General features: G+C 38.4%; 3 protein-coding genes and 1 long non-coding RNA gene across 5 annotated transcripts; all 4 read right to left on the minus strand.

Moving 5' to 3' along the window:
* Positions 1-16,745: 16,745 nt before the first annotated feature.
* LOC126620739 (lysine histidine transporter-like 8) lies at positions 16,746-21,714 on the minus strand. The gene is made up of 5 exons (XM_050289011.1): positions 21,377-21,714; positions 18,178-18,311; positions 17,665-18,080; positions 17,419-17,550; positions 16,746-17,308 (listed from the first exon to the last, which is right to left on the minus strand). The coding sequence occupies exons 1-5, from the start codon at positions 21,682-21,684 to the stop codon at positions 16,817-16,819; spliced, it is 1,482 nt and encodes a 493-aa protein (XP_050144968.1). The 5' UTR covers positions 21,685-21,714; the 3' UTR covers positions 16,746-16,816.
* A 20,142-nt stretch (positions 21,715-41,856) lies between these two features.
* LOC126623796 (uncharacterized) lies at positions 41,857-43,111 on the minus strand. The gene is made up of 3 exons (XR_007623885.1): positions 42,547-43,111; positions 42,366-42,463; positions 41,857-42,190 (listed from the first exon to the last, which is right to left on the minus strand). It is a non-coding gene; the product is annotated as an uncharacterized LOC126623796 (long non-coding RNA).
* Positions 43,112-50,303: 7,192 nt separating this feature from the next.
* On the minus strand, positions 50,304-53,709 carry LOC126621581 (protein ANTAGONIST OF LIKE HETEROCHROMATIN PROTEIN 1-like). 2 transcript variants are annotated; one of them, XM_050290120.1, is made up of 5 exons: positions 52,622-53,038; positions 52,300-52,525; positions 51,861-52,205; positions 51,400-51,549; positions 50,341-51,093 (listed from the first exon to the last, which is right to left on the minus strand). In XM_050290120.1, the coding sequence occupies exons 1-5, from the start codon at positions 52,907-52,909 to the stop codon at positions 51,086-51,088; spliced, it is 1,017 nt and encodes a 338-aa protein (XP_050146077.1). In that variant the 5' UTR covers positions 52,910-53,038; the 3' UTR covers positions 50,341-51,085. The 2 variants fall into 2 exon arrangements, 1 of the variants encoding a protein (XP_050146077.1); XR_007623101.1 differs by lacking the exons at positions 51,861-52,205; positions 52,300-52,525; positions 52,622-53,038 and adding an exon at positions 53,496-53,709 and having other exon boundaries at positions 50,304-51,093.
* A 7,113-nt stretch (positions 53,710-60,822) lies between these two features.
* On the minus strand, positions 60,823-63,235 carry LOC126623794 (lysine histidine transporter-like 8). Its single transcript, XM_050292775.1, has 5 exons — positions 62,953-63,235; positions 62,672-62,805; positions 61,980-62,410; positions 61,458-61,589; positions 60,823-61,360 (listed from the first exon to the last, which is right to left on the minus strand). Exons 1-5 carry the CDS (start codon positions 63,228-63,230, stop codon positions 60,869-60,871), a joined length of 1,467 nt encoding a protein of 488 aa, XP_050148732.1. The 5' UTR covers positions 63,231-63,235; the 3' UTR covers positions 60,823-60,868.
* Between the last annotated feature and the right edge of the window lie 8,854 nt (positions 63,236-72,089).

Here is a 72,089-nt window from a genome sequence, read left to right on the forward strand (position 1 = left end):
ACATATAATTGAGCAAATTTTGGTGACTCTATCAACAGGCAAAAGAAACCCTATCAAATGACAAACTTGGCCACTAATTTTAAAAATGTAAGGACTTGATCTGTCATTAATTGAATTATCAACTTTTTCTCCCATTGAAGTAAATGAAAACATCGAGTTGTAAGTTCTAATATTTTCTTGAAATGATTAACTTTTTTTACCTCCATTTAGATCAAGCAAGGAATCTAAAAAAACAGGTGTCCGCTTTGGAGTCGAAAATTTAATCATCCTTGTTGACAACATAGAGTGAAAATGGGCTCATTTGTTTTCCAGGTGTGTTTAAGAGAATCTTTTAACCAAAATAATGTACCACAGTATACACATTTGTAATTTTTGTCACCCAAATCCATATAATGTTTCATAATCCCTAAAAAGACAACACACAAAAACAAAGAATAAATTAATCACTACATGCAAGTAGCTAAACGGTAAATATCGTATCTAAACGAAACAATCATTATACAAATTGTAAAACTCACCCTTTCTGGTTGCTTGGAAAAAGGCTTGACATTTAATCATGAAATTATAATTGTTAGTGTGGAGCCAAAAATATTCACTAGGCGACACGTGGATTTTTGGACAAAATAGGACAAAAATACCCTCGAGGCATACCGGGTCTCCTACACGCGAGCAATGGAGAATCATCCATCAACCAAGTCAGGAGTACCCAAAATGGGTAACAATTCAAAACCTATTTCATATATGTTTTTACCTCATTTTTTCCTTATTCAATTACCCATTTATTCCAAAAACCACCAAAACATTCATTTTATGTTTAAATAGCCAAATAAATTGGCTAATTAAACCTAAATTAAACCTAAAAACCCTAGCCACCTCCTAACTCTATAAATAGGCACCTATTCTCATCAAAAAATCAATTCCAACACTTTGGAAAAAATCCCAAAATTCTCTAAACACTCTTTCTCTCTGAATTCTAACTTTGGCATCGGAGGTTCTTCGGCCAAAGCCCCCCCCCCCATTCATCGTGGGCGCGTGAGGCTTTTGGCCTTAACCTAAGGTGCTAGTTGTTTTGTAGGTGCAAAATCGTCCAAGATCGAAGAGGAGAAAATTTGCATCCACAAATTGGTGCTTTCATTGAGAGTTGAAATCCATACTCGTAGAAGACTCTCTCACAAAAAGGTTTTTTCTTTATTTTCTAGTCCATTTGAATATTTTTCATACGTTCTTATTATTAGAATTTTTTACTTGCAAAGGTTCTGTGATAAAACGTATAAACAAAATATAATGGCTAGAAATTTAAAAAATTCTACAAGTGAAAATTCTAATGTTCAAGAAATGGGATTGCGGAGATCTGTGAGGCTAAATGCGACAATAAGGGGAGCGGCATCATCATCACGAGCTTCCACCATGGGAACCACCGTGGTGGCTACCTCGGTAGCCACCCGCGGCGAGGTCCATGGTGCCTTCACCACGGCCACCATGGGAACCACCACGGTGGCTACTTCAGTAGCCACTCATGGCGAGGTCCATGGAGCCTTCACCACGGCCCGGAGATCCGTGAGGCAAAATGCGACAATAAGGGGAGCGGCATCATCACCACAAGCTTCTACCATGGGAACCACCGTGGTGGCTACCTCGGTAGCTACCCGCGGCGAGGTCCATGGTGCCTTCACCACGGCCACCATGGGAACCACCGCAGTGGCTACTTCGGTAGCCACTCGTGGCGAGGTCCATGGAGCCTTCACCACGGCCCGAGCCGTGCCATCCAAGGCTCACGGTACCAAGACCACGATCCAAGTCGTGCCATCTAAGTTTACGTGGACCCAAGCCCAAGCCTCGCATTCACATGCACCGCCCATTGAGCAGTCTGCTCCCGTGATCCAGCCTGCTCTCGTCAAGCAACCCACTCTCACGGCCCAACCTGCTCCTGCCGAGCAGCCTGCTCTCGTGACCCAGCCTGCTCCCGACGAGCAGCCCACTCCCGTGGCCCAGCCTGCTTTCGTCGAGCAGCCCACTTCGGTGGCCCAGCCTGCTCCTGCCAAGCAGCCCACTCCCGTGGCCCAGCCTGCTCCTGCCAAGCAGCCTGCTCTCGTGACCCAGCCTGCTCCCGACGAGCAGCTCACTCCCGTGGTTCAGCCTGCTTCCGTCGAGCAGCCCACTCTCACGGCCCAACCTGCTCCTGCCGAGCAGCCTGCTCTCGTGACCCAGCCTGCTCCCGACGAGCAGCCCACTCTCACGACCATCCGGACCTACCATCGAGCCGGGGGTATTCTCACCACATTTTTTCGTAGATTTGACATTTCCCAACTCAAATCTCGCGCCCGGAGTCTACCACCTTTCCACTGCCCAAGGAGGCGCATTCCTTCCAAGCTCTTCCAATCCAAATGGCGAACAACACTTATCTCGACAAGTCATAGAGTTGACGAGCGCCCTTGCACAACAGAAAACCTTGGTGAATCAACTTTTGCAACGTATCGAGATCCAACGTGCCCCGGACGAGGTATCCCAAAGTAGGACAAGGGCAGACGAACATTTCCAGCAGCGTCCCAATAAGCAGCCACTCGACCAGCCACGAGCCGAACGTTTGGGCAGTGTACATTCCCGTCTTAGAGCGCGAAGGAGCATGCACTCTCGACTAGGCCCACGGAGGAGCATGCATTCACGGTTGGGGTCATACTCCGATAGTCAACATGAGCAACCTTCCGGGCAAAGTGTCTATTCGCAGCTAAGCCCACAAGGAGCGTCTTCCACCTCACATCAGAGTAGGCAGCACAACGGACGGAGAGAAGTAGTCACTCAATCCAGCTCAAGTTCAACCAGCAGCCTGCGAAGAACTCGCTCGCCTACTAGGAACTCACCACATGCACTGCATCTGCGGCATAGACGAGCCAAACACATGGAAGAGCAGCCTAGACCAGCAAGTCATGACTAGGGGCAGCCGAGAGCTTTGCTACCCCAACAAAGGCAAATTCAGGAAGAAGTAGAGAGACTTTTGACCAAGCGATTGCATGATTTCCAACGCAACGAGGTCACCGACGAGGCACTACGACGGAACATAACCAACATAAGCAGGTCACCCTTCACGGAGGAAATCGAGCAGGCAGAGCCTCCACGCGAGTTCAGCATGCCACATTTCACATCTTTCAAAGGGGATGAAGACCCGGAGAGACACTTAAAACGTTACCAAAGCGCAATGATCCTTTATCGAAACAACGATGATCTCATGTGCAAGATATTCGCCATCACTCTACAAGGCGAGGCGCAAGATTGGTTCTACACCCTGCCGCCACAATCCATCCGAAATTTCTATGAACTTTCTTTGGTTTTCACCAAAGAATATTCATCTTATCGCTCGATCAAAAAGAAGTCTGACCATTTGTTCGAAGTCAAGAAAAACCCAAAGGAATCGCTTCGCGACTATGTGAGGAGGTTCAAAGTAGAGAAGGCAAAAATAGTTGGATGCAACGACTCGATAGCTAGAGCAGCCTTCCAAAAAGGACTTCCAACAGACCACCCGTTATTCGGAAAATTGATCATGAAAGAGGATCTAACTCTAGCAAACTCTTTTGCTTTGGCAGAGAAGCATGCACTTTGGGATGAGGCTCGCCAATGCACATTCAAGAACCTGAAGAAGTACCCGACATCACCTCCCTAGAAGCAACGGAGGACTTATTCGCATGTTTGACTGTATCTAAAGTAGCAATAAGCTCTACCATCATGCGAGAAGAGCTGGGGGCCCGACTACCTATATTCCACAGTTTAAAAGCTCTCCTCAATACTATCAGTTGTATTCCACAGTTTAAAAGCTATCATTGATGTTATCAGAAATTCAAAAGCTAACTTTGGCGATTGTTGTTGTAACCTAAAAGCTTAAGTTTTACCTTCAAACGCACGCAGTCATCCTAATGACGTACTATTCTGCCCAATCCAGACGTGCGACGATAAAGGCGTAGACCCTAGCGGATGTAAAGTTTTCTGACGAACGCAACACTGGAAGGACACACTCGAAAGCAAGTTTTGTCCTCGTCACCCTAAAAGATTCTACATAGGAGCAACATGTACCGGCAGTTGAGTACCATTTCTTGCTGCGCATCACACGGCCCTAGCCGACCCTTGCTCAATGATTCAACTCTAGAGTGGCCCAATATCGGCAGTTGAGCATCTCCTGTTGCGTATGACATGGCCCCATCTCCACAGCTCCCTACTGCGTCTTCACGCCGAGCCTAGGTGACGCAACAGAGCGGCCCAACGATGCCTCAGAAGTAGCCGAGCACACTCTAGCTGTGCCTACTCCACCCGATGGAGACTTCTGGCATTTGCATGTCGACGACGCAGAAAAGCCTTCATCACTGCCGGCAGAGAAGGCTCCAAAAAGATGGATCCCATCTAGGAAGGTCCGTACAAGATCAGCAGAGTGGGGGGTAAGAGTAATTACACCCTCACCACCATGAAGCGGCAAAAAGATTGAAAAGAAATGAATGGCCTACAATCTGAAGAAGTACCATGTGTGACCTTCCGCTACATCAAAACCCGAAGACTCAATAAGCTCGACGGGCACCACTTCACAAGCTGAGGACTATCCAGTTGTTATGCAGTTCCTACCTTACAGCTAAAGTTCTCGTTCGTTTCACTCGTTTTTCAATGAGGAATTTAGAAGTAATCACAACTTGGCTTGGCTGCATGCTTACAACAACTAATCACTCCTGCACTTCAAAAGAAGACTGCGCCCTTCTTAGGGACTCATCGCAGGAATTGCGCCCCCCGAGGGACCAACCATGCTCTCCAGTGCGAGAGGGTAAACCAATTCTCCGACACCCATATGGGTCAGCTCTCCAAGACGGGAGGATAAACTTTACACTCCGAATATCCAGACGTGGATGAGCCTGGCTGCCCTAGTATAACTAGATGCACGATGGCTTGCGCCGGGATTCCTAGAAGTAGCCGCAATGGTCTTTTTCAAGGCTTAGCTAACTGAAGGATTTTGGGTCTCTTGGCCTAATCCGTGGGGAACCGGGCCCTAGAGACGGAGAGGGCACATTACGCAGTACATCCGATGGACGGCTGCCCTGGAATCCTAAAGCTGCTACCGAGTGCACTAAGGTAGCCTATGGATTCCGGAAGACTGCCTACGGCTTGCCCTTCGAGCAGTGAAGCCGCACTAGACTTATACAACCGCACATTCTTGTGAAAGGTTAAACAAGCTAGCGCGCATATACGAAGTTTTATCCACTGCCGACATGCTACGTAGTCGATAAGCTTCACCTCTGCCAAGCGCGGAACAACCTACACCAAGTCCTAAAGTGTTGTGATACTTGCTACGCAACCTACGGAATTGAAGGAAGTCAAGGTTAACAGCCTAGTGGTTACGCGGACTTGTCTGCTTCTGTAAGTAAGGCATCCGGCTGCCAACCCTATGGCTAACAACTTTGCAAAGTTCTACACCAACACCTACGGCTGCATAGGCTACGCGAGTTTGTCTGCTTATAAAAAAGTAGCATGCCTGCCACTGGTCCATCAAGTCTAAAGGTTAGGGCATGAACAAAAGAAGTGAAGATGAAGAAAAACGAAGGAAAACATGTTTATAAACAACTAGCAAAGGCCGAAGGAGTTCAAGCAAAACAAAAGCTACAAGGAAAAACAAAGAAAATCCTAAAGGCTACCTAAAATACTACACTACAGCAGCTTGGACATCCCACGACTACTCAGTCGCCACACCTTCAACAGCCGTAATGCTCTTAGTAGCGGCATCATCCGACGCTTCACCCCTGACTGCCCAGCCTGGGCACTAACTTCTCCAACTACTTCACCAATGGAAGCCTTAAAAGTAAAAGCAAGCAAGTCTTCCGGAGAAATAGAGAAGGTCTTAAAACCTCAAGCCCATCATTCTCACCCTTCAGCTGCTCATTCTTCTTAAGCAGACTAACACGGACGCACTGCAACTCATCCACTACCTTCTTAGCATAAGCAGCGAAACGAAGCTCAGAAACTGCAAACTCAAGATCTTGAATCTGAGGTATGTAACATCCAATCTCCTTCTATGCACTTTCATGCTTAACTTGGATCGCGTCAAGCCTAGTCTTCAAGTCAACGATCTTTTGGCGAATGGTCCCAAGCTACAAAGGAGTGGGGGCAGACATATGAGACCCCTTCAAAGCAACGAGCTCAGAATTTGCCATAGTATTTGCCGTCTCCTTAGTAGCCTTGTTATATCTGCATCATAGCAAGTAGAGAAGTCATTCTATAATTGGGTCGTATGCTTCGCAAACGAGCTTGGGCAAACACCTTTCTAACGCCATCAACAAACTTGGCACAAGCATCCATGTTTTCAAGAGATCTGGTTTCAAAAGCACATAGATCTCAGCAGCCTCCCCATAAGTAGGCTTAATGGATTTCTCACAGCTACCTACGTGAGCAGTCTCCTCATTCCCAGCAGGCGAATTAGTCTCAACAACATAAGGAATGGGCCTTGATGCCACTTTAGCAGCAGAGTCAACCTTATCGCTCTTCATAATAGCAAACCTCTCCAAATGCGCCACATGCTCAAATCTAGCAGCCTCATTTTTCGTCCCCTTGGAAAAAGTCAAGTCAATCACAAGCCTGAAGGCAGTCGGCGAACCCGTGCGAGCGAAAGAAGCCTTTGGTTTTTTCTCAGCCGGCATCTCTTAAGCAGGTAGGGAAGATCCCTTTTCCTACCTTCACTTGTAGCAAGATCCACAACAGTGATTGGACGAGCCAATGCATCTGCCTTGATCCTACTCACCTCCTCTTTCGGGAGCAGCCCACATTTTTCTCAGCAAATAGGACTAAGCAGCCAACGACATTTATGGTACTCAGCAGGGGAGCTCAACCAGCATTCCAGCAGGCAGAAGGCCTGCATACCCAACATTCCAGCAACCCATGAGGCCCACAATCTCCTCATTTCTCTCAATCGCCAGCCTGGCCCGAGTCAAGTCCAAGAGCCCAAAGAACATGAGCCATGCGGCTCGCCTAGCACTGCGCCCCAGCGCCACAATCAGCGACCCCAGCCGCACAAGCTGCCCTTGGCTCAAGCCAAGCCAAGTTTGCCCAAGCAGTGGTCCCTGCCACGACATCTCCTCGGTCCATGCCGAGCCAACTCCTGGCCCCTGCCAGCCGACGTACTGCACCACCCCGACGGCTGCCCCGCAATAGCACTAATCCAAGAAGAAGGCAAGAAAAATTAAATTTTTCTTACATCGGTGCGGCACGGAGAAGATGAAGAAATCAACGAAAGACGGTCCTTTGCACGGGCAAGATGTAGAAGATTGCTAGAGGAGGGGGAACAAATATCCTCTAACTTTCTCTCTCTTGTGGGGTAGAATAAATTGCTCTCCAAAGTTGATTTAATAACCCACTTAAGGTGGACTTAAATAGGCTTTGAGAGAAGTTTATTTCCCTTTCCTAGAAGGGCCTAATTTCCAATTAAAGAGAGAATCAGAATCAACATCAAAATAAGAAGCAATCCTACGTTTCCTAAAGCAAGAAGATCTCTACACCTGCTGCCCTTTCCTACGAGCAGCCCAACAGGTGTGGGGGCATTTGTGGAGCCAAAAATATTCACTAGGCGACACGTGGATTTTTGGACAAAATAGGACAAAAATACCCTCGAGGCATACCGGGTCTCCTACACGCGAGCAATGGAGAATCATCCATCAACCAAGTCAGGAGTACCCAAAATGGGTAACAATTCAAAACCTATTTCATATATGTTTTTACCTCATTTTTTCCTTATTCAATTAGCCATTTATTTCAAAAACCACCAAAACATTCATTTTATGTTTAAATAGCCAAATAAATTGGCTAATTAAACCTAAATTAAACCTAAAAACCCTAGCCACCTCCTAACTCTATAAATAGGCACCTATTCTCATCAAAAAATCAATTCCAACACTTTGGCAAAAATCCCAAAATTCTCTAAACACTCTTTCTCTCTGAATTCTAACTTTGGCATCGGAGGTTCTTCGGCCAAAGCCCCCCCCCCCATTCATCGTGGGCGCGTGAGGCTTTTGGCCTTAACCTAAGGTGCTAGTTGTTTTGTAGGTGCAAAATCGTCCAAGATCGAAGAGGATAAAATTTGCATCCACAGTTAGCACCTAAGCTTTTTCCAACAGAGTTTTCAATACCAGTTGAGAAACCAATAATGTTTTTGCCTTTTCGATCACAAACAGATATTTCATTTTTGAATGGGGTAGTATCTAATGCTTCAACATCGCTCATAGGCATAATAACACATTGGTTAACAGAAGATGCACTGGAGGAACACTGATATTCAGCTCGTGAATATTCATAAACTAATGCATCGGTTTCGCTAATAGAAGTGCTTTCACAATTTTGTATATAAGCGGTTCTACAAAGTCTTTTTGGTTGATGATTATGCTCACTCAAAAAATCATATTCACTATTGCCAATGTTTTCTTTTTGCTCTAGACCATCACTCATTGTATCAGTTATAGATCGTTTAGACATGATACAAAGGAACTCTGACAGCTAATTCAAAAGCAAACAACTGCAAAACATATTTCGAAAAAAAGAAAAACAAAAAATAATATATTTAATAGAGACATAACACATATACAAAACAATATAGCTTATATCAAATGTAAACAGATGTTTAAAACAAAGTTGATCTCAATAAACATAAACATAATACGAAACTTGACTTCAATCAGAAAAAAAAAATTAATAAAACTATATAATTAAACTTTGAATCAAATGACATCAAAAGTTTAGATTACTTACCTTTAGCACAAAGCGTCTTCAGAGCCAAAAACACACTTCAAAAGTTTCTCAAATACTGTAAAAAGGAAAAGAAAAAAAAACTGTTTATCATCAGTTTACAAAATTTTATTAGGTTTGATAAGGATAATTTTAAAAAACAAAATAAAAAAGTTTGAAAAATTGAATTCTACATCCCTTTTGTCAATGAATTTTGTTTCATTGTACACATCAAATTATTTCAATCACAGGACAATCAAATATGCAAAACAGTTAAACTAAAAGAAACATAATAAAACATTGGAATTATTAATGTAAACAGCAAATCATACCACCACATTCATACAACTAAAAAGACATAAATGAAAACATTGAACAACCACCCTCTTCGAAAGATCGTTGGTTCCAAGCTTTCAATGTTTGATTACTTTAGCAGGAACCAAATTAATCTTAAACGATAACAAACCCCATTAACTGAATCATAAACACCTTATAAAAATCCAAAACAACAACAAAGATAACAAATTTCATAAAAACTGTTAAAAAAATTCCAATTAAAACTTTAAGAATTTAAATGAGAGAAAACGGTATGACTTAATTTGTGGAACCACATCATGGTAAAGTTAAAAGGGTGATGTCAATTGATACCCTCAATCAATTGAATCTGATGAGAGATGAGTTCCAATTGAGGATCCAATGCAGTAATAATCAAAGGAACTTGAGAGCATTTTAATTCATTAGGAAAAACACACAAAAACCCTAAAAGGAAACAACTACCAAAATGGACGATCACATTGTTGTGGATGCGAAGGGACCCACGGAACCCATGGATTCCCAAGGGTATATCCGTCATTTCACTGTTCATTCACAGTGCAAAACAGTAACAGGAAACTGGGTTTTAATATATATATATAATTTAAGTATGAATATGATTCCCTCCCTCCTACAACTTTAAGTATATTCATATTCCATAAAGCATTCATATATATATATATATATATATATAGGCCCTAGGCCCTTTATTCAAAGGGATTCTAATTTTTGGATAAAAATATGGACTAGTTGTAGGGTTCACTCTACGTCATATTTCAACGATCTGAACCGTCTATTTTGTAAGTCTCGATTCATAGATCATCTTACAAAAATTCAACTTAATTCAAAATCATTTGTCTATTTAACTATCACATTGAAATTTAATTGTTTCTTAGAGAATAAAATGTTCGTCAATTTCTTTGAACTCAATTTAGATACTTCAAATATTTCTAATTTGGCTAATAATTTGTAAAGATGATCTATGAGGTACAACTTAAAAAATAGACGATTCTGATCGTTAAAGTTCGATGTGGTATGAGCCCAACAACTAATTCCTATTTTTATAAAAAAATAGGATCCCTTCCCTGAAAGGCTTCCTATATATATATATAAGCCAATCAAAGAAGGCTCCCAGCCACTTTACCACCACCAAAACAGGAATTTATTCCCGATTCCTCATCAGCCTTAGCCATAACCAACCGATTCACTCCTTTAGGATCCACAATAGGAAATTTCTGACCAAATTACCAAACACCAAGACCAAATTACCAAACGGCATTAGTCAATCAGTATGATCCATATTCATCCATGCCTTATCCATCATCATCCCAATTAACCAGTTATACTAAAACCTCTCCTTATGTCAACAAATCACCCAAGGAATACATTTTCAGCATACCTCCCAATATTTCAAAAGAACAAACACTAGCAAAAATAGCCAAAACGGTATTCCCAGCCAATTTTCATCATTTACCCAATGCACCAAATAAAACCCTCAAATATTACCAGGCCATTCTCAATGAGACTGAATCCATTACTATTAAGCCAATTCTTAGTACAACTCATGCTAACAAAATACTTTATCATGCCCTTCACATTGGAAAATTCCTAACCGAAACAGAATGGGGATTCCCCATTTACCAATCCAAACCTCTTCATTCCTAGCATGTTCTGATTCCTAATAACACATACAATTATTTTGATGATATCGACGCTTGGTCTAATATTTTTCTCCATCAAGCAGAAGACTTTAGTCATTCATGGTCTGTTACTTTTGATAAGAGTTTCAGATTGAATTTCTCAACATGGTTTCCCAGATGGTGGTCTTCTCATGGCCCAACAGCCAGCCTCCTTCCCGAGGATCTCATGCACATCCTATCAAAAAAATTCCAAAAGAAATTTGACTAAAGTTGATTCAACCACTACATCACCCTTCTTCCTTTATTCATAGCTAAATACAAAATCTCGTGGATAATGAAGTGGAATTATGAAGTGAAAACTAGAGAAGTCTATCGACAAAAAGCAGTCAAATGGTGGGACAAGTTCAATCACCAGAAGATCATCAACCTGGTCCTCTCAGAATTTCCCGTCATTCAAGCTCAAGTTCAAGCCATTCTGGCACAACCAGTCCAGCAAAAAATGGCACTGCCCACAGTTCTAGAACAATCCCTATCAGACATAAGTCCCTCATCATCTCTCCAAGGCACTTCTAAGTCATCCAAGTCGAGTTTGAAAAAGAAAGAAAAATCATCCCAGCTCAAGGACCTTACCCAACAATTACTTGTAGAAGCAGCCATGCTCCATACTGAAGACTCAGACTCCTCAGAATCTTCACAACAACCCTTTAGCAAGCAAAAGGCCAAATGGGCAGATTACCAGGATTCCCAAGACCCATTTGAACTGTAGAATTCAAATAAGATTTGTAATCATTTTAAAATTTTACCCATGTAAATTCTACAGTAGCAGCCATGTGATCCTTTCAGCAAAACAATATCTACAGTAGCAGCAATCATTCAAACAAGTCACTATTCATGAATAGAAAAATCACTTTTTACTATTCATTCATCATTTCAGAGACAGCTGCGTGAATCCACAGTGAAAAGAAAATCATTTCTCCAACTTTTACAGCTAGTAGCACATGTAGACCGGGATTCCCGCTTCAGCTCCAATCATTCATCCAACCATCTCCAGCCTATATCATCACAATTCAGAACCCATTCTTAGCAGGCTGAAAACTCTGCGTATTCTCTAGAACAAGAACAAAGTCTAGTATTCGGCACTCATCATCTCATTTTAAATTTGTAAACACTTTTATTTTATCAAGGATGCCTACGAGCTCCATCACTATTTTCATCATCATCTGTAATTGCCAGTAGGCAAAATTGTAAGTCTACATTTCAAAGTTTAATAAACTTATTTTCAAAATATACCTACATCATTAATTTTAATTCATTATTTTCATTATGAAGAATATTATATATATATATATAAAGGTTTTAAACGATGTTACGTGTAGTCGAGTGGTAGGCTGGGGCCTATCGTATAAATAAGTGTTTGCTTATACTTAAGAAATACATAATTATGTTGGGATACATAAATTGCAAAATAGAATGAAGTTTAGATTATAAAGTATTAAAGCATAATGCAAAATGACAGTTATTTATTTTCTGTCTAAGTAAGAGCCGCGACCTAGGCAGATGCCTAGGCAAGCTAGCGGGCTCCTAAGCATGTGTAGGTGCCTTTTCTTAATTTTCAAACGCGTAGGAATTAAACGAGGGGATAGCCAACTGCCTAATGCCTAAGTAAGGCCTAGGTGGCGTAAACCGGAGATTTTTAAAACATTGATATATATATACACACCCAACATTACCCGAAGTCCATACTCACCATCTCAACTCAACTGAAGTATGCAAACACCCATCAATTCATGGATGTAGCTCAAACTACCATTCCTCTCAACCGTTTTGTAGTAATTTTAACTGGCGATTTTTTTTTTTGGTAAAAGTTTGACTATAGCAAAGCTACATACAAACTCCCTCAACTTTTATTAAAACAAGCCCAAAAGTACAAGCAAACCAAAGGCCCTACTTACAACTACACACAACCAAAAAAGGGCCAAAACCAAAAGAAAACCAGAAAAAGGCCCCAACAACAATGAAGCCTAAAAAACACACAGTTGCCAAGAAACTTTTACTGAAATCTCTTCCACCGACAGAGATCCAGACCAGCCAACTGAAGCATCATGCACCACTGAGTATCGCCACCATTGCCAACCCCGAACAACAACCCAATCACAGCCATTAACAAGAGATAGTAAGCACCAAAGAAGCATTAGCCAACTACCAAGAAGAAGCTCGGGGAAACCCACGAGCAACACTGTCGCAAAACGACAAACAGTAAGGAGAACGTGGTGGTGCTGGAAACACCCGATCCAAGAAAAAAAATCCCCAACTCTACACACAAACTCAAGAGGAAAAGTGGCTGAAGATCGGACTAAGGGAGAGATGGGGAGAGGGATACGGACCAGAATAAAAGAACAGGACAGGCCATAGGGAAAATTGGGGAGAAACATCAGAAGAAGTGAAAAGAAAATAAAAGAGGACACGGTAGAGAATGGGAAAATAGGAGAAAACAAAAGAAAGAGAAAAGAGGCAACCGACTCCAGTCAAAGCTAGAGTCAGCACCAGAAATGGTGGGCAAGATGGAAGCCCTCACAAAAAGGGGGAAGGACTCTCACAGAGAAGGAGAGAAGCTCTTGTTGGGTTTGGAAAGTGTTGAAGAAGGGACGAGAGAATGGAGAAAGGAAAATTGTATATTTTTGTGTAAAGAATACGACTCAAATCATTAGAAAGCTCAGAATATAAAACATTATCCTTAGATCGCTGGCACTAGATCCAAACTAAGGCTTACATCCTAGGTCTCCCATAAGAACATGACACTTGGCTAAATCTAAGATATACATGTTATACAAAGATGGATTGAATCTAGACCTTACACTTGTACTATCGACTTAAGTAGACCATTCTAGCTTAAATGCAATATACCAGAAACAATTCACATTCCAACACTCCATTCTAAATTGTTAAACTAGTTTTACTCCAAGTGCTCATATCAGATGGTTGAATCGATCCTTAGACAATCTCTTAATGAATATGCCGATAATTTTCTCCTCTGATATGCAATACTGTAAATTCACAACACTTTCTTGCAAAGCCTCTCAGATGAACTGAATAGTAAACAATAGGATTCTTGGTCATTGCAATGGCTAATATCAACCATAAGTGGAGTTGCTTCAGTGTTCATTTCTCCAAAATCCTCAAGCACAAATCTCAGCCAAATCGCTTGTGTTGTTACTTATATTGCACTTATATACTCACCTTCGACAACTGAAAGTGCAACACTATGTTGCTTGACTAAGGCCTAAGAAAATATTCCACTTCTAAAGGAAAATGCATAAGAAGAGGTGTTTTCATGTCATCATCACTCCCACACCAGTCACTATCACAGTAGCGAATGGGTAATGCAGTTTCTACCTTCTTGTACTCAATTCCATATTCAGTGGTACCTTGTATTGTACCTCAACACTCTCTTGGAAATTCCATAGTGTTTCTTGATAGCTAGGACAATGCATAAACATTGGAAGTAAGCTAGCTGTAAATATTATATCTGGCCTTGTAGATGTTAGATATAACAACATACCCACAATTTGTCTATGTTGACGTTCATCCGCAAATTCACTGCCATCAATTTTACTCAACTTCTCACTTGCAACTAGTGGTGTACTCACAATTTTCAATCTATCAATCCAAATTTATCTAGCAAATTCAAAGCATATGTTATTGTCCAATGAATATAGCATTCTAAGTTTGAACAATTCCCATACCAAGAAAATGATGTAATAAGCCAAGGTCTGTCACTTCGTACATGTCCCTTGTTTATACCATATTTTGGGCCTCGTATTTAGACCTCGTATAAATACTCGGGGGACTTAAATGTAATTATGTGATAAAAGAAGGGGTAAATATGTAATAAGTGAAGAGTCCTTATTCTATAAAATGACCCCTCACCCTCACAATTGGAGAAGGCCAACTCTTAGGCCTGAAACCCTCTCACATCCCCTCTCATATTACAGAGGCTCTCTCCCTCACTTCTCAGAGAAATACAATACAATCAGTGTGGATGTAGCCCAAACCTTGGGGTGAACCACGATACATCTTGTATTATTTACATTACTTGTAGATTCACGGTCGGATTTACGTTGTTCCAAGACCTCCGGTTTTGTGCATCAACATCCCTCAACTCAAAAAGACGAACATTATAATTGTCATATATTTGCTGACCTCTTATTATGGATTGTCTAGTGGATAGGACTAGGTTTAGATATTTTGGGTTTTTTGTTGTTGTTGTAAATGACGACCCATTTTAGGGTTGTACACATTTATTAAAGCGAAGCCGAATACCACAGTGCTTAAGCTTGGTTCGAATGAAATGTTTTATGCTCAAGCTTAGATCAAGATCAATAAAAACTCGTAAGATCATCTCTAAAAGAGATGTCAAACTGTCCAAATTAATAATAATAGTAAAAAAGGCAGCAATACTGTTTTTAACCCAAGCCAAATCTTATATGGCATGACATGGATGGACAGACCTAACCTTGCTGCCAAAATTGACAACAACTTTAATTTTTTTTAATGGATTATTAAATGCATTTGATTAACATTATTATTTTCTTTTTATTTTAAAATATTTATTATAATAGTTTAATGTAATAAAATAATAGTTTAATTTAACATATTGGGTGGAGAATAAAACTTTAAAAGATGTCAGAATGCCACATAAGCTGTCAAATTTAAATTTTATGTTTAAAATTTAACATCACCTACGGAAATGCTCTATGAATGATTACTTTAAGCTCAAGCTCGGGTTGACAACAAAACACGAGCTCTTGGATGACTTACCTTATGCTCTATGAATTATTACTTTAAGCTCAAGCTCGAGTTGACAACAAACCTCGAGCTCTTAGATGACTTACCTTAGGCTATCTCCAATGGAGATGGCTATAGGGCCATAGGCCAATTTTTAGTCCGTTCTTTTACATAACCCAACTCCAATGGAGGGTTGGGCCAAAACCAAGTAGATCCCACTAGGCTAAATTAAAGCCTTTTGGCCATTGGGCTAGGCATGTTGAGCCCGCCTGGCAGGCTGTTTGTTGGTTTTTTTTTTTTTAAAGGACGAAATTAAAAAAAAATTAAATTTGTAATTTTATTTTTTTTTGCTATAAATACATAAGTCATTTCTACACAATTTCTCACATCATTTTCATCCTTCCATAATATCTTACCTCATTTAATCCAATTATTCACATTCTGTTCACCTAAAACACTCTTTTCATACACACTCATTTCTTACCTTCCAATAATCTAAATTTAAATTTTTCAATATTTTTTCAAATGGCACTCAAAATATGTTCAGATGATCTTATTCATTTAGCGACAAGTGACACTCAAAATATGTTTGGATAAACTTATTTTAATATGGTAGTTTAATTCAATTAACTAATAAAATTAAAGAACAAACTTAAAAATAATAAATTATTGAGGGGCTAAAAAATAGCTCATTCGGTTTGAGATGGTATATAAATATGACATGACATTGTTCATTTAAAAATAATCTCTTACAGGGCTATAACTCTAAATGGGGCTAAACATAACTCATTTGGTTGGAGATGGCCTTTGCTTCTTTTTAAAACGAGCTCAACAAAAATTAAAAATTAATAGAAGAAATAAAAATAAGGGTTAAGTTCGGATAACTACTCAATCTTTATGGATGATTCTAAATTGGTCCTAACCTTTTAAAACATTTCAAAAAATATCTAATGTTTTGAAAATTGATATTTGTTCGGTTTACTAGCGTTGTATGTCATATGGATAATTATTAATTCTCAAGTCATTATAGAGCTTTGAATCTTCAAATTAATGTAGTTTAGCTAAGCAAATTTACTACTTAACTTGCTTTAACTTCACTAAAAGGAACCAATTTAAGGAATTAAAGCTCCAAACACAACGATTAGTCGAGACTAACTTATTTGTCCACCTTATCATTTAATGTTGGTAAAATCATCACTTCGCGCCGTGACCTTCCAAAAACTAAGCGTAATAGTTAAATAATACACATGTCCAATCCTTGTCGTAGACACCAAATTATAATGCAAATTCATTATGAAGGGATAATGTTTTGTTTATCCTATATTAATCACATTACTAATAGTTATCTAAGGCCGGAAGAAATTGGCACGTAGACCTTTGTCAGCTAAATTCCACACTGATGCAATGACTAAAACAACACTCAAACTTAGCCCCAAGAATCCAAGCCCAATATTCACACACCACATAGCACTCTTCGGCTCTGGTTTCTTCATTGTGATCCACATGAAACATGGATAAGCATATGCCAAAGGTAGAGTCATGCCTCCGATTAGAGGTGCTAGGCTCGGCAAGAATGGAAAAGCGACTGCTATGAAAAATACCAGTCCTCCGAACAAAATCCGAAAAGCTATCCGAAGCCACTTTGCACATGGCTTGTTCTTCCTGCTAGTGTATTTGAACTCCAAATTATCAAAAACTACCATGCTGTAGATTTGAAATGTGCTTAAGCAGTTTATCACTACAAGTATGCAAATTAGTCCCAACACAAATTTTGATGTTCTTTTATGTCCATTGAATTGTGAAAAAGAGCTCAATATTCGTCCATATGAAGATGGTATCTGCACAATATTTGAAAGGCACTGTCAATCTTTGATCATGCATATATCCCTAGTTTGGTATATTTTTCATAGTTTGGTTAAAAATAATTTGGAACAAGTGTCACGCTTACGTTGTTTCCATAAGCCCAAGACCCAGCTACGGCAAGAGGAAGGAAGCACATTGCTGTAACTGCATAAGATACAGTCACTCCTCTCCACATCTGGTTTTGGGATGTCTGTTTTGGACTAGATGGCAATGTCCCCTGCATCAGAAGAAACATTAATTAAGCCTATTTATGTGTTAAACGAACTCACACTACAATTTTCTTGGTAACAACCGAGAGAATCGATCACTTTAATACAGCACAAACACTCACTTGAATCTCAAGAATGACATTGTGGCCTCTGAATGCAAGAACAATGATGCCAAGAGCATTCAGAATCATCCCAAATCTATCCATTTTTTCATCCATCTCTGGTGGGTTGTACGAAATGCCACTAGGCCTCCCCTTGCCAATTGAAAGGCCCCAAATAAGAGTACAATATGCAATTGCTGTGGTGGCACCAATAAGTGAGACCCAAGCTATGGAGTTCAAGTTGGGAAGCTGAGCCACAACAATAGCCATGCAGATGAACAACAAGAAGCACTCTGTGGCAGTCAATGAGTTAACATCCCAAACATTTTTTAGAAATAGTTTCATGGTTCCACCTCCTATGATGATTAGCTGGGCACACGTGCCCCCTGATAAGTACATTACTGGGAATATAGTGAGCAATTTCCCTAACTTTGGACCTGAAAACATAAAATAAAATGTCTAGTTAATACACTACTAGGCGCGTGTTAGGGGGTGGTGTTTGGTATGGAAGAAGAAGAGTTCGCTTGGACTAACCAAAGGCTGTTATTGCGAGGTGCAGGTATCTACTGTACCGAATTCCGGAGTTGGATTCGTGTAGATGTACGAGAAGCCATGAGGTGTAGAGTTGCCATGCGAACGCTAGTGACAAGCCTATAATTCCCCATGTCCTACAACAATTGAAAAAATTTAAGGAAAGCATTAGGCTCGTTAGAACAAAATATTACACCCATTAGAAAATGAGCTAAGTTTAAACAAAATATTAGACTCGTTAGGACAAAATATTACACTCGATAAGATAACGAGCCAAGATTGAACTTTGGCACATTCGCCTCATAAAGCTGGGACCAACATATTTTTTTTAAGGGAGTTTTAACAAAACACTCACGGTACTGTTCACTTTTAACGAAAAACCACATTTTTACCTTTAACTGACACTATTCACTATACCTTTCAAAAGGACTTTTCGTTAAAAGATAAGTTTTTTTTGACTTTTCGTTAGTTTTCCTTTTTTTTAATCCGCCGTACAACCATTTCAAAGTATTTAGCTCATAATCCTTACCTTATTTTGTCATGTAATATTTCAATACCAATACCAACGGTTTAGTTATTAAGCAGCTTATATGTTTTTTTTTTATATTAATTTTATATTTTCATTAAGCTGAGCCAAAGAAAAACTCAAGTTTAATTTATGGGAGTTTTAACAAAAAACCTGCGGTACTGTTCACTTTATCGAAAAACCACATTTTTACACTAAAAAATCAAACCTATTACTATTCATTTTATCCTTTATTTTGTCCTTATCATTAAAAACTCAAAGTTTTCAAATCATTTTCATTAGTTTTCCTTTAATTTATAGCCGACCTAGGCTTGAAAATTTCATATGAGGCGAGCTTGAGCATGCATTAAGAGATTTTTTCTAGCTTGATTATGTTTTACGAGCTTGAGCACAAATAATATCAACCAACCTGAACTTGAACATCTTAGTACTTAGCTAGGGCAGGAAATTTTTCCCGAAAATCCCAAACCAAACCAAAAAAATCCGATCCCATATCGAAAAATCTCAAACCGATAATACGGAAATTTTTGGGATCCATACCGAATCGATTCCGAACCTTTCGGTACGGGAATCGGGATTACATATTCAATGGTTCAAGAATCCCGAACCGAAGCGAAAATATATATGTATATTTATTTTGGTTCATGCATGTTGAATATTGAATTATTAGAAATAGAAGTATGAAAGTAAGTAATTTGGAATTTTAGATGGTCAGTTTGATTTGATAAGAATGATTTTGATATTTCAATAGATAAGAAATTTCAAATCGGTAATAGGTAAAAAACCTAAATTTCAATTAATATAAAATTAGGCAACAACATTTTAAGTCAAAAGCCTAAATTTTTGCTCATTACCCAAAAATCTTAAATTTATGGTCAAAAGCCCAAAAACCAAAATGCAATCCTGATTCATCCCGAAATATCGAAAATATTTTAAGAATTTCGAAAATAAAGAATACCAAAATTTTGATTTAAGATTGGTCTTCAAATTCCCATTTCAAAAATTTTTTGTTTGAGATTCAAGATCCATTTTCGGGTTGGGATCCACCTAACCACCGTTAGCTTCGGCTCATTTGCCCCCCCCCCCCCCCTAACGGATTTATAACTATTGTTTATTGTACAGACTCAATTGGGCAGATATCCATGTCAAAATTGGTTGGCGCTTGTCATTGTGCAAGAAGTTTCCATCAGATGTTAACGTTGTGAGGACCATATTTTATACTGGAATATATTGACCTATAAAAATATATATTTTTAAATTATTGCACATGCTTAATGCTTAATAAAACCAGGTGATTATTCAGGCTATTTTATGATCAGCCTAAATTAGGTCCAAGAATGCAGGGGCAGGCAGCGTTCGCATGGAACAGTAATTACCTAATTAAATTCAAGTAAAATTTAACAGACAAACCAGAAGTGTTTCTTGTGAAATTAGACTCAATCATGTTGCATATAATCTAATATCCTAATAGATAGGATATTTAGTTTCCTCTTATGTGTTCCGAGTTCGAATATTTTTTTTTTCTAAATTATTGTAATAATTTCAAATCATCTTCACTTCGCTTAATAATAATAAAAATTAAAAAAAAATTTCATCTTGTAAATTATTGGTCCTCATTTTTTTCTGTTTTTTTGAGAAAAAAAGTAATCTATATTAGAACTTATAAGTTAATGGTAGCAGAAGAAAAAATAATTATATTATTTGTATTGGGAGATTCCAAATCTCATGGAGATTTGAAACTGAACAAAAGCAAATTGTCAAAAGCAAAATAAGACAAGAAAAACGCGGAAGAAACTTGACTTTAGGTCCCTCCTTCCCCTAGACAAGGACTGCGGTTGGTATTTGGTTGGCACGGCCGACGGTGTTGAACTGCAACTCAAACTCTAGGAAAAAAAAGACTGACCCGTACGTCATCTTTCCTTCCCATTCGTATCTAGGCTTATCACATCCTATCAGAAGCCTAGTCCACCTAGGTTTTCTTATCTCATCATAATTCCATTACCCATCTATGTATCCTGATTCCCATTTAATGAATTTCAACTTCATTTTAAATTCATTCCGACTACTTGTCAATCTGTCACCACAACCACACAACAGACATTCTAAATCAATTTGAACTGTACTGGTAAATTTCGAACAAAAAAATAAAAAGATGGTAAATGTTAAAAGAGAATTGAAGTTTTACTATAAAATTAATTAGCAATATAAAAAAATCATTACTTATAAGCACATATAATATTTATTTTTACCTAATATGAGATTTATACTCTCAAAACGATTTTTCATGTGTTGCGAAATTGTAAACCTAACACGTGAACAACACAAATCGGATGATATGGATAGTGTGTGACAGTTGGAACTAACACACGAGACAATTTGCGCTGATACCATGAATAAAAAAGGTTCTACCTAAAACCAATTGGAAAAATGATAAGCAGATCAATTACTAACATGAAAGGTCTTTTCATTTTACGATGTGGGAATAATACTCGCAACAAATCTTGGGCAGCATCAAGGACCCAGTGCTGATTTTAATGATTTCATACCATCAAAAAACATATAGGATGAAGAACCCTAATTCCTAATGAATAATTGTTTCGGTGATATGAACATGTTATGAGGCAAAGTTATGATTTTTAATACATCTAGAGTTTAAACAAAATAGATATTACTTACCATCCAACAGTGGCAAATGCAAGAGGCAGTAAAAGCGATTGAACTCCAATTCCTGAACAAAGTAAATGAAAGGTAGCAGAAAACACGTTCCCATTTCTGGATTCTGTGATGGGCAGCCAAGCATCCTGTGGAATGAGCTCACCACCTACCCAAATTTCAGTTGATTCCTTTGGGGGAGTAGTTGTGATGGGAATAACTTGAGCAGAGTAACCTGATGGGCTTCTGAACAAGCTACTTAAGGAATGGCTCTGCCTAGTTATTTCTTCCCGGCAATTTGCTTCAACAGCCACCTCTTCCAAGTTTATCATTTTTTTTCAATTGCTGTAAAATTCAAGCCACTCACTCATCATATAAATAGGTGCGGGATTTCACACCAAGCTAAAGTGCTTGTTGACAAGGCATATCCTTGTGGGTCAATTGCTTTTGTGTAGGACCTTTTTCTTTAATAAAATACGAAATAAGACTTAATATTTTACGGTAAAGAATAAATAAATTAATATAATTAACTAACTTAACCCACGTATACAATATATAATGTAATACGGATTGATTTAATATTAAGCAGAAAATCAAGCTTTTGCGTAGTATTGGGAAAAGCATTGCAATATTTCTACAATTTTCTGTTGCTTAGTGTTTATTTTAGGGAGTATGATTCTCTCTCATTTTATTATCATCTCTCTCCTTTTTCACATTTTGGTATTTATTCTCTTGTCTCTATAAAATATAATATGATTTAATCGTAACCGTTCAAGTAAAAACATAAGGAAGAAGAGAAAGAATAGAAGGGAGAGAATCTTACTTAATACCAACTATCAAACACTTTTTCTTTATATAAAAACTGAAAATGTATCAAACACTTGTATGAACTTTAATCTCAATAAACTATGAGTGGATTCTGATCCATATGTGATGTGTCCATAATTGTAAAGTTTCTTGTCTACATCCCCTTATCACATGCAAACACAAACTGATATATACAAATTGTGGTGTTATATACACACTTATTTTTATTTTTCATACATTCATTTTAAATTTTGATTATCAGATCGAATGAATTAAAGAAAATCAATAAACAAATTTTAATAAAGATATGTGAAAGATAAAAAGAGTATGTGAATATAGTATTACTTTATCCTAGTTATAACATATGTTGTAGATACAAAACACATCGTAATAAATGATGGTGAATAATTAAATTGCATTCTTGTTTGGGAGTTCAATACTTTTGTTTTTCTCATGTTTCTACTTAGTTAGAAGCTTTGTGATCTAGAACATGAAGAAAGTTGGGATTTCATCATAAAATTAATTGGCAATATAAGGAATATTATAAGCCCATGCAAGGTCCTTTTCTCCATTCATGTTAGATTCATTTTCAACACGCTCATCACGTGTGACGAATTTTCAAGTTTAACACGTGAACAACACAACAGGATGACCTGGAGCGTGTGTGGTCATTTAACTTTACATGTGGGACAATCTGCTCTGATACCATGAAGAAAGTTGAGGTTATACCATAAAACCAATTGGCATTAGGGGGAGTAGGCCAACTTACCTATAAGCCCATACAATGTCTCTCTTTCTATCAATATGAGATTTATTATCAACTGATCCATATTAATATAGGGAAATTATAAAATACAAAGATTGCTTTTCTCCTTATATTTACTTAATACAAAGAAGTTTTTAATTGCAATTTTAACCCTATAATTACTATATATGATGTCGTTAGTTTACGCATTATGACATACATAGCTAGATTGCAAACAATATTACGGTCATTCAATCGACGAAGTTATCCTTGTTTATGTACGCCATTTTCCACGTGGAAGGTTCGTCTCCCCTTATAACCAGGACACGCTTTGTGTTCAAAGGTTGAAAATTTGAAATCTTGAAGCTTGCAAGGTCAAGTATGTGTCATCGTGACATGGTTTGCTCACCCATTGTGATTTCATCGTAGTGATGAAACGGTGTGACGTAACTGTAGATATAGCCCTGGCTTTGTGCGGCGCATTCCAGATATTCATATTTTTCTAATGCTTGCAATGATTTATTTTGGAAAAAAAAAAACATTTAAGATATTATTAGTTAACTTCATTGCTGGCCTCTGGACATGCACCACAGGCATTTTAGTCTTTATATTTTTTTAAATTTGGAAATATTGGTGCAGTCTTGTAATGCGTCTGCTAGGGATGAGCAGTTGGAATTGAAATTCGAAATCGAAACACATATCAAATAAGACTGTACCAAACAATTTGATTTTTGCAGTTATGAAAGAGTTTTTGTTTAAAACCGACTTGTAGTTTAAAACAACAGCTTGGTTTTGGTTTTGGTTTTGGTTTTGAACTTTTGGAACTGAACCAAAATTGAACCGTACCGCAAAATTAAAAACATATTTAGTTTAATACTAATATTAAGTGGTGAGTTTCAATTGGTCAATTGGTCGAGTCCATACATTTAATGGGGTTGTTTTCTATTTGGAATAAACAAACTCCACGATCAGATTAAAATATTTGTCCAATTAGCTTGGCCTTGTCATAATTCGTTCTTTTATTCTTTTGATTGGCATTTCAGAAATTAACAAATATCTTAGATAAAATTATAGCAATAGTCTCTAAACTTTAACACAATTGGAGAAATAGTCTCTCAACGAAAAATACATGTGTTCGTCGCAGGAATCTCCTGGCGGACGAGCACACAGCTCCCCTGGGAGAATGGCGTCGGTTGAGGGTATCTGTCGTACTTCTGCTTTCTTCTCGGGCTCGCTCGGGCAAGCCTTTGTCGGGCAGATCTTGGTCGGGCAAGACACACTTCGGGCAAGGCTCGTCGGGCAGTTCTGAAAGAGAAGGACAGAGTTAATTTGAAAGGGTGCCTTTGTGGGGCCTTAGGTATAGGCCTTAAGGCTCACAATCAAGATTAACTTTGTCGTGCTCAGGCGTGCCACTGCCATCTTCAGTATGGCAGATGTTGAATGGGTGTTAAGCTTTGATTGAATATGTATACGCCCGAGAAACCAAGTTAGATATAACAGGTGCCTTTGTGGGGCCTTAGGTATAGGCCTTGAGGCTTCCTGTCAAACTAAACCAGCGCTTGGATGTATCATATTTGGTCTTTTATGGTTGCCAGAGTTTTATCACTATTATACCTTTGATTATCTGAATCCAAGAGGTAGGACGAACCCAAATGAGTGCCTTTGTAGGGCCTTATGTATAGGCCTTGAGGCTTCCCATCAGAGTTAATCCTTATACTCGGACCAACTAGACCGCAACATGAAATGAAGCTAAATAGATGCCTTCGTGGGGCCTTAGGTGTAGGCCTTGAGGCTTTCTATCAGAATTCACTCCATGCTTAAGCCTTTTCTACGAATCAAGATATAATAGCAACAAAACGGAGAAATAGATTGATTACTTGCGCCCCAAGTAACTTCGGACTTCTCGCTTATCAAGGATTGTCGTGGATGGGTTGAGTCCACATAGAGTTCTTTTTTATGCCTTGAGGCCAAGGACTTTTAAACTGATCTTTAAATTACATGCCCGCCGGGCTTAAGACTTAGATCTGATTTGAACTCTGACGCGATTCAGATCGGATTCAAGTGCTGAAGACTCATTTTCATTATGACTTTGCTAGAAATAACTTGTATATAACTGGGAATATATAACATGTTATTGTGCTTTTAAAAGAAAGAAAAGACAAAGACAGAGCAAAGATAGTCGGGTAAGTTTGAACCTTATCGGCCAAGGCTGAACTTCTTACAAAATCTATCTTTGTGGCTCTGTCAGAGGTCTGAAAGCTTTTAGAGGGGTTGACGGGGGAGAAGAGGATACAAAATGAATCGATACCACCATGAACAAGGTAGCAGAGCTATTACAGGGGTTTGGGAAGGTTTATCCCGAATGGGATGAAGGCTTGTGCTGACTACAGCTTCGTTGAAGGCAAATCTGGCTTGAGCAGAGTTTTGGCTTTTGTTTGTTTGTTTGAGTGTCCCTAATTCTGTCTTCTCTTCCTCCTTTTATAGACGACTTCAGCTTGGGTTCCTGTAGCAATAGCGATGCCCGAATGCGGTTTGGTGATGACTCACTAGCTTTTTTACATGAATGCCACCAATAAAGTACTTTATTGGGCTGTGTAGTGACTGAATAGCCTACCCCCTGTGGTCTTTGAGCAGGTAAGCAGGTGGCCTTTGTAACTTGTGCCCAGCCGAAAGCCTCTTTCCTGCCTCCTAAGTTTTCCTCTGGGCCTTGGGTTTGGGCCGACTTTCTCTCTGGCCCAAAGTTCAGATTTTATCCCAAACAACATGATCATTGGTTCCTTAACTCATCAAAATGTGCAACTATAGTCCTTTTTCATCAACTTCGTTAGAATTTTGTTAAAAGTAGTTATATTGGAATGATCATTGCTACAATTGGATTAAAATTGAGAGACCATTACTCTAATTTGGTTAAAGTTCAGACTATTTCTTCAATTGGATTAAAGTTGAGAGACCATTGCTATAATTTTTCTCATTTGGTTTTCATATTTGCTCTTTGATTCAGCCTCACGTGTGTGGCACGTGACTCATTTTGAAGGAAATTCTAACGAAGTTAGCCAAAAGACTATAGTTACACATTTTGATAAGTTAAGGGACCAATAATCTTATATTTTTAATTAAGAAACAATTACTTCAATCAAATTAAAATTAAAAAATCATCACTACAGTTTCCTCAATATCATACATGGTTTGGATATATAAGGCACACTACATATGAGCTAAAAGTGAGGAGGACAGAGAAGTAAGCGACAGAGTATCTAATCCCATTCCATTTGAATAGAGAAGGAATCTTTAAAGTTCGAAGAGGAACTGTCCAAAAGAAAAAGAAAAAAAAAGTGTTAACGATATAAAGTAGTGATTTGAAAATTGGAACACTAAAATATTGTTGTTAAATTGCATGAACAAATTATTTTCTTTGGTTGTACTGTGACATCCGTTCCAAATTTTATATTTTTATAAATTTTAAAAGCGTGATTTTACGAAAATGGCCTTAGAGGCGAGGGTATTGACCTTCATGGACCAACGTTTAGTGAGACGTACGAAATATTTCTATAACGATCCAAGGTGGGTATGTTACTATTTTATATCTTTCTTTATATTTTTGCATTCAAACTATATTACTATATAAGGTTATAAAATAAATAATAAAAAAAAGATAAAAATGAGGGATGGAAGCTGCCTGAGGGCAACGAATGAAAGGGAGGAAGAGGAGAGTTTCTGGAGAGAAAGGGGAGAGGCTCGACCAAGGGGAGAATGAGAGAGAAATGAGGTCACGAATGAGGAACCAGAGAAATGAGGGAAAGGAGGGAGAAGAAAAAAAAGGGGAACGGGCCGGGTTCCTTTGACCCACGCGAAGACCCTGTTCCCTTAGTGTTTTCCGATGGTTTTCCGCCCAAATTTCCGGCTTTCTTCAACCTCCCATCACCACCAAGCCTCATCACAACATCCTAGCAGCTAATTGTAACCAAAATCAACAAGTTTTAGTCCCAATATTGGAGAAAACCCACTGACGAGTTGGGGTGTGTCAATTTGGTATCATAGCCAATCCATAGCCGGAAGTGTGCCGAAAAGGACGTTGGGCCCCTAAGGGGGATGGATTGTAACATCCCACATCGCCCAGGGGAGTGGATCCTGTAAGCCTTATATGTATATTCCCATCTCTACCTAGCATGAGGCCTTTTGGGAGCTCATTGGCTTCGGGTTCCATAGGAACTCCGAAGTTAAGCGAGTTCGCGCGAGAGCAATCCCATGATGGGTGACCCACTGGGAAGTTCTCATGTGAGTTCTCAGAAACAAAACTGTGAAGGCGTGGTCGGAGCCTAAAGCGGACAATATCGTGCTACGGTGGAGTCGAGCCTGGGATGTGGTGAGGGCCCGGGTCAGGATGTGACAGTTTGGTATCAGATCATAAGTTGGGCAGTATGCATTCATCACACACGTGATGGGAGCATTCTTGGTTCTCGAGTCTAATGTTTGAATCTTGCCACCTCGTCGAATACGAAACATATGTTAGTTGTTCCTAAGTTTTGGGCAAATTTGACCACTTGTTGATCTCTAAAAGATCATTTTGGCGAGTGTCTCTAGAGTATAGGCAAAGAACTATCTGCTAAGGAAAGGTGTGGGATTGAGAATAGTTGACGACCCTAACATGGGGTTAATGTATTATTATTGGTGTATCGACAGGGATTTATGGGTCAATCTCATCACTATAGTTAACCGTCATTATTAAACCTTTTGAGAGTAGAAATCAAAAATAGTTTTGATTCCTTGGCGATATCCGGGAGAATGCCACCATTTCATTTTTTCGTACTACTTTAGTTTTCTTGCATCTTTTCGCACAAATCCTATTTCAAATTGGTGGTCTATGTAACAAACTTTTGAAACTCAGAGTTTTCTCGTGAAGCATGTTGAATTCATAGTAGTCTTATCAATGTATGGAACCATTTGGAATGAACTATTTTATCCGTGATTTAAAATTAGCAATTATCATCTTTGCTTAGAAATCGAATGACATTTCTCTATGGAGAGCGTGTCTAAAATCTTCATCAACCTTAGAACTTTTTAAATACACTTACTTTTTGAAAAGGACATATTTACTCTTGAACACTTTTAGTTTATCCTATTCTATTTCAGTTGGAAATACGAGTGTCGATATGGAATTACCTTTAACCTATCGAGAAATGGTTTAAATGATTATAATCATTTTGTTATATGAATGGAGTTGGGAAGTACCATTATACAACTTTCAGTACGAAATATTTTGTACGTGTTGAGAATGTGAAAACCAATAATCATGATGCTGAACCAATGCTATGCTTGTGTGTTATTCAATTGGTGGTAGCTTTACTTAAGTGGAAAGTCGTATTCTTCCAGTCTCAAAGCTTAAAGTGTTGACAATGATTTCTTTCCTTAAAATGGGCGTTGAAATTTCAACAACAAGACACTTGTGAAAACAACTAAGATAGAAGTGGAATGTTGTTAATTTATCCATGGGACGTGATCTAAAAGTCCTATTTCGTGACATGATCAAATGTGGAAATAAAACATAAATTAAAATTGAGACTCCACTTGAGGTGATTGAAGAGAATTTTCAGTTTAGGCGTCTCGCCTTCAGTTAGAGTAAAAGGATGTTGAGGAAATAAAATCCAAACAAACTGGATAACCACAGTTTCTTCTCTGTTTACTTTTGGAGGATGATGGCATTATGGGAAAGCTGCTTCTAGATCTTTATACAAGTTCAGGCAATCAGAAACCCAACAAGATTATCATCTTGGTGTATTTATATTTCATCGTGTTACGTGTTACACTTCTTACCAAATACTTCTATCATTATTCTTCCACCGTTAGTATTAATCCTTTTGAGATTGGAAATTTCAACTAGTTTTGATTTTTGGTAGTATCTATTCGAATATCACCTATTAGAATTCCTACAAGGTCAATTCTTGTCAAGACTCTAGAACGGTCATGCGCAACGATGGTTCTAAAGTGGTAACAATCAACGGAAGAACATTTTGGGGAAATTACTTTTGGTCCTTGGTAGTTTTAATAAATTGTGGTGTTACTTTTCGATCATCAAGAAACCTTGTTAGTTCATTCTTAAATTCAACCTTTCTACTTTTTGGTCTGAGGCAATAACAGAATTGCTCAGTCTTCCGGCGTAATTCATTTTTGAAATTTTTCGACTCCTTGATATTTTAGTCTGCGTCAGTTATGTTTGTGCTCTCAAATTCACCTCATGGTATTAAAGGTAATTGGGTTGATTTTGAGTCACCGGTCTGTTTCCCATATCATTTCGGATAGGGACAAATTGTTCAAGAGGACCTCTTAGACATGAAAATTGTACATTTAGTCCATATATCTTGTACTCCAGATTTCATGAACTTATTTTGACCCTCAAATTCTTGAGTGTTCTTTTAACCCTCTCGACATAGTTTCTTGCTCGGTTAGTGAGGAATTCATGATAGATCAACTTAACGGGTGCTTGCGCCACTTTCATATCGATGCTAGCAAGAACCGTTGAAATATAATCTTATTGCGAGTTTACCAGAATTACAATTGATGCACCATGGGATAGTATGGTATCGTGATCGAGTTATGAGTCACACAATTTAGGCATATTCGCAGAGGAGGAACAAAATGATATTTTGGTATCCTCGGGAACTCCTCACTAGTTGTTGAGATGACGATAAGTTATTGGTGTTACGGGCTGCATGTTTAAATGTCAATGGTTGAATTGTTAGATTCACTAAGCAAGCGGGCGAGATCGCTCATTTTCGGCAACATTTACTAGTTAGCTATGGTTTAGACTCATTAGCGGAATTCGTGACACGACGAATGTTTGGCGAGGTCCATTTTCATTTTGGACTTTGATTTGTTCGTGCAACTATCTTCTTACTACATTATTTTATTTATATGAGTGTTATACCACTATATATACATGGGAAGGAAGAAAGTATGAGCTTGGAAACATGAAAGAGGAATAATTACATCCCGACCGCGACAGAATGTTATTTTCCCTTTAGCACAAATGTTCTAACTTGATTTCTTGTTTATATATATATATATATTATGCTTCTATTTTCGAGTGTAGTATAGCAATGATTTTTAAAATTTCGGGGATGAAATTTCCTTAAGGGGGGGTAGATTGTGACATACATTTTCATAAATTTTAAAAGCGTGATTTTACAAAAATGGCCTTAGAGGCGAGGGTATTGAACTTCGTGGACCAACGTTTAGTGAGACGTACGAAATATTTCTATAACAATCCAAGGTGGGTATGCTACTATTTTATATCTTTCTTTATATTTTTGCATTCAAACTATATTATTATATAAGGTTATAAAAAAAATAAATAAATAAATAAGGGATGGAAGTTGCCTAAGGGCAGCGAATGAAAGGGAGGAAGATGAGAGTTTTTGGAGAGAAAGGGGAAATGCTCGACCAAGGAGAGAAGGAGAGAGAAATGAGGTCACGAATGAGGAACCAGAGAAAGGAGGGAAAGGAGGGAGAAGAAAAAGGAAGGCAACGGGCCGGGTTCCTTTGACCTGCGCGATGGACCGGTTCCCTTAGTGTTTTCCAACGGTTTTCCACCTAAATTTCCGGCTTTCTTCAACCTCCCATCACCACCAAGCCTCATCACAACATCCTAGCAGCTAATTGTAACCAAAATCGACGAGTTTTAGTCCCAATATTAGAGAAAACCCACCGACGAGTCCGGGTGGTTATTGGCTTCGAATCATCATTTGTGAAACAATTTCCTTAGATTGCCACCACCAATAGACCCTCCATGAATCCAGAAAGTGAACCTCTTACCGGCCTAATTGGCCTTGGTCACAGGTATGAAAGTTGCTCCACTCATTGAAACCTACAATTATGTAAATTTTGGTAATTTTTAGAAATAGTTGAATTTTCCTGCGAGTCGGGGCGGCCGACCACCATCCACGGCGGCACGTGGCTAGGGGGCCGCTAATGATATTTTTAGGCTATGTTAAATTTCTTGAATTCAGTTGTGATATTTGAATGACATAGATCGATCGTTGGAACCTAAATTCGCTACGATACGTTACTAGGTGTTCAGGTGAATTGACGATCCAACCGTTGGATCGTAACCAAACTTTGTTACATTGTAGTAGGTAATATTTGAAGAATGTAGGAACTTACGGATAGGGAATCCGATATATGGATCTTCCCGAATTGGATTTGTAAGATCATAAAATAAAAGGTTAACCGGCACTTGGTTTTGGCAATTGTCGGAGATCCGACCGTTGGATCGTAATGGGACTTTAGGATGTTGTTCTAGTAGTATAATGTGGATCTTTGTAAGCAACGGATCGGAAATCCGTGATGTAGATCTTCCGAATTGAATTACATAGGGATGTGTTTTATGTAAATTATGTATTTTATTGGTATGAACTTTGAGATGTGATTTGATAATTGGTCGTGATGTCTCGATATGCGTGCTAGGGAGTCGTAGTGCAGACCTTAGGTAAGTGGGTCTTTTCCTTTTTATCGTCTATATATATATATGTGATTGACAATTCCACAACGTTTATAAATTGCTTATTGCGTATAATTACTGCGAATGCTTTGAAGTACTAACGTGAACTACGAATGGCTTGATCCCTATTTAGGGTACGTAGGCAGTCTAACGAGACGTTAGATGCAGCCATACAATAATTGAAACAAAAACTATGTTTGGGAATTGAGCAATGTGAAGGAAATTGGTGAAAATATGAGATTTAACCGTATGTTTTTAGTGATTGTATGTTGGCCATAAATCAATGTGGAAGGAATCAAGAAATTGAAATAAGGAAACGTAAGTAATGATAGTTAATTAAACTAGTGTTTAGTTGGACTTATCCCCGATAATTATTCCCGAAAATAAATAATTCGGGAGTAGGGCATTATAGTTATGCATTTTTATGCCACAGTATTATATATTTATATATGTATATAATTGGAAATGCTATAACGTGGTTGAGTATCAGATTTCATTGCGGTTTATCTATATGTATATTACCTGCACACAATTATTATGAACGCTTTGAAGTGCAAAGGTGAACGCAGGACACCCAGATAAGTTCATGTGAGTTTATAGTATTAGTTGAAATGATGGGGTTATGGTATGATTACATGTATGCTTAGGCAACTCCGACCTTGTCGTGTAGGTTGCAATGATAGGCAACTTCGACACTGTCGTACAAGTTGCCCATGAATCGTATATGTGACAATAGATACAATTAGAGCTCATAAACTTGTACCTCGGTGTTAGTGCTCCTACCCATGGCCAGGGCACAGTCCTTCACATGATGTTCACCTCCCGCACCTTACACTCACCTTAGATCCAAGGTAGGTGCACAGTCATGTCGTACAGACCACTATAGGTGGTTCCGACTCGTAGGTGATCCACGATTATTTGCACAGTTTTCACGTGATTGTAGCACATGAGCGTATTTATTTACACCCAGTCCTGTCGTACAGACCACTTTAGGTGGTTCCGACTCGTGTGCAGACATACTTATTGAGCTATGGATAAGTCGTACAGGTCACTAGAGATGACTCCGACTTATAAGCTAGCATAGATGATGAGATATGTGATGAGCTATCATATATGATGAAATATACGATGAGATATGTGATGAGCTAGCATGTACGATGAGATATGTGATGAGCTAACATATATGATGAGATATGTGATGAGATATGGATAAGTCATACAGGTCACGTGAGGTGACTCTACCTAGCATGTTGATGAGCTATTAATTCAGCCACACAGACCACTATAAGTAGATCCGGCTAATATGCCATTTCACATTGATTTATTTCACCTGAGTACTTATTCTTATTAAGATATTTAACACAGTATAACTGTGAGACTATTATTTTGGTTATGGTATTGATTTATAGTTACGCCTGTTATTTTCCAGGAATTTATACAGGTATTACGGTGAGGGACTACTGCTCTTGGTAGTGGGAATTTGTTTGAAAAGTTTTGTTTCGCTCACTCACCATTTCTATTTTTGTACCCCTTCAGGTTCTAGCAGCAAAGTTCCGTATCGACAAGGATTCGTGGCACTTTTTGGTACAGATGTTTTCTTGTGATGGTATGATCTTTGTCTCACCTTACTGCATTATACCTATGTTTTGTATCACGCGTGAAATGGGTCCAGATTCGCTCACCGCACACTCGTGTACTTAGGGACTTTTAGGTTTTAATTTATTCATATTTTATACATTATCACACTTTATGGCTTCGTCACCTTCCAGGTGTCGGCCAGCACAACTCGATTCGGAGTCCTAGTGGACATCCCGGGTCGGAGTGTGTCATGTATCGTGATACTACTATTGTTATAAGGTATTTTGATATCAAACTTGATCTGAATTTTAATTTTAGTATGTTAAACTTAACCTTTTCAATTGGGTTCTATAAAGTATTTAGTTTGCAAATGATTTAAACTGAAAACTAGACCAAATCGCAACTAAATGGTTTGATTCTAATTCGGTTCAACCTTCAAAACCGCAATGAACCCAACAGTAAAAAAATCAGTTTTCACCCTAAAATCACATCAAACTAAATCTTGCCACCCTTAGAGTTTGCTACATAGGATTGGGATTTACTTTAACTTATAAATCTTCTATATATAAAGTCAATGGAAAAGGTGAATAGTGATTTTGGTGTCACTAAGCTTCAACAAAAATATTTGGACAAAAATGCCCCCAAGACAAAAAAACTTCAAAGGCATACCAAATAATGCATCAAATAAAGCAGGGGCATTTTCATTATTTTAACACTTTTTTTTAATAATTAATTGTTTTTGTTTTTTTTTTTAATTAGTACCTCACAATAGGCTAGTAATAATGTGATTCAATTCCTCTATTTTTAAACACGTTCAAAACATCTTAAGAGACATGTAATGCCAGTTATAAAAAGGTTATTCGCACGTGAATAATAATATGATTAAATTAGTTGTCAAATGATTGTTTTTTTTCTTTCAGAAATGATATTATTTACACTAAGGGGGAGAGGGTGGTTTAGCCTCACAATGGGCTAGTAATAATGTGATTCAATCTATTGTTTATTAAATATTATTTTCTCTATTTTAAACACGTTGCTTACCTTGTCTGTCACCTCTTTCAGCAGATCCCCCAGCTCGGCAACTTGGGGGACTCCTACTACATGGTTTGTATCTCGCTTGACCAAGCATGAAACTACAAGTAAGCTTCAAGTGAAATTGATACATTACCTTGTGCATCTCCACCAGTTACAGCTACCACCCCTGGATGGAGGAAGAGTACTTCCAGAGAAGATGCCACATCTACCTATGAGACAGATAAAGGCAAGTCAAGACGATACCACACTCCGGTACTTAGAAGTTTCGTGGCTACGAGATCATTCTCCCACAATATTTCCTAATGTCATTTGTACTAAATCATTCACTTGTACTCACTAAAGGAGAGCTTGAACCTATGTACTTGTGTAAACCCTTCACAATTAATGAGAACTCCTCTATTCCGTAGACGTAGCCAATCTGGGTGAACCACGTACATCTTGTGTTTGCTTTCCTATCTATATCCATTTATATACTTATCCACACTAATGACCGGAGCAATCTAGCGAAGATCACAAAAAGTGACCGTTTTCGCTACCTAGGATCTATCTTGCAAGAGAACGGAGAATTAGATGGAGATCTCAACCATAGAATACAAGCTGGATGGATGAAGTGTAAGAGTGCATCCGGCGTGTTGTGTGACCGTCGTAGGCCACTAAAGCTCAAGGGAAAATTTTATAGGACGGCAATAAGGCCAGCGATGTTGTATGGCACAGAATGTTGGGCGGTGAAGCATCAACGTACACAAAATGGGTGTAGCAGAGATGAGGATGCTTCGTGGGATGTATGGGCACACGAGAAAGGATAAGATTGGGAATTAGGTTATCCGAGGTAAAGTAGGAGTAGCCAAAATTGAAGGAAATATGAGAGAAAATCGGTTCCGGTGGTTTGGACATGTGCAAAGAAGGCCTACTGACGCTCCGGTTCGAAAATGTGACTACGGGACAAAGGTTCGGGGCCGAAGGAGTAGAGGAAGACCTAGGAAAACTTTGGAAGAGACCCTAAGAAAAGACTTGAGTACTTGGATCTAACGGAGGACATGACACAAAACCGAGCGCAATGGCGTTCTAGGATTCATATAGCCGACCCCACTTAGTGGGAAAAGGCTTTGTTGTTGTTGTTGTTGTATTTTAAACACGTTCAAAACATCTTAAGAGGCATGTAATGCCGATTATAAAGCCAATGGAAAAGGTGAATAGTGATTTTGGTGTCACCAAACTTTAACAAAAATATTTGGACAAAAATGCCCCCAAGACCAAAAACTTCAAAGTCATCCCAAAATAATGCATCAAATAAGACAAGGGCATTTTCGTCATATTAATATTATTTTTTTAATAATTAATTTTTTTTTTACGGTTTGTTTGTTTGTTTTTTTAATTAGTACCTCACAATAGGCTAGCAATAATGTAATTCAATTTCTCTATTTTTAAACACGTTCAAAACATCTTAAGAGACGTGTAATGCCTGTTATAAAAAAGGTTTTTCGCACGTGGATAATAATGTGATTAAATTAGTTGTCAAATGATTTTTTTTTTTTAACAAACGATATTATCTACACTAAAGGGAAGAGGTTGGGCTTAGCCTCACAATGAGTGGCAATAATGTGATTCAATCAATTGTTCATTAAATATTATTTTCTCTATTCTTATTGTAAATTATATAGAAACCGATTTTATTATGTGAATTCAGCTGCTTTAATTGGTTTAAGAGATATTTATTCTAGTATGATCTAAGATTATTCATTTACTTCAAATATTTAACTTTCCTTTTGTCAATTTACACATATAAATACATTTAAAACGTGTAAGTCGCGTGTAATAAGCCGTGATTCAAAATGAGAGGAAAATTATTACTGTGTTTTGATGGATTGCATGGACTTCTGAATCTTGATAGTAACAAAAGAAGAAAATGAGAGGGAAAAAGTTGAGAGCAAAGCAATAGAGACAAAAAGTGAAAGCATAAAATATCAATTAGTTTAATTACCATCCTAGAAACTTGTACTATGTTTTAATTTTTAATTAATAGTCCTAAAAGTAATTAGGCATGTACATTTTTTGACATTGTCTGCCAAAGGAGTGAAACCAAAGTATGAACTATTAACCATATACGAGCCTTCATGCACCTGTTCACGTGCGTACAAAAGACATTTTTAAAATCACGGTGTGTTATGTGCGACTTATACGTTTTAAATATATTTATATGTATGAATTAACAAAAGGAAAGTCAAAATATTTGAAGTAAATGAATAATCTTAAATCATGCTAGAAAAAACCTATCACAAACCAATCAAAGCAGCTGAATTTACATTTTTATGAGTCCTCCCAAAATATTGCACCACATAATGCAGGGTATTTCTATCATTTTAACAGTGTTTTTTTAATAATTAATTCTTTTTGTATAGTTGTTCATTAAATATTATTTTCTCTATTTTTAAACACGTTCAAAACATCTTAAGAGGCGTGTAATGTCGGTTATAAAAAAGGTCTTTCGCACACGCATAATAATATGATTAAATTAGTTGTCAAATGATTTTTTTTTTGTTTTTTGAACAAACGATATTATCTATACAAAGAGAGAGGGGTGAGCCTAGACTCATAATGAGCTATCAATAATATGATTAAATTAGTTGTTTATTAAATATTATTTTCTCTATTCTTAATGTAAATTCAATAGAATGTAGATGAAAATTGAATAGAATGTAATGGAATAAGGCTTTGTTTATTAAATTAACATTCTATTCACAAACCAATCAAATCATGCTCTTACCTTCCACACACTCCTCTCAATTTTCAGCAGTTGGATCGAATGAATTGAAAAAGATTAACAACAACAAAGCATTATTCCACTAAATGGGTTCGGCTATATGAATCCTAGAATGTCACTGCGCTCGATTTTGTGCCATATCTTCTGTTTAGATCTAAGTAGTTCAAGTCTTTTCTTAAAGCTTCTTTCCAAATCTTCCTCGGTCTTCATCTACCTCTTTGGCTCTAAGCCTCTGTTTCGTAATCGCATTTTCTAACCAAATTCGACTACTCCTAATTTACCTTATATATCCTCATTCCTAATTTACCTCATGTCAAAACCACCTTAACCAATTTTCTCTCATCTTATTTTTAAATTCGACTACTCCTAATTTATCTCATATATCCTCATTCCTAATCTTGTCATTTCTCATGTATCCACATATCCAATGAAGCATTCTCATCTCCGCTACACTTATTTTGTGTATGTGTTAGATGTTTTACCGCCCAACATTCCGTATCATAAAGCATTGCTAGCTTTATTGCCGTCCTATTAATTTGTTTCTTAAGCTTTAGTGGTGTTTGTACCATACTTGACCAATCCCGAAACTACCGAGCACCGGCCAACGCTATACTGTCAAGGACCCAGAAGAGTTCCCCTCCGACCAGGAGGCCAATCACTACTCGACACGTGTCAAGATTAGAAGCCAATCAGAGCGCAGCACGTGTCAACATCAAGAACCAATCATAACATGACACATGTCAATGTGACAAAGCTACAAGTTTTTCTATAAATAGGGGTCATTCCCCCACAATATTGCCTAATGCCATTTTGTGTTAAATCATTCACAAGAACTCACTAAATTGAGAGCTTGATCCTTTGTACTTGTGTAAGCCCTTCACTACTAATAAGAACTCTTCTACTCCGTGGACGTAGCCAATCTGGGTGAACCACGTACATCCTGTGTTTGCTTCTCTGTCTCTATTCATTTACGTACTTATCCTCACTAGTGACCGAAGCAACCAAGCGAAGGTCACAAAACCTGACACTTTCTGTTGTACCAAAGTCTTCGCTGATTTTGTGCATCAACATTTGGCGCCGTCTGTGGGAACGAACCACGTACATCCTGTGTTTGCTTCTCTGTCTCTATTCATTTACGTACTTATCCTCACTAGTGACCGAAGCAACCAAGCGAAGGTCACAAAACCTGACACTTTCTGTTGTACCAAAGTCTTCGCTGATTTTGTGCATCAACATTTGGCGCCGTCTGTGGGAACGACACTTATTCCTACTCTCTTCAGCTGTGTCAAGCTGGTTTCTATCATTCGTACACTTTCTTTTGACCAGGCATCCCTCTCCAACATGGGAAGCGAAGGAAGCCACAGCACACAGAATGACACCCCCCTTGCACATAGTGCGAAGCAACGAAAGAAGGAAGGAAAACGAGTTCTTCTTCAAGCTAAAGTCGATGAGTTGGAAGCTCAGAACAACAAGATAGCAATGAGGAATGAGGTCCTCCAGGAGCAATATGAGAAGCTCTTCGAGACACTCCACGAAGCTAGGCAAGCTCAGACACGTGAGCTTGTTGCCCCCGTGGAAGTCAACCATCAACTGGGTGCCCTCCAACATGGAGGGTCACATGCATTCGACATAGATATCCCTGATAGGGAACAGATTACCCCTCGACTTGATAATCAACATGAGGCTTCTCTTAACCCAGTTGCTTCGACCCGAACCATGAGAAGTGGAGGGAGACACCTTTTTGCTGAAGGGGCAGAAGGATCGAAAGCCGTTTTTCGCGATTGTCGGGATTTCCTGAAGCAACGTCGAGAGAATTCCATCCATATAAGCTCAAAGATTAATGACCCAAGGATTTCTGAGAGACTCGGTCCCCTGCCACAGCCCAAACCGGCCACCAATTTGGGGAAGGGGCAACAAGTCCTAGAGAGACATGAGGGTACAGGGGACTCAGAGGTGTTCCGACAGACATACCCTGGAAGCCAGTACAGCGAGTCCAGGGAAAAATCACATGCCTTTGATCAAACCTTCCTAATTCCAAGAGGAGATGGAGATTTACGAAAGAAAGCTCCAGTGGCACATAACCCCGCTCAGGACCCCCTTGTCCTACAACTTCTTGAGGAAGTAAACAAGTTGAAGGCTGAACGTCAGGCTGAAATACCTGACTGGAACCAACCCAGGCCTGGCCCTCTTACAAGGAGGATCCTCAACACCCCCCTTCAAGCAAAGACAAAGCAGAAGCTTGGCTTGCAACTTTATACTGGAAAAGAGGACCCGATTGAGCACCTTAACCTCTTTGAATCCACCATGGCATACCGGATGCACACCGACGAAGAGCGATGTCTTCTCTTCCCCTCCACCCTCTCTAGTGGAGCTCTAAATTGGTATTGTCGTCTTACACCTGAGACGGTAGACTCATTTGAGGAATTGAGGAAACTATTTGTTTCCCAACACATTTTCCAAACCGATCGCTTGCACTCTGCAGATGACTTGTACACTATCCGCCAGAAGCCAGACGAGTCATTACGTATGTATGTTGGCCGCTTCAGCCATGAATACTCCCGGTGTGCCGAGGAAGACGACAAGACTGCCCTCAAAGCCTTCACGGTAGGCCTACGTGATTGTTTCTTTAAATACATGATCAATGCCAATACTTGGAAGACTTACTCTGAGGTGATGGCGCATGCTTATAACCATGCCTCCGCCGAGGCAAAGACATATCAGGAGAAACCCCCTACAACCATCCTTTATCAACAAGTGGGAGGTGGAAGCCAGACTCACCTAAATGAGAAGACCTCGACTTTCCAAACAGCAGTGACACCTCCCCATGCCTTGCATAATGCTTCACCGAATCAACAGACATATCAATTTCAAGGCAAGAGGAAGGATTTCCATCCTCACCACTCTCCTTTCAGTAAAAAGAGTAAGGGACACTATCCCGATAACCAAGGGTATTGCCACAATAGCGCTCGCCCCCAGGCAGTCAATGCAGTGGGTCAAACCCGCGTCAAGGGTATCGCCACAATAGCGAGGTTTTAGCCTGCCATACTTAAGGTGTCTTACGCCTGCCGAGGCGGAAATCGTCCTTCGGGAAATACATGAGGGAGTCTGTGGAGATCATGCTGGATCTCGGTCCCTAGCACACAAGACTTTTCGCCAAGGATATTACTGGCCAACACTCCACCAGGATGCCATCAAAGTATCCCGCTCATGTGACAAATGTCAACGATATGCAACTATTCCTCATTCCCCTCCAGAGCCTCTTACTCCTATGATCAGCCCTTGGCCCTTCGCCCAGTGGGGACTTGATTTGATCGGCCCAATGCCGGCAGGGAAGGGCAAAGTCTGTTACGCAGTCGTTGCAGTGGACTACTTCACAAAGTGGGCCGAAGTAGAACCCTTGGCAACCATTACTGAGGCAAAGATAGAAGACTTCGTGTGGAAGAACATCCTTTGTAGATTCGGAATTCCTAATGCGATAGTCACTGACAATGGGCGACAGTTTGACAACAAGAAGTTCAGGTTGTTCTGCTCTAAGTTCAACATCAACTTATGCTTTGCCTCTCCAGCTCATCCCCAGTCTAATGGACAAGTTGAGGCCATCAACAAAATAATCAAGCGCACTTTGAAAACCAGCTTGGACAAAGCTAAAGGCTGTTGGCCAGAATTTGTACCCCAAGTTCTTTGGTCATATCGCACTTCATATCGGACTTCAACAGGAGAAACTCCATTCTCACTTGCCTTTGGCACAGAGGCGGTTGTCCCTGTTGAGCTCGAGCAAGCAACATTCCGAGTCCAGAACTACATTCAAAGTGAAAATGACAAACAACTCACCCTCAACTTGGATTTAGTCGAGGAACACAGAAACCAAGCTCACTTGAGGAATGTCGCCTACAAGCAGCGCATCTCCAACTATTATGACTCTAGGGTCAAGCCTCGTTCTTTCAAAATAGGAGACTGGGTCTTAAAGAAAAGATTACTCTGCGACAGAGTCCCGAGTGAAGGCACACTTAGTCCAAACTGGGATGGACCGTATGAAGTCATTGGCATCAGTCGCCCTGGCTCTTACACACTTAGAAGCTCTGATGGCAAGACCCTTGGCCATCAATGGAACGCTGATCACTTGAAGTACTACTACAAATAGACTCACGATGTACAAGTGTTGAGCTATAGCCGTTCGGCATCCTATGTAATGAAGGCCATTTGGCAATGAATTCAATAAAGAGGTAATTTAGCCAACTCAGCCCTCACTCTTTTACATTCATAGCAAGCGATGCCAGAACCCTTCTCAATCAGAAAGCAATCCGTCTTCCACAGTCACTACAAAACAAGCAAATGAAGACCGTGTCAAGCGCCAAAAAAAAAAAAAAAAAAAAAAAAAAAAAGAAAAAAAAAAGAAAAAAAAAAAAAAAAAACAGCTTCATCCAAAAAGCTTCACCCGAAAAGCTTCACCTCCAAAGCTTCACCCACAAAGCTTCACCTAAAAAGCTTCACCCAAAAAGCTTCACCCAAGAAGCTTCACCCGAAAAGCTTCACCTCCAAAGCTTCACCCACAAAGCTTCACCTAAAAAGCTTCACCCACAAAGCTTCACCCAAAAAGCTTCACCCGAAAAGCTTCACCTCCAAAGCTTCACCCACAAAGCTTCACCTAAAAAGCTTCACCCACAAAGCTTCACCCAAAAAAAACTTCACCCGAAAAGCTTCACTTAAAAAAGCTTCACCTACAAAGCTTCACCTAAAAAATCTTCACCTAGAAAGCTCCCTCTACATACTTTCATCTACAAAGCTTCACCATCAAAGCTTCACCCATAAAGCTTCATCTACAAAGCTTCACCATCAAAGCTTCACCTCGAAAGCTTCATTTACAAAGCTTCAACACCAAAGCTTCACCTACAAAGCTTCAACACAAAACCTTGCTCCAAATAAACAAATTTTGTTCACAAAACCCAAGATGCCCTTGAACTTGTACAAAAACACTTGGGTAAACATAAACATTTTTTGTTTTACACCCACAAGGGCCCAAAATTTTCCTTCTTATTTATTCACTTATATATGTTCCCAAACATATTATAATAGATCCAACAACAAGCCAAAGTCCCAAGTTTCATAATGGACAAAAGTACAAGCAATTCATCAATAATGAAGGTGCTACAAAAATTGGAATCTGCCCCAAAATAGAAATCCAACCCAAGAGACTTTTTCTCTCTCTCCCTCTTCCGCCTCCTTTCATCTATCAAATTTCTGCAACCTCTGCTCTTCTCCAATGGAGCTGAATTTTGGACACCCTATAGTTCTTGAGCATATGAACGACTTTCAAGAAGGAACCATTTCTGTTTGAGCGACGGAAATTAAAGTGTTGAAGCTCCAAACATGACAGTCGGATTCTTGCAGATTTCGAAGCTGCTGTGATGTTTCGAAGATCTGGAAATATTTAACCATTAGTTCATTCTGAATTTTTGATATGTTATGAAAGAGACGATGAGGAACAACTTCAATGAAGAAAGCATGCCGATCTGAACAATAGAAAATGGAGTTTCGAAGCTCACAACAAATCTGACGGGTTGACAGAAAAATAATAACCAGTCATTCATCATACCTGGATTTCTGGAGTTATACTGCTCCGAGGGATCTCAAATTTGGATATGTTGTAGTTCACGAGCTGAGGAACAACTTCAATGAAGAAAGCATACCGATCTGAACAAGAGAAAATGGAGTTTCGAAGCTCACAACAAATCTGACGGGTTGACAGAAAAATAATAACCAGTCATTCATCATACCTGGATTTCTGGAGTTATACTGCTCCGAGGGATCTCAAATTTGGATATGTTGTAGTTCACAAGCTGAGGAACAACTTCGATGAAGAAAGTATGTTGATCTGAACAAGAGAAAATGGAGTTTCGAAGCTCACAACAAGTCTGACGGATTAACAGAACATTGATGAACAGTTACTCATCATACTTGAATTTCTGAAGTTGTACTACTCCGATGGATCTCAAATTTGGATATGTTGTAGTTCACAAGATAAGGAAAAACTTTCATGAAGACGACTTTGCAATCTGAGCTATAGAGAAAGGTGTTATCTTGCATCCACTCAGGCTGATTAGTGGAAACGAAAAGCAATTCCACCAAAGAAAAGATGAAAAAGAGAGAAAAGCTACTAATTGCACTTGATCTTGTCTAGTCAATAGCATGCAGCATCAAACACACAAAAGTTGGAAATATTTTTAGATAAAGCATATACGAATGTGTGACATCGAAACAAGAATTCGTTACTTTGACAAATTAGTAACACGCGAGACACCTCATTCGGCAACTCTCTTCGCCTGAAGACTTGGGGGACTCCCACCATATGCTACTGCACCTTGATACTCGGCAGTCTCACAACCACTCAGTGACTTGGATTTTTCAAGTCTCCAACCGAGAAGTTTTCCTCACTCGGGAAATTAAGGGAACACTACCTCAAACTACATGCTTCACTCACAAAGCTTCAACAATACAGGTTTCAACAAAAGCAAAAATTCAAAGAACTTTATGAAGAAGGCTTTGGTGTATTTAACACAATATGTTGAAATGAAGCAAAGCTTATTTATTAATATTTTCGATAAGCCACAAATATGTACATATACATGAGTCAAAATAAACAAACAAAAGGGAGCCTTCACAAAGGTTGCTTAGGGGAAGTCTTAGCAGTCGGTAGAGCCCCAGAAAGAGAAAGCACCGGAGGGTGGTTATCCGGAGCCTCAGTACTTGACAAAACCCCAGAAGGAGGAGGCATTGGAGGTTCATCATTTGAAGCTTCATTACCAGGTACAACCCTAGAGGACGAAGGCAATAAATGCCTTTGGAACAAACCCACAAACCGCTGATGATCAAGTAAAACCTTACCATCAGATTCCTTCATCTGGTCAAGCTTCCTCTTCATGTTTGTAGCATAGTCATGGGCGAGCCGGTGCAACTGCTTATTCTCATGCTTGAGCCCTCTAATCTCCTGTTTGAGACTCATCACTTCAGCAGCCAATGATTCAACTTGGCGGGTTCTAGCAAATAGGCGTTGGGCCATATTAGACACAGAACCTGCACACTGAACACTAAGAGCCAGAGAGTCCTTAACAGCCAACTCATCAGACCGTTTGGAAAGTAGTCTATTATCTTTGGGAGTGAGAAGGTTCCTGGCCACCACTGCAGCGGTCATATCATTCTTCATCACAGAATCCCCAACGGTAAGAGGACCAGTAGGGGATATGAAGGATGGGCGCCATATGTTGTCTGGAGAAGGCGTGGCTGTCTCTTCTCCAAGGTTCAAGTCAAAACGACGGTCGGAGGGTCCAGACATTTTCAAATGTGTTGAAGAAGGAAGAGGTCAGACAAATTAAGATCTTAGAAGTGCAAGAAATGAGCTTCTACTGGTAGAGATTCAAGTGTGCTGTGGAACTTAATGCCAGCCTCTATAAAAATCTGCACTCGACGGAGCTTCAGAAATCGAAGAGGCGTTTGCTTTCTCAAAAGCTGGGCTGCTCAGAGACCACGAGGGTCGATCTCAGAAATCGAAGAGGCGTTTGCTTTCTCAAAAGCTGGGCTGCTCAGAGACCACGAGGGCCGATCTCAGAAATCGAAGAGGCGTTTGCTTTCTCAAAAGCTGGGCTGCTCAGAGACCACGAGGGCCGATCTCAGAAATCGAAGAAGCACCTGCTTTTTCAGCCTCGTCAGCACCTGTCACATGCACACTCAGCTTTGCGGAAATTACGGGCAATCTGTCGAAGATTTCTAGTGAAGTAGAAAGCACGTGAATCTTACTGTTCAATCACCGCTCTCCATATGCACCATCAACTCCTCGGGTACCACATATAACTTTGTCAAAGATCTCTGACAAAGTTTAGGCACGAGAATTTCGAAGTTCCAGCTACCCTACTATTACCCATAAGGGTAAAGGAACAGCACCACTGCTTGACAACTGGAAAGTCCCTATGTGTGTCGACCTCCGGGTTTTGCGGCAAGACAGGTTGGCAAGAACGTCCAACCTTTACTCACATTCGAGAAAAGACTCCCAACATAATTACTTTCTCAAAAACCGGAGTAGCACCGCTTTCCGAATCTCGAGAGTCAGATCCTCGACGGGATTGCTTGTTCGAAAACCGAAGAGGCACAACTCTCAGAACTTCGAGAGCCAGATTTCCTTAGATAAAGCTTGTCTGTAATCTTCACACGTAATATCAGCTTTCCAGATACCACATACCACTTTTTCAAAGTGCTCTGACAAAATTAAAACACGTGAAGCTGGCAGCTCCCACTACATTGCTGTGACCAAGAAGGGTAAAGGAATAACATTACTACTTGTTATTGGGAAATCCCTATATACATTGACCTCCCTCCTCAACGGACAGGCAAACCTGCAAAAATGCTCAACCCTTTCTCGCGTTCGAAAAGGCACCCTCAACATAACCTCTCGAAATACTCAGCTTTATTTCCCCCCGATAATACCTCAGCAAATAAGCCACACCAAGAACAAGAGTATCTCATATCATCAGGGTCGAAAGCAAGAGTATCCCATATCATGCTTTCTCCCTGTCTTTGTCTTTGTCCTTGTCCACACCTGCAGGACAAGGAGAAAGAGAGCAGTCAGTCGGAACCTGAAATCAAACCTCCAATTTGGAACTGACTGCCTGGAGCCTTTGCCTGGTTGCTTACTTAGCATTGCTCTCGAGTACTCATCCTCAACTGCTGTCAAGGTCACGAATTCCACCGGCAAATACCTCATGACAGTTGATCAGATATTGGCTCTTTACACTGAAGCTGCCAAGCGTGGATGAGTCACTATGAAGGAATGTTCTGAAGGACCATTTAAATGCAAAGGTTGCACACCACTTCTGCCATGAAAAAGATTGAAGCAGAAGGTTCAACGGTGAGCTGAAACAGATCACTACAGCACGACACCTTTCCATACCACATTCATTATTCCGTCAACAGCAAAAGTATCCCATATCATCAAGGTCGAACGTACTCTAGATTTGATGGACTTGTTTTGACCCTCAAATTTTTGAATCGGCCTTATACTCTGAAGGGCACCAGAAAACCCTCCAGCACAGTTCAAGAATAAGCCTGTGGAAAGTTACTTCTTCAAAAGCAAAAGTATCTCATATCATCTCTTATCCATTTGCTTCTCCTTATCCTGGCAGTTGAATGAGAGACAAGGAGAATGAGAACAATCAACCGGAAGCCGAAGTCAAACCTCTGATCCTGGGTTGCTTACTTGGAAGTTTGACTGCTTACCTTGTCTGTCACCTCTTTCGGCAGATCTCCTAGCTCGGCGACTTGGGGGACTCCTACTATAGGGTTTGTATCACACTTGACTAAGCCCGAAACTACAACTAAGCTTCAAGTGAAATTGATACATTACCTTGTGCGTCAACATCAGCTAAATACACCATTCCCGGATGGAGGAAAAGTACTTCCAGAGAAGGGCAGATGAAGATCAGACCACACTTCGGTACTTAGAAGTTTCGTGATTACTCAAGGGATTGGATCTTGCAAGTCCCCAACCGAGGAGTTTCCCTCACTCGGGAACTTAGGGGAGCACTGTTTGTACCATACTTGACCAATCCCGAAACTACCGAGCACCGGCCAACGCTATACTGTCAAGGACCCAGAAGAGTTCCCCTCCGACCAGGAGGCCAATCACTACTCGACACGTGTCAAGATTAGAAGCCAATCAGAGCGCAGCACGTGTCAACATCAAGAACCAATCATAACATGACACATGTCAATGTGACAAAGCTACAAGTTTTTCTATAAATAGGGGTCATTCCCCCACAATATTGCCTAATGCCATTTTGTGTTAAATCATTCACAAGAACTCACTAAATTGAGAGCTTCATCCTTTGTACTTGTGTAAGCCCTTCACTACTAATAAGAACTCCTCTACTCCGTGGACGTAGCCAATCTGGGTGAACCACGTACATCCTGTGTTTGCTTCTCTGTCTCTATTCATTTACGTACTTATCCTCACTAGTGACCGAAGCAACCAAGCGAAGGTCACAAAACCTGACACTTTCTGTTGTACCAAAGTCTTCGCTGATTTTGTGCATCAACAAGTGGCATAAAATGGTCGCACGACACACCCAATGCACTCTTCCACTTCATCCATCCAGCTTGTATTCTATGATTAAGGTCTTCATCTAATTTTTCATTCTTTTGCAAGATAGATCCAAGATAACAAAACCGTTCGCTCTTTGATACTTCTTGATCTCAAATTTTCACCCCTAACTCATTTGAACTTCCGTTCCCACTGAACTTGCACCCCATATACTCTGTCTTTGACCTACTTAGGCGAAAATCTTTAGATTCCAACGCTTCTCGCCAAAGGTTGAGCTTCACATTTACTCCTTCATGAGTTTCATCTATCAACACTATGTCGTCTACGAAAAGCATACAACAAGGAATATCACCTTGGATATGTCCCGTTAACGCATCCATTACCAATGTAAATGACTTAAAGATGAGTCTTAATGTAACCTTACAATTATGGGAAAGCTTTCGGTTTGTCCTTCATGAGTTCTTATGGCAATCCTTATTCCATCATACATATCCTTTATAGCTTGGATATATGCTACTCGTACTCCTTTCTCCTCTAAAATCCTCGAAAGAATTTCTCTTGGGACCCTATCATACACATTTTCCAAATCTATAAAAACCATGTGCAAATCCTTTTTCATATCTCTATATCTTACCATTGATCTTTGTAAGAGATGGATTGCCTTCATGGTTGAGCACTCTATCATGAACTTAAATTGATTGTCCGAGAGAGAGTTCGTACAGTCTTCTTTCCCATCACATGATTGCACATGCAACCCCACCATCGTGCTCCTCAGGTCACGAGGAGTCCAAATATGGTGATGGTGGCTCAGATTTGTGAACGGAAAAATAGTTAGGGTGGTAGTGGCTCTCAGTGAGTTTAGAGAGAGAATGAGTGAGTTTGAACGAGGGAGACAGTTTAAAGAGAGAGAGTGTGTGTTACAGAATGAGGGAAAGAGAGGGACCGAGAGTAAACACAACCCCACTTAAAATTTTATTAAGTAAAATTATGAAATTATCCCTCCATAATTGTAAATTTTACAATTAAGCCCTCGGGGCTTCGATTCGAATTTCATTTTCAAGTCAAGGCTCGAAAATTACTCAAGGCACATACTCGGGGGGCAAAATCATCATTTCACATGGATTGAAAATAAAATACAATATTTTAAGCTATGGGTTGTAATAGTTTCGGAGACGTTGGCTCTGACGAATTACCAAAACTACCCTTGTCGTTCCACTTCATCTCCATCTTTAGGCACCAGAAAGAAGCACTGGAAGAGAGGTGAGTCTCCGGGCGTCTTGGAGACGTCGACTCTAGCAATTTACAGAAAAACATCTGATCTCAAGGGCGTAGCCATGATTCTTTTCTTGGGTGGGCTAGATGAAATTAGTACAATAAAATCATATGTTATTTTTTTTGCTTATATAAAATTATATAATAATTAGTATAAAAGGTACATTCAAAGGTTACATTAATTGGAAAATTACACCATAAGTAAGGAATTGTGAAGATAGGGATTTAATTGTTGATTTAAAAAATTTATTTATCTTTTCTTGAGTAAGAAGCATAGAGACTAAATTGCATAGGGTAAATGATCTTTTTCTTTAACAAATAGGATAAAAGGGGGATGGGAGATAGAATTAATTTATAATTTTTAGCATAAAACGTGTTATTTACTACCTATCCTCTACTAAATATACAATATACAATAATCTGTATTGAAATTGAGTGGGCTATAAGCATGAGTTTACAAAAAAATAGTGTTGTCCACACATCCGTTTTTACCTCCAACACATCCTTATTATTTTTTTGCGATTGATCATTTTCAATTTATTCGATCCGATAACAAAAAATTGAGAGGAATATGTAAGAAGTAAAAATGAGTGCATGAATGTTACTATCCTTATAGAACACATTCATGGGCCACAGCCCACCTTAGCCTTGTGGGTGGCTCCACCATTGTCAACTCGTTCCGCTTCATCTTCGTCTACCAGCACCAGAAAGAAGCACTGGAAGCAATGGGAGTTTCCGGATGTCTCGGAGACGTTGATTCCAGCTATTTACAGAAAACCCCCTTTGAAAAAATGTCAAAAAGAAGCTTGACTGGAAGAATAATGTCAAGGCCTACATCACACTGTCATGGAGGCCCTGTCCGACGCCATTAACAATACGCAGTGGCTCCAAGCTTTTGAGGTTGTTGCCCTTCATCTAAACAAAAATTAACAAAATTTTCATCTTTGTCGAAACAATCTGATTGACGAGGAATTTTCTGTTCTTAATCTGATGAAGACCCTCCCGCAATGTCAGCCTGACGTTTCTACTTACAATACCTTGACAAAGGTTTGCATTGATTTATTTATTTTTAAGTTTTTAATTTATATTTTAATGTTTAATTTATTTATTTTTAACATTTTCTTTTTTTTTCTAATATATTTCTTTATTATTTAACTAATTAGTTACAAGGGTAAAGTTGTCAATATATTAGCAGAATTCTAACTGAAAGGGTTATGTGAAAGTGAATTAAAACGGAAGGGAGTGTTAACCTAATGTTTTAAATGTGAAGAGGTTTTATGAAAACTCGATAAAACTCATGAAGTGTTATAATTAACCCCATATATTGAAAAAATTTAAATGCTTCAGGTGTGAGGCAGGGACATCTCATATGGATGCATATCATATGCTAATTCAATCAAGAGGATCTAATATTCTAATTTTTCATAATAGAGAATTTTTCTTAAGATATAACGTTATTCATGAAATGTTCATGTTAGAGAGACTAAAATTTTAAATTAAATTTTGTAAATCATATGACGTGATTGTTGATGATTGAATTATTACTTAAGTGTTGATTAACATGCTTATTTCCTATTGATGACACATCATATGATTTGTAAATTTGGTCTAAAAAATTGGTTTACCTAGCATTCATCTTCATTAAAACAATTTTAACAGTTTATTAAAGACTAACAAGACACAAATTTCAACATACTGTTAAAGCAGCAACTCCAAAACACTAAACTACAACTAATAAACCCATAACACCATATGTAGCATAACATTGAGCCTACATAGCCCAAAAAAACCAAAACCCTAAGGGTGCGTTTGTTGCGCCGGACTGTCTCGGACTGGACTAGCTGCCGGGACTAAGCTAGACTGGCTTAGACTGGACTAAGCTGGACTAACTTAGTGAAGCGTTTGGTGTAATGTCGGACTAAGAAGCAGGATAAGAAAAACAGTACTGTTCACCAGATTTGTGTTTGCTTAGACTAGGACTACAAATTTTTGCCATTGTGTAATAGAGTAATGCTACAAATCTCATGATATGGGTTAATTGGAGCATATTTTTGCCATGTATATTATGAATCTTAAAAAAAATTGACAATTGTTTTGTTTCTATTACCTGCTAATAGAATTGGGTTTAATTTGCAAATGTAGCTTGGTTTAAACTCTATCACCCAACAGAAGAAAAATAATAGTGCCCAATACATGCAACTTCAACAAATACAAGTACATAAGAAGATCTCCATAATTTAGAAAATCCTAGTTAACATTAGTTAACATTAGCCAAAATAGATCTCCATAATTTACAAAATGGCTAGTTAACATAAGCCAAAATACTAGTGCAAAGCTAAGTTATAAGCCATAACATAAGATTGTATGATTAATAAAATACATCCATGTTAACATTAATAAAATACATCCATGTTAACATTAGCCAAAATCCTCATCCGCTTGCGTTGTCGCTTAAAAGCCTTTGGACGAACACTTTCTTGAGTTCCGGTTTGATTGCCCTGAACACTCCCACATTTTTTGGTTTATCCAAAATAAGAGACAATGCATCAATTTGATGAGAGAGACCCATTGCTTCAAGTTCATTAGCTATGTCAGTATGATCTGCAGTACCTTGAACTAAAGCTTCAGTTACCATTTGCATCCTCTTCCCACTTTCAACATAAAAATCTTTCAGTCCACTGATAATTGCCTCGGTTCCATCACTTGAACTTCCCACAGCTCTTTTCCTCTTTCTTTGGCTATTTTCAGATGGGGTGCTTTGTTGGCTTTGTTGGTTCATTGAAGAAACAAAATTTTCACCTCCAATATCACTTTCACCAACATGATCATGACTTTGTTCCTCCACCATTTGAGCAGGGGTTTCGGCTACATTACCTGTAGCCCGATCTTTTCCAAATATATATGCAAATCTATCAAACAGTGGAAAATGTTTGCTTCTCCATCCATCGGCTTCTTTATTTCTCTAAGATTATATCAACATAGCAAAACTAAAATTTAGCATGCGTAACAAATATAGCAGCAATAATATAACTAATGTATAAATAAAATAGTATATGAACCTGCACATAAGTTTGCCATGAGTCATCACTGTCAACTTCAACGCACTTTTTGACATCATTCCATGCAAATCCACTTGTGTTTATCATGTCAACGACCATACTATATGTTTTTTTCCATTTCTTCAACTTGGACTCAATATGTGGATTTGCCTTTATATTTGAATGAGGACATAAAACATTGACAACTTTTGCTATTTCAACCAAAGTACCTTGTTTGAAAGCACCGGTGTCACACCGTTGCTTCCGAGCAACAAAATCCTCAAGAACTCCTAGTAATACTTCTTCCTCAAATGCTTCCCATTTACGCCTTCTTCCTTTTGGCTCTTGAGTAGCATTCAAAATATTTTCGTTATCCATACCTAAACAAAAAATATTTTAATGAAGGAAAATACCATAAAAATAATCAATTTGCATAATATCCAATCAACTTGCATAATATCCAATCAACTTGCATAATATCCAATTAATTTGCATACCATCCAATCATTGTGCTAATATCTAACAAATGCATGATAAAAATGAATACTAAAATAAAATGTTATCATTAACACATATAGCTAGTTCGGTTGCTGGTTCCTAATTGCTCTCCACTCGTTATACATTTCCTGAGCCATATCATTCCTCTTTGCAGTCCACTGGTCAGATGTTTGAACACTACCAACATATTCACCTTCTTCTGTATTTTGTCCATCTTCTATTATTGGCAAATTCTCCATTGGATCTACAGACATCTCTTGCCTAATAAGATTGTGTAGTAGGCAACAAGCGGTAATTATTCGACCTTGTGTCCTTATCGGATAGAAAGATGGACTCCTTAGTATCGACCACCTTCCTTTTAGCAAGCCAAAACAGCGTTCAATTACATTCCTTGCCTTAGAATGCTTCATGTTAAAATATTCTTCCTTATTAGAAGGTGTTCGTCCCTCCCATTCAGATAAATGATAAGGTATTCCTCTATAGGGTGCAAGGAATCCTTCACCATTTGTATAACCACCATCTACAAGGTAATAATAACCTAATGAAAAAAAAAACAGACCTTATTAGTGTTTTGTAGTTGACAAACAGAACTAGACCTAACTTACAAAGTTGAGACTAAGTAATAGTCTTACCCGCTAGTACCTTAAAACCATTAGGCCTAGTAATTGCATCATGTAGCACTCTAGAGTCTGATGCGGAACCCTCCCACCCCGGAAACACATATATGAACTGCATATCTCCTGAACACACACCTAACACATTAGTTGCGACTTGACCCTTTCTTGTTCGGTATCTTGGTTTGTCAATTTCAGGTACATGCACATCAATGTGTGTTCCATCCAATGCTCCCAAGCAATTCTTAAAAAAAAAAAAAAAAAAAAAGTTTTTGTTAATTTATACAAAGGGAATGAAGAGTTAAAGCTTAGGGAAAATGAAAAAAAATTCTCATCATACCTTAAAACATTGCCACCTAGGATCTGTAGAATCAATAGGCACAGGCTGAGGGACTTTTAGTAGGATACCTTGTAATCGCAAAATTCCTTGCAATACGCTATTGAAATACCTACTTATAGTCTCTCCCGACCTATAAAATCTACCGCCAACACTACGATTCTTAGTATGATGTGCTAATATTTGTAAAGTCATACACACCTGCTCCTCTACAGACACCAAACCATCAGTTTTTACCCTCCCATCTTGACGAAGTAAGTCACATAATATGCCAAAAGTCCTTCTATCCATTCTCAATTCGTTGACACATTCAGTATCAGTATTCCCTATTATACCATTCAGATAACACAAACTAATCTCTCGTCTAATAAGTGAACGGTTAGTCAATGTGGGTCGTTCAACATGTCTCTGTTTGCCACGTAGCATTATCAACACAAGAATCGTACAAATGCAAATTGTCTCCAAATAAGACATCTCTAACAATAAGATCAATAAAAGCTTCATTCGATCCATATCTATCCAAACAGAAAAAAAAACAAAAAACAAATTAAGGACATTATGTATGTAATATTTACTGTTATTAAGGGTGATGGAAATGAAGTGATTATGATACGAAATGAACTAGATCAAAGTAACTAGCGAAGTCACAATCCGAGGCATCAAATATAAGGGTGGTGTTGGAAAAAAAAAAGTTATCATTAACCCGAGGCAACAAATATACAGGTGGCGTTGAAAAAAAAAAAGTTATCATTAACCCGAGGCATCATATTCAAAATGTTCTACTCTTATACATCTATAAACATGTGTCTAAGAACACTAGTATGAGGATTGCTATCATTGCTAGGCATTGCATGTGAAGAGGGAAATTAAAGGACACCTGTAATGCAGTAGCCTTAGCCTTAGTCTTCCGTTTATGCTCCTCTTCTCTGCAACCAACAACCACAAAAAATTGCAATTCAGCATCAACCCCACACAATACAAAACATTCACATTGTAATATCATGGTTATAAACCAAGTACACACACACACACTCATGGACAAATGTGCAAAATACACATACATACTCACACTCACACTCACACTAACACACACACACGGACATACACACTCTCACACATGGACATACACTCACACACACCCTGCATACATACATACACACACACACACACACACACACTGCATACATACATACACACACACACACACACACACACACACACACACTGCATACATACATACACACACACACACACACTCACACTGCATACACACACACACTGCATACATACACACACACACACACTGCATACATACACACACACACACACACACTGCATACATACACACACACACACACTGCATACATACACACACACACACACACACACACACTGCATACATACACACACACACACTGCATACATACACACACACACACACGGCATACATACACACACACACACACACACTGCATACATACACACACACACACACTGCATACATACACACACACACACACTGCATACATACACACACACGGCATACATACACACACACACACTGCATACATACACACACACACACTGCATACACACACACACACACACACTGCATACACACACACACACACACTGCATACACACTCACACACATACTCACACGGACATACACACTCTCACACACGGACATACACTCACACACACCCTGCATACATACATACACACACACACACACACACACACACACACACACACACTGCATACATACATACATACACACACACACATACTGCATACATACACACACACACACGGACATACACTCACACACACCCTGCATACATACATACACACACACACACACACACACACACACACACACATACACACACACACACACACTGCATACATACATACATACATACACACACACACACACACACTGCATACATACACACACACACACACACACTGCATACATACACACACACACACACACACACACTGCATACATACACACACACACATTGCATACATACACACACACACACACACTGCATACATACACACACACACACACACACACACTGCATACATACACACACACACACACTGCATACATACACACACACACACACTGCATACACACACACACACACACACACACACACACACACTGCATACATACATACACACACACGGCATACATACACACACACACACACACTGGTCAGCTGCACACACTGCATTCACACGGACATACACACTGTCACACACTAACATACACTCACACACACCCTGCATACATACACACACACCCTGCATACATACACACACACACACACACTGCATACACACAGACACTGCATACACACACACACACACACTGCATACACACTCACACACATACTCACACGGACATACACACTCTCACACACGGACATACACTCACACACACCCTGCATACATACATACATACACACACACACACACATTGCATACATACATACACACACACACACACACTGCATACATACACACACACACACACACACTGCATACATACACACACACACACTGCATACATACACACACACAGAGAGAGATTACACACACACACACACAGAGTATACACACACAGATTACATACACACACATATTACACTTACACACACACAGATTACACACACACACACAGAGTATACACAAACAGAGATTACACGCACACAGAGAGTATACACACACACACAGACAAACCAGAGTACACACACACATAGTGTACACACATACGCACACACACACAGACACACACAGAGATTACACACACAGATTCTAATCTCAATTTGACCTAAAAATTGATTTTGAAGTTTACCAGAAAAGTTGAAATATGAAAACCCCAAATTCTAATCTCAATTTGAACTAAAAATATGAAAACCCCAAATTCTAATCTCAATTCGACGAAATCAATCGAAGATTTGAAGCTTACCAGACTGTCTCCGACCAGATGAGGGCGAGAAGACGCAGAGATGAGGGTGAGGAGGACGACGACGAGGAAGCAGGGCAAGGTCGACGACAAGCGACGAGCAGGATGAGGGACGTTGGGGATCCTCGCAGAGATGAGGACGAGCAGGACGTTGGGGATCCTCGCGGTTTTCTCTCCGAGCTTACGAGTCCGCCCAAAATTGGGGTTCTTCGTTAAGAACTCGTAAGGAGGCGTGTAATCCGAGCGAGTCCCACCTAAGCCCATTAAAGCTAATCCGATTGCACACCAAACACATGACTATAGTCTAGTCCAGTCCAAGCCTTACTAATCCTGTCAAACAAACGTGCCCTAAATGAATCCATAACTCTAAATCATAACCATCATCATGAATCAAAATAGCGCGGCCACTGAACCCCACCACATATAGCCATGTAGAACTTGTAGAACAAAGCGACGATATGGGGAAGGGTCAATCACTAATGATCCAACTTTACATAATAGCGGGAAAGAATCGCGTAATAGCGACTAGGAGTCGTCATCAGACAAATTTGACAAAAAAATAAATTGGCAAATCAAACCAAAGTCCTTCAAATCGGGGATAGACATAAAGTTAAAAAAATGGAAAATTTAGAGAATGCGTTCTTGGAAGAGGATTGAGATAAGGATGATGGAAACATAGGTGATTGGGTACGTACTAAAGACTTTGATTTTTCTCTAAGGTTTTTTCTCTGGAGGCTTTGTTTTAACAGAAAAATATACTAGAGATTGGTTTCATACCAACAAGATCCTCTTCGGATCCTTTTGATGAGGATCTTGGAAATCCATAAATCGTTTATGTTCATCATACATCGTGCGATTAGTTTTTATCAAGTATTGTTTGTATTTAGTTTTAAATAAAAATATTTAAAATAATTTCTGACCCGGCAATGTACAATGAACGGATATGATTCTTGGATCCTCGAGATCCTCACAAAGAGGATCCAACGAGACTCCATATTCGTTTTCATATAGGGTAATTGTTTAGCCAGACACACATTTATTTGAATAAAAAAAATTCTCAATGAACAAAAACAATGAAAATGTCTATATTAAAGACGACTACAACATGAAAATAAATACTACATGGTGAAAGTATTTTATGTTTCTCTTGTTTTCAATTTTACACCAAAAATAAAGAATATCTTATTTAATGAATAAAAGTAGAGAAACATTTTGAAAAGTTTTCCTTTGGTATTTTCAAACTTGAACTCACTTAATACGTTTTTGGGCTTTTTGTTTGAGACAAATGAAAAATGAACTCAGTATACGTTATCCAACATGCCCTGATTAGTTTTTTTGAGAATAACTTAAGTTCAAATTCCTATTCGACAGTCTCAAAGTGTGAGCATCATATTTATTCAAATCAATTCACAATGAGTGAATAGACCTTTCAAGATCATTTGAACTACAAATGCAAGGTTTCCATCTCCGATGCGAGATAACACCCTCAACACGTAGTCACGTACAGTAATGCTAAATGCTAATGCGTGAAGAAAACCACCATGCGGTCCCGACTGCCAACTGGCTAATATTATATGCCTATCAAGTCATCAAAATAATATCATGCATACTTTTAGCATAAGTGTTACCAATCAATTCAAGTTCCACGACGCAGAGCAGTACTGCATTTCTTTCAATATGTCGTCTTCAAAGATGCGCCATAGAACCAATATGCATGGTTGGCCATCACTACTAGTGTTGCTGTATAGTTTAGTTGTTCCCTTGTAAGAAATAAAAATTTAGTTCATGAGTGGGGGACATGAAACTTGCCATGTATAACAGTAATTATACACAAATTATTGTGGTTCATAAAGGGCCTTCTCTATCATTTGGGTAAACTGCAGTTTGATCCTCCAAATTATTACTCTAGTTGAAATTGACATCTTAAATTATTTTTTTGGTAAATTAACCTCTAAATTATTTAAAATCAGCCAATTAATCCTTTGCCGTTAGATTTCATTCCCTATTCTATCAAATTCAAGAGCAAGTTAGATTTTTTATCATCACTTCTTACTTTTCAATTATAACCACCAATAAAATAATGTCACGTGAACACAGAATAATTCAAAAACTTATAGCATAATAAGAAACAGAGAGAAACCAAATGTTTACATAACAAACCATTTCACATTGTCATTACACATTAATATGTGTCCACATGTCATAATTTTATTGATGGTTATAAGTGACATGCAAGAATTGATTGTAAAATGACTAATTTGCCCTTGAATTTGATAGAATAATGGACGGAATCTAGAGACAAGGGGTTAATTGGCATATTTCAAATAGTTCAAGGGGTTAATTTACCAAAAATAATAATTTAGGGGGTCAATTTCAACTGGAGTAATAATTCAAGGGGTCAAACGACAATTTACACCTATCATTTATATAACTTTTGTAGTCATTTTTTTTTTCGGTTGTGGCTTCTCTATGCATCACAATAATTATACACAATTATACGTCTTTCATGCTTACAATAATTTTCGTGAGTCTCATTCATTAAGTTCATAACCTTAGTTGTTTTACGCAAATAACAATAGTAAGAGAAATGTTAAAGAGACTGTTTCAAAGTAAAACTCTTTTCAAACCCTCTATCACCTCACAACAGGTTTCCATGTAGGAGTTGGATTCTCTCCCCTATTTTTTTCCCTCTCTTTCCCTCCCCTCCTATTTGAACGGTCACAGTTAAACCACGTCAATATCTTATATTAATTTTTCATAGTAAGAGAAAAATAAAATAAGAGAATGTGAAATGAGTGGATAGAAGGAAATATAAAGAGGAAGGGAGAGAATCATAATCCTTCCATGTATTGGAGGTTAAAGTCAGGGTTTTTTTTTTTGTTTTTTTTGTTTTTGGAAACTAAGTCAGGTTTTGAACTAGAAGTCTAGGCCCAGGACACTATATAATCTACAATGCTAACTTTCTTCCTTGAAAAGAAAAATCAAGAAATTAAGGGCCAAATGATGCAGAGAATATGCAAGGGATCCTAATAATTCCGTGATTTTACTCGTTTACCGTATATAGTGTGATAAAAAATTATTTCAAAATTTAAAATTTAAAATTAAATATAAATAGTACTTAATAAAAAATGATTGCATAATATACGACAAACGGATGAGATCACTAGATTTTTAGGATTCCTAGAAAAAGAATCTTCGCCGGATTCTTTGCCTTTTTGTAGGCTGCAATTTCAAAGGCAAGCCTTGTCAATAGGCCAGCTGGCAGAAAAGTGGTGGCTGTAAATACTCAACATACCACCAAAGGAAAGTGTGGCGCCATTATAAGAAAAGTAAATTTGATGTGATTGGAGTTTGGAGGTCCCTAGGTGCCGATTTGTCATGCATTTATGTGTCCATTCGCATTGGCGCTGTTGGTGATGAAGGCTATGGCGCGCACTTGTTTCGAAGGGTATCATTCAGCACTTGAACTTAAAATCAACAAACTTTATCATAGAGGCAAGTTAAGCACAAGAATCTATTTTGGAGCCAATGTGATTGCTACCCAAGTCATAAATGTTGCCATTTTGGACCATATCATGATCCCAATTGACACTTGTAAAACTGTGGTCGAACCCTTGAAAAATTGATACTTAGAGCAAATCGACCTCTAAGGACTTTGTGCCAGTACCCATCGCATTTATCTACTCAAGTGAAAAGTAATAGACTGGAGTGAACAGTAATATGCCAAGGCATCTCCACCCCTAAAAAAATGCACTGGCACCCAGAGCATTTATTTGGTGTGTTTTTTTTTTAAGTTTATTTCGGATAAGATTTTTAACCAATTTTGGATAAAATTTCAAATAAACTTAAAAAAAATACACACTAAAATAAAATTACATACTCATCAAATAAACTTAAAAAAAACACACTAAATAAATGTGGTGTAAGGTGGAAGATGAGAGTTAGGTATTTATAGAAAAAATAATAACTTTTTTAAAATTTTACTGTATTTAAAAAAAAAATTATGTATTTTTTAATATTTTTTAATTAATTTTAAAGAAAACTAATGAAAAGGGCTTGAAAACTTTGAGTTTTAATAATAAGGACAAAATAAAGGGTAAAGTGAACAGTACCAAGATTGACTTTTTAGTGTAAAAATGTGGTTTTTCGTTAAAGTGAACAGTACCAGGTGCTTTTCGTTAAAGTTCCCTTAATTTTAATGTAGTTAATTAATCTAGACCGTTGGATTTGAAAAATATTCAAATCCAAGAGCCCAGGATCGGCCACATGGCCATGCGCCAGCAAATGGACCGGCTTCTTGGTCAGCCTGTTTTGTGCTGGCCCAGAGACCAGCATGGGCTAGGTGCCAGGCTGTTGCGCGGGCTGGAGGGCATGGACAGGGTGCTGGGCTGCTATTTGAACTGAGTGCTGGGCAAAGTCCACTCCGGTGGACTTGCTCTTAGCAAACCTTCTTATAGAATATTTCCACTTTCTTATGTCAAGAAAATAAAGTTAGGAATGTGCTATCCACACTCTTTTTTATTTTATATACACTTTTTTAATTTACAACCGTCAGATCAACTAAATTAAAAAAGAATAAAAGACATAAATTAATAAGAAATGTGTGAGAAGTAAAAAATGATATTTGGATAATACATCTCTAAAATTATAGTGTTTTTTTCCTTCTCGTGCCGGTCGAGCTAATGACCACGTGGACCCCATGTGAAACACAAAGCCACCAGGCCACAGAGAGACCGGCCCCCTAAAATTATAGTTGATTCAATACTTATGCTCCATCTTTTTAGAAATTTAAGCCTATGAAAAAGTAAAGCCGACGAACAAGTCATTAAGTTCAACAATTTTTCTTCAATATCACGTAGCACTTAGTAGTACAAAAAATGAGTTATTGAGATTGAAAATAAAAGATTTAATGATTGTATAAATCAAATCTAACGGCTAAAACACTCGTATGAATGAATGAGTGCTATGTTGCATTTAGGCCATACCCAAAGGTCACATCATATGTATGTGTGTGTGTGTGCATGCTCGTTAAGAAGATGAAACCACTTAATGTTATGATCTAGTGATATTCCTTTTCACTTGTAAATAAGAGGTTTTAAGTTCGATTCTCGCCAAAGGTGGATTTGAACCATGTTATTGCAAGCTCATTGTGAGGCTAAACTCATTCCCTTCACATTAGTGTAGTTAATATCGTTTGTTAAAAAAAATTGAAGCGAACCAATTTCAAACATAATAATTACACAATTTGCTTAGTTTCAGTATGAATTTTAAGGCTTAAAGAAGTTGGCATTTAGACCTTTGTCAGCTAAATTCCAAGCTGCTGCAACAACTAAAATGACACTCAAAGCCAAGCCTAAGCATCCAAGTCCCATGTTAATCCACCACACTGCTCCTTTTTGCTTTGGTTTCTTGATTGAAATCCACATGAAACATGGATAAGCATATGCCAAAGGCAATGTTAACCCTCCGATTAGAGGTGCCAGGCTTCCCAAGAATGGAAGAGCAACTGCTATGATGAATTCCACTCCTCCGAAGAAAATGCGTAAAGCTACTCGAAGCCACCTTGGACACGGCTTGTTCTTCCTGATAGTGTACTTTGACTCCAAATTATCAAAAGCCACCATGCCAAAGATTTGGAATGTGCTTAAGCTGTGTATCACCACAAGCATGCAAAATGATCCAAGTACAAATTTTGAAGTGTTTTTATGTCCATGGAATTGTGAAACCAAGATTAATACTCCTCTATAGGAAGTGGGTACCTGCATAAATCGAAATATATTTTGATGATATAAAAAAACTATTCATTGCGATTGCAGTGACTAAGCATATTTAAATCAAAACATAATTTGCTCTTACCTTGTTGCCGAAAGCCCGAAATCCACCTATGGCCAGAGGAAGAAAACACATGGCTATGAGTGCACAAGCTACAGTCACTCCTCTCCACATTCGCTTATGTATTGGGTATTTGGGGTTTGATGGTAATGTGCCCTGCAGCATAAGTTGGTGAACTTCATCACCTTTACATATATTGATAGATACATTGCACAAATTACCCAACTTGATGGTAGGGCATCAGTAGCTAGCCGGTGTTGAGTATCGTCCATACTACACTATTGATATTAGCCGACATGACCAACTATGAAAAGTGTTGACAAAATACACGGATAATCCGTTGAAAGTGCGGGGACGTACGGTGATAATTAGTACTAATAAGTCACAAGTATAAACTAGCAAGCTAAGGAATTTACTAACAGTGTCAGAGCCCAATGAACCCTTCTTCGACATGGCCACAGCATATAGCATATAGAAAACCCACCCAAAGGTTCAAGAAAACTAATGAAACATAAAATTAATCTTACAATTATCAAGGAGGCTCACCTGTATCTCAAGAATTACATTGTGACCTCTGAATGTAAGAAAAATAATGCCAACCGCATTCAGTTTGCCACCAAATATATCCATGGTGGACTCCATCGCTGGTGGATCATATGATGTGTAGTCATGGTCCCTGCCTTTTCCAACTGAAAGAGTCCAAACAGTAGTGCAATATACAACTGATGCGATGGCACCGATCAAGGAGAGTCTAGCTACGGAGTTCAAGTTGGGACATTGGGCGAGAACCACAGCCACGCATGTAAACAACAAGAAGCACTCGGTACCAGTCAATGGATGGCAAGTGGCTCCATCCTCACACACAGTTTTGAAGAAAAGCTTCAAGGTTCCACCTCCTACGATTATCAGCTGTGCACAAGCACCATTTGATTGATAGATAACTGGGAACATTGCTAGAATCATCCCTAACTTTTTACCTGAAAAAGAATGGAAACTATCCATTTATCTTTGTGGGCTTCTATTCAAACAAAAATTCTTCACACCCAAGCAATGAATTTTACTCTTTGATGACTAAAGAGGACAAAGCCCTCTATAAATAACGTATAGAGGGATAGTTTTGAAATGTCTTAATATATATGACTAGTAAATGTTGTTGCCTTCAAATTATGATAGGAGATTAAATTTCAGAGTGTGTGCATAGTTAATTGTTATATGAGCCTGATGTACAGTTTACTAACCGAAGGCTGTTACTGCAAGGTGGAGGTATCTACTGTTACGAAATCCATTTTCAGATTCGTGTAGATGTACGAGAAGCCACTTGGTGTAGATCTGCCACACAAATGCTAGTAAGAAGCATATAATTCCCCATGCCCTGCAGCCATGGAGAAAAGTTACTGGTGTCAGTTATGAATGAATCATCTACATTTCAAACTGAATATCTTATACGTTTGTCTACAGTAAACCAGAAATAAAAAGTGAAAAATCACTGGCTTGAAGCAAGTAAAGGGTTATTGCTTACCATCCAAGAGTAGCGAATGCAAGAGGTAGTAAAAGGGCTTGAGTTCCAATTCCTGAACAGAGTAAATGGAAGGTAGCATAGTAGGTATTGCCATTCCTGGACTCAGTAACGGGTAGCCACGCGTCCTGTGGATTGAGCTCACTACCTTCCCAATTTGTACTTGTAATATCTAGGTTTGAGGGGCTTGTTGTGTCGGGAAAAACTTGAGCTGAGGCTGAGCTTCTTGTGGTGTAAGTAGTAATTTCAACAATAACTTCTCCGATGGGATCAGCTGCCATATTTCTTGTTGATGTGAATTATAATACCCAAGCTAGCTAATTAACCTGCTTATATATACGCGTTGGTGCATGCACCGAGACATGCATGTCTTCGAAGCGGGGAGTACGTTTCCTAATTGATATGGGAGTACATGTAGCTGCTGACGTGTTGGTAATGTATGATCAATATTGACTCAACGGTTTTGTTTTATGCTGAAGGCTTCTGTCCTACTTCATGGAAACTGGGAAGCGGCTAGACTAGCTTGGTGCATTGAGCTAGCCATACCCCTTCCACCTTTGAAAATGTATAATCGTAATATTTATTTTGGTTCGACACGTAATTATATATGTAATAGCCGACAACATAAATTTAGCAAACACTTTTTTAAGTGATATGTCAGTGGTGCATTTAGTAAAGTATCATTATATCTATATGTCAAACTCTAAAGTCTTAAAATATAAGCAATTTCGTTGAATCTTGTTAAAACACTTATTAACACCTGATGGTATTTTAGTAGAGGAGTCGAATTTGGTTACAACGAGCTCTCTGCATATTGAAGACTTTTTTCGGTTTTTTTTTTTATATTTTAATTGGTTAATTTAAACACTTGGTATTATATTATAAAAAATTAGAGGAAATTATAATAGTGGTCTCTAACTTTTAACTTAATTGGAGTAATGAACTCTTAATTAAAAATTCATGATCATTGATCCCTTAATTCATCAAAATGTCTAGCTATAGTCATTTCCATCAACTCGATTAGAAATTCCGTCAAAATAAGTCACGTGACACGCACGTCATACTGGATGAAGGAGAAAATATGGAAAACCAAATGAGAAAATTTGTAACAATGGTCCCTCAACTTTAACCCTATGAGAGAAATGGTTCATCAACTTTAACTCAATTGTAGCAATGGTCCCTCAACTTTAACTTAGTTGTAGCAATGGTCATTCCAATGTAACTCATTTTGGTGGTGCTTCTGTTGGAGTTGACGAAATTGACCATAGCTGCACGTTTTGATGAGTTAAGAAACAAATAGTTATGTATTTTTAGTTAAGAGATCATTGCTCTATTTGAATTAAAATTAAGGTATCATAGATACAATTGCTACTAAAAAATTGTGACGTTAAAATATGTTTTGGAGTTCAGGATGGAGTTCAGGAACAAGACTCCCTACTGACCTTTTTTTTTTTTTTTTTATTAAATTCGTTATGTGATCTAAGCAATGATCTGGTACTCCATTAAGGGATTAGGCGAAGAGTTCTTAAATTTGTCATAACCTGTACTTTATAAAATATTTTTGGCTTCTGTCTTTTAATTAAACACTAGCCGTCATGCACTCGTGTGAAACATTTTTTGAATCACGGCGTATTACGCGTGATTTATACGTTTTAAATGTATTTATATGCGTATTAACAAAAAGAAAATCAAATATTTGAAGTAAATGAATAATCTTAAATCATACTAAAAGAAACCCATTATAAACTAATTAAAGCAGTTGAATTCACATAATAAAATTAGTCTCTATAGAAATTACATTAAAAAAATAGAAAATAATATTCAATAAACAATTGATTGAATCACATTATTGCTAATACATTGTGAGGTTAAGCCCCACCCCTCCCCCTTTGTGTAGATAATATCGTTTGTTAAAAAAAAATTGTTTGACAACTAATTTAATCACATTATTATCCGCGTCCGAAAGACATTTTTTATAACCGGCATTACATGCCTCTTAAAATGTTTTGAACGTATTTAAAAATAGAAAAAATAATATTTCATGAACATCTGATTGAATCACATTATTGCTAGCCTATTGTAACTTGTAAGGTACTAATTTAAAAATAAAATAAAATGTACTAATTTATCACCATCGCTACGCACCTCTTAAGATGTTTTGAACACAACATTCATGATTTTCCTTATTTTTTATTATATTTTTCTTTCCCCTTCACTTGGGCACCATCAACTTTCACTCATCCTTCCATTTTTTTTTTATTCTTTTCTCCCTTCCCACTTATATTTATATTATATTTTATGATGTTTTGAATACAACATTCATGATTTTCCTTATTTTTTATTATATTTTTCTTTCCCCTTCACTTGGGCACCATCAACTTTCACTCATCCTTCCATTTTTTTTATTCTTTTCTCCCTTCCCACTTATATTTATATTATATTTTATGATGACCAAATTACCAAATTACCCATGCATTATTTGATATATTATATTGGGCTGTTTTTGGATTTTTTTTGTTGAGGAGCAATTTTATCCTAATATTTTTGTTGAAGCCGTGACACCAAATTAATTGCGGCACCATTCATTGTCCTATTCGCTTTATATATAATAGATAGATATGATTCGATTAGCCTTGCTTCATGCATGATGATTAGACACTTCAGAAAAGATTTTATTTCTTAGAAGGAAAACTAAAAATAAGCTATCACAATTTTCTCAAAAACCAACAAGACTAAAGACACAAACGATCCCATCCATTTCCAAAATCCATCCCTTTAATGTATAGTTTGAGTCTTTCATTGAAAGAAATAATCCAAAAATATGAAATTGATCCACAAATTCACATGAAGTTATGCTATAAAATTCTACTATGCACCGTCGCACTCCGATTCACTGGACTGTTGGATTTGCAGGACTAGATTTTAACAATTCAAAGTCTTAACTGTTTAAACATCCCATACATTGGTAACCTCATTACATTTTGGTTGCAACTGTGACTGCTATTACTATTTGAGAGTAAAGGTATAGAAAGCTCATGGTCAAAGCTAGTAGTTCTCTCGTAAACAATTGTACGATGCTGCTAAAATCCCATAAAGTCCTATATTAGGGTATATTGAAAAAAAGAAAGAATAATCCAGTAAAGTCCTCTCGCCTTCTAAAATCCATGAGCAATCTCCTCTAAAGGTAAGCACGGTGCGGTTTGGCTTAGTTCTAGACTCAATTCGGAATCGGAATTGAAAAATATCAACGGTTTGGTTTGCTATTTATTACTAAAATCATATGGTTCGGTTCACACCAGTTCTGGCTCGATTCATGCTGGTTTACTGTTCTAAATACCAAATCAAAATGTGTGTTGTGTGTGTGTGTGTTTTTTTTCTTTCTGTTTTTGCCACATCTTGTGTAAATGTGTAAAGAAACTCTAATGCATTTCCAAGTCAGATGCATGTATCCTTGAACCTGCTTTCAGCTAGGCTATGTTCTGTGGCAAACCCACAACCTTTAGGTCACAATGAATCAACCGAAGTGCAATGGAGCAGTAGGCTACAAGAAGTTAATGAAACTTTAATGTTAAGTTCTATGCGTTTATTTAAGGCCAAGATTAGTAGAAAAATTAATTTAACAATAAAAAGTCAAAAGATAACACACAAGAAAATTCAGTGTAGGCAACTAGCATGAAACAAGCAGATTTTTGTAACCACAACATGTCCCTTCGCCAATTTTAGAAACTAGGTAGTTTTAAATTGGTTCGACTCCTGTAGTTTAGGGTTGGTTCAACTCCAATGCGAGTAATAATTCCTATAGGTGGTGTGCAAATGGTTAGTACGAAATCACAGGGGTAAGAAAATACAGAGCCTGTTTTTAGAAGAGGAAATGAACTACGTATACACCCACACACAACCCACACACCTGCACATGCACCAACAGCCCCACACCCCACACCCCACCCCCGTCCACACCCCCAAACCCACACGCCCACACACCCCCACCCACACACTATACAGAGGGATTCTAGGCGCACATTCCTTTGGTCAAATGCTCATAATTCTTTTGTCTGAGCTTTCATTCTTTACGTAATGTATCTTATGGTAATTTAAACAACTAATAAATTTAATTTATTATTTATGTTCATGGTTTAGTTCGGTTGTGAGCGATTCTGTCTCGATGAAAACTAGAATCGAAACCGATTTGCATGGTTAGGTTCGATTCTTAAACTTAAGTTGACTTGTTTTTTTATCAACACAATTTTTTACAGTTTATTTTGTCGTGGTTTGATTCGGTTTTGTAGTTGGACAGTTTTATGCCACCCTAATCTTTTCCTCCTTCCTCCCAGTCCACCGTCATTGGTCTGCCACCTCCTCTTCCTTTAAAAAAAAAAAAACTATTATTATTAAAGAGAGGGGATAAATGGTTCAAAACTATTATAATAATTTAGATGATAAAGAGTTTCAAACTTGGAAATGGTTATAAACCCAACACCCTATACACCCTGCCACCTCCTCTTCTATATCACCAAAAAGAAACCTCGGATCCCTGTCTCACCACACGGCCTGTAAAGCTAATGTAATTAATTCCATGAAACACCATTGAACCTACAATTGTTGTATGTCTGAACCTCGATTGCTTCGACGTCTTAGAACTTAGAAGTTGGGTTAATTTTTTTTTTTTAAATAACGATTTTATCTAAATTAAGAGGGTGAAACGTGAACTAAGCGTCATAAAATTGGGTCAAGTTGTAATTGCTCAAAATTAAGAATTTGAATCTATTTGGACTTTTGCAGACATGCTTCACAAGAAAATGAAGACATTTTTTAGTGAGATCAAAAGAGTGAAAAGGATTTCCAATGCTTAGATCATGACGGGACCCGGCGGCTGGAGAACTTTACAGAATTTATTGTTTTTTCTCTATCAAGCTTTAATATAGAACTTAGTGTTAAGATTTTGTTAAGTGGTAGAATACGTGTCAAATTTTACCAAAGAAAAACACGCAAGAAGACAAGGCAGCAAACCCGCGGCTATAATTAGTTTAGTACCACAGCCGAAATATTGGGCAGGTTCATGAGGCATGGGTAATTGGTTGTTAAAAATTAACACCCGCATTCCATTTTCTTCTTTTGTACATCTTTAACTGTTGAGGTAAATTACATCGTAAAGTGAGCTGAGATAGTTACAAAGTTGTGGTGTGAGGGACGAACATATTTGATACCCAATAAGCCATTTTATCTTGGGTCAAAGACGACCAATATGTAGGATATGATAGATGAGCCACCTGGATATTCCATACCTTGATGAAGGGGTCATGGACCCATTAGATCATGAACCTGGGCTCAATGTGGATAAAGTTCACATCAGCTCAATCCATCTAAGGATCGAATGAGATCATTTTTTGCAGGTCTTTAGAGGACGAGATGCCGGATCACGCCAAGCTGGTTTGAAAATATTGCATGACCTCAGTCTATAGAGGTCACCTTGAGGTTGAACCAATATTAAGCATCAACATCTTTGGTCATTTCTGTCTTTTAATTCTTTTCTGATTCATTCAATTCAAAATCTATAAATAAGTAAGGGTGTTCAGGAGAAGGAAAAGAAAAATGTGTTGGGTCATTATATGCTTTTGAAGCTACTTGAAACTTTATGATATTGGAAAATGTCTTGATTCTCTTTTAAATTATTATTTTATCTGTATCTTAGGGTAATATATTTTGTTATGTTTTCTGAAAATTTGAGTTCTACCCTTGAAAACTTATTTTCTCCCACCTACAACCCATCCTCTTTATTGCCACTTAGTAATACGGTCTAGTAGTATTCCTCTTCACTTGTAAGTGAGATGTCTTAGGTTCAATTCTCTCCAAAATCAAATTTGAACCACATTATTGCTAGTACAATGTGAGGCTAAGCCCACCCCTCCCCTTAGAGTAGGTAATATCGCTTGTTCAAAAAAAAAAAAAACCCCATCCTCTTAATTTTGTCATTTAAACCCATTGATTAGGGTCCAACTAAGCAAATTTTCTTAACAAGTTTGATATGTCAGTTTTATTAACTCTCGTGTTCCTAAAATACCCTCATAGGTTGTAACGTGCATTAGGTTTGACTTATGATTAATAATTAATTGTTGCATTTTATTGTTTTCAATGCAATTAAATGTCAATTAACCTATGATTCGATTAGGCTTTCTGTCACATCCTGACCCAAGCCCCCACCACATCCCGGGCTCCGCCTCCACCGTAGCACAATATTATCTTCTTTGGGCCCTGACCACGCCCTCACGGTTCTGGGAACTCACACGAGAACTTCCCAGTGGGTCACCCATCATGGGAGTGCTCTCGTGCCCTACTCGCTTAACTTTCGAGTTCTGATGAACTCCGAAGCCAGTGAGCTCCCAAAAGGCCTCGTGCTAGGTAGGGATGAGAATATACATATAAGGATCACTCCCCTAGGCGATGTGGGATCTTACAATCCACCCCCTTAGGGGCCCAACGTCCTCGTTGGCACACCACAGCCAAGGTTAAGCTCTGATACCAAATTGTCACATCCCGGCCTTTAGGCCCTGACCATGCCCTCACGGTTTTGTTTCTGGAAACTCACACGAGAACTTCTCAGTGGGTCACCCATCATGGGAGTGCTCTCGTGCGCTACTCGCTTAACTTCTAAGTTCTGATGAACTCTGAAGACAGTGAGCTCTCAAAATGCCTTGTGCTAGGTAGGGATGATGATATACATATAAAGATCACTCTCTTGGGCGATGTGGGATCTTACAATCTACCCCCTTAGGGGCCCGACGTCCTCGTCGGCACACCACAGCCAGGGTTAGGCTCTGATACTAAATTGTCACATTCCGGGCCCCGTCTCCATCGTAGCACAATATTGTCCGCTTTAGGCCCTGACCACGCTCTCACGGTTTTGTTTCTGAGAACTCACACGAGAACTTCCCAATGAGTCACCCATCATGGGAGTGCTCTCGTGCGCTGCTCGCTGGGATCTTACAATCCACCCCCTTAGGGGCCCGAAGTCCTCGTCGGCACACCACAGCCAGGGTTAGGCTCTAATACTAAATTGTCACATTCCGGCCTGGGCCCCCACCACATCCCGAGCATCGTCTTCACCGTAGCACAATATTGTCCGCTTTAGGCCCCGACCACGCCTTCACGGTTTTGTTTCTGAGAACACACACCAGAACTTCCCAATAGGTCACCCATCATGTGTGTGCTCTAGTGCGCTACTCGCTTAACTTCCGAGTTCCAATGAACTCCAAAGCCAGTGAGCCCCAAAAAGGTCTCATACTAGGTAGGGAAGAGAATATACATATAAGGATCACTCCCCTGGACGATGTGGGATCTTACACTTTCTTTTTTCAAATTTTTTTTACTAACAATCACCAAAGTGTTGTTTTAGGGTTCACAATTGTATTCAAATTTGTTTTCCAAAACTAACTTACCTTATTAGCATGCAATATATAATATAAATAAAATTATTATGGTGTTTTCCATTTGAAATATAAACAATAATTTGTGTCAGAAAAATAATACAAAATAATGTATCTATTTTTTTCTTTTCATGGGAAATAATTTGCCTATCTAAATGTTAGTAACTACTTGGAATAGAAATAATGAAAAATAATTTACCTACCCCGTAGGCCTGATATAGTAAAGAGGCGTGATATAGTAAAGAAAAAAAATGTATATAATTACTTTGGATATTATAAGTAAATTATATGATAGTATTATTTGTATATATAAACTAATAAGTAGATTGGTGAATTAATATGCACTCAAAATATGCAGATAAATTAGCTTGTAACAAAAAAATGTAGTTAAATTATTGAATTTCTAAAATATAGGTAAATTATCGAATATCAATGTACCTATTTTTAGTAGTAATAGTTTTGGTCATTTTGAAAAACAATGCACCTGTTATCAAATTTTTGGATTTGGAAAATATAGGTAAATTAATTTATATATATAAATTAGTATAACATTTCATACATGTTTATCATGAATCCTAAGCATCTATTAGGTGGCATATTGTTAATATTTCTCATATAAAATGTATTTATCATTTAAATTAGTGAATCTACAAAAATATAGGTAAATTACTATAATAATTCATACATGTTTATCATGCATCCCGAGCCTCTATTAGTAGGCATATTATTGATATTTCTCATATAAATATACTTATTAGGCATACTATTGATATTTCTCATATACAATATATTTTATTATTTACATTAGTGAATCTACAAAATATAGGTAAATTAATATATATAGATAAATTAGTATAATATTTCATACATGTTTATCATGCATTCCAGGCCACTATTAGTAGGCATGTTATCGATATTTCTCATATAAATATACTTGTTAGGCATATTATTGATATTTCTCGTATAAATACACTTATGTTGTAGTCTATTTTATTTGACTAAGGGAAGGGGGTAGGTGGCAAGGAGAGATTGTAGAGAGAGATGTGTTTGTAGAATTGTAGGGGAATGTGTATGTTATTCCCTCCTACGTAGTGCCTTTATTTATAGTAATAAGAGAGAGAAGAATTCCTTCTTCCTCAACGAATACAAGTCTATATAGGAAAGAATAACTAGAATCAAATCTAATCTAAGATTTACACAATCACACTTAAACTAGGAAAGTTCATAACATTCGCCCTTGAGTGTGTAAATACTCAAGGTAGATTCAACATCATGTAGAAGTTAAGGAAGTCGACTCGTCAGCACTGATTCTAGGAACAACGCTATTCTCAATAAGGTAGGAACTTGCATAAAGAAGTAAGTCTCACTAAAAAAATCCAAAGGCTATGGCAAAATCCCGAGTAGGGACAAAATCCATAGTCTAAGGAAAAATGTGTGAGCAATGCAAAGTCAAATGTAACGTCTACAAGACGTCATTAGGGATATGATCAGCCCAAGGTGGGTGCCTCATTCAAACCTAGTTAGGTAGCAAAGACCTAGTGGGGAAAAATGCACATAATCATAGGGAAAAAAAGTACATTAAGATCAAGCAAGTATTCTTCAGGATACTCCTCCTGAGTTTGACACAATTCTAAAGAGAAATAGCAATGTTACAACTCAAAAAGTTTACGCATACTAATTCCTTGAACAAGCTTCTGAAACGTCGCCTTCGGTAGTGAT

Source organism: Malus sylvestris, chromosome 5 (assembly GCF_916048215.2).
Source record: "Malus sylvestris chromosome 5, drMalSylv7.2, whole genome shotgun sequence".
NCBI lineage: Eukaryota > Viridiplantae > Streptophyta > Magnoliopsida > Rosales > Rosaceae > Malus > Malus sylvestris.

Excerpts from the sequence above, each read along its gene's own strand:
- LOC126621581 (XM_050290120.1), bottom strand. The coding sequence starts at position 52,909 with ATGGATAGAAGGACTTTTGGCATATTATGTGACTTACTTCGTCAAGAT. Across the intron at positions 52,526-52,621 it reads CTAGGTGGCAATGTTTTAAG|AATTGCTTGGGAGCATTGGA; the intron begins GTATGATGAGAA and ends TTTTTTTTTAAG. Across the intron at positions 52,206-52,299 it reads TGGTTTTAAGGTACTAGCGG|GTTATTATTACCTTGTAGAT; the intron begins GTAAGACTATTA and ends TTTTTTCATTAG.
- LOC126620739 (XM_050289011.1), bottom strand. The coding sequence starts at position 21,684 with ATGATAAACTTGGAAGAGGTGGCTGTTGAAGCAAATTGCCGGGAAGAA. Across the intron at positions 18,081-18,177 it reads CCTCGCAATAACAGCCTTTG|GTCCAAAGTTAGGGAAATTG; the intron begins GTTAGTCCAAGC and ends TTATGTTTTCAG. Across the intron at positions 17,551-17,664 it reads ATGTCATTCTTGAGATTCAA|GGGACATTGCCATCTAGTCC; the intron begins GTGAGTGTTTGT and ends CTTCTGATGCAG.
- LOC126623794 (XM_050292775.1), bottom strand. The coding sequence starts at position 63,230 with ATGGCAGCTGATCCCATCGGAGAAGTTATTGTTGAAATTACTACTTAC. Across the intron at positions 62,411-62,671 it reads CCTTGCAGTAACAGCCTTCG|GTAAAAAGTTAGGGATGATT; the intron begins GTTAGTAAACTG and ends ATTCTTTTTCAG. Across the intron at positions 61,361-61,457 it reads TTCGGGCTTTCGGCAACAAG|GTACCCACTTCCTATAGAGG; the intron begins GTAAGAGCAAAT and ends CGATTTATGCAG.